Source organism: Dama dama, chromosome 14, assembly GCF_033118175.1.
Source record: "Dama dama isolate Ldn47 chromosome 14, ASM3311817v1, whole genome shotgun sequence".
Lineage (NCBI taxonomy): Eukaryota > Metazoa > Chordata > Mammalia > Artiodactyla > Cervidae > Dama > Dama dama.
Genome location: NC_083694.1, coordinates 76,101,662 through 76,153,884, shown reverse-complemented (window position 1 = coordinate 76,153,884; position 52,223 = coordinate 76,101,662). Strand labels below are relative to the sequence as shown.

Genomic DNA, 52,223 nt, shown 5'->3' with positions numbered 1-52,223 from the left:
GGAGAAAGTGGGATGTGCAGGGGTCAGGGAACTCTGAAGGGCTGCTGGCCTCCAGAAGCCTGAGGAGGAGGGCTCCAACCTCCCTCGCTGGTCTGCCCCTTCTTCTGCTGGAGCATCTCCTGTGCGGGCGTCGGGAGGAGCCCCAGGCCCCCAGCACGTAGAAATCCGGAGCACGACTCGGGTGCGGTGTGTCTTCAGGGAAAGTCAACTCTGGCCATTAGGAGGGATCCTATTGCAACGGTCTGGCAGCTTTCGTTCAAGTGCTTCCACTGCGCGTCCATCTTGCTGTCCTGCACAAGACACAGGGACATTCAATCTCCCATCACAAAGTCCTCTAGAAGCCCCAGCGTCACCCATCGCGTGGCGGCTTCCATCTTCCCTGGCAATGTTCCATCCTAAGCCAGAGAGAGACAGCCACACGTCGGCACTTACTGAGTCCAGGGACCAGCTGGGAGAAAAACTGGCCTTGGCATTGAGCGCCCGCTAGTCTCACTTCAGGATGAGGCTGGTGGGGGAGTGGGCTGGCTGGTGGGACGGGAGTGCACGGTCAAGAGGGGTGGGGGAGCAGGGGCTTGAGGGCCCCGGGGCTGCTTCTTTTCAGAACACATGCTGATGAGGGCTGACCACGTGACAGGACCGGGGTCTAACAGCAAGGGATGTGACTAAAGACAGAAAATCAGCGTGTCCCTGCCTTCCTGGAGCCTCCAGTCTAGCAGCGAAGACAGTTAGCAGACAAATACTTTCAAATAATTTATTAAAAAAACAGAGAGCTCACAGAATGTCTCAGAAGAGAAGTGCAGGGGCGGCAGGAACATAGCAGAGAGGCTGGTTTCACGGTTCACACTCAGGCTCCCGGGGAGGCTGACCTGGTCCCCTAGGTCCTGGGCCTGCTGCTCACCCCACACCGGGTTCTGGCCAGCCACCTCCTCCTCTAAGATCCAGCTCCATCATCTGTCAAATAAGGACAGCCCTGTGCCAGCCTCGGAGGGTGGCTGTGGGCGTCAGATGTGAGGTCCGTGGCTAATGCAGCTGATGGGTGGTGAGCACGCAGTCACCGGCTGCAGGTGTCATGATCACGCACATTTACTCCCCCGGTCTGGGTTCTGTTCTCCGTATCCCACCTCCTCTCTCATCCTTGTCTTTCCGACCTTCAGCGAAAACTACCCTCAACACACATGCATGCACGAATGCGTGCATACATGCACGTGCACGCATGTGTGTACACACTCATCGTTTCACCTGGTTCTCATCATTCACTTATTCATTCATTCAAGGCTGGTATGTTTATATCCCTCTCCCTCCTTCCCACCCCCACCCCCCACCGACCAGGCCCTATAGAGAGATACGAGAATAATTACGGTGCGGTCATTCGCTTTCAAATGTAAAATCCATTGAGGTAAAAAACCCCTACATGTGCTATAAGGGAAAGTACTAATAAAACAGGAGCAGGGAAGCAAGTGCCCAGAGCTCCAGGGAGACGCACTGCTCTTGTGGGGAGTCAGGCAGCCCCCAGTGGGCACACCGAGGCCCTGGGCTGGCTGGGGGGGCTCCGGGGGCCGTGTGGTCAGAAATGTCTCTTGCTCCCACTCCCCAACTATCTGTCTGGGCCTCTCTCCCACCCAGAAGAGGCGCCGTCTTCTGTGACCCCAGCTCTGGTGCCATCCCAGCCAGCTTCTTAACGGGGCAGGTGAAAGCAGCTCTGTCCAGCCCTGAAGCACACTTCCTTCTGAGGCAGGGTCATCTGGGCCCAGGCCACCTGGTTTCAGCAGTCATCTCTTCCTCCAGGTTCTAAACTCAAAATACAAAGCAGAGCTTCCACACTTGCAGGACAGGACTCACGGCCTCCTAACCAAAGAGTGAGGGGGTTATGGGACGGCCTAGCCCCCAGAGAAAACCCAGCACTACTGTGCCAGAGGGAGGAAAGGCCCGGGACCCCAAACTCTGCCCAAGAGGTGTGGTACATGTGGCTGACAGGGAACTAGAAGCAATTAACTAATGCTTAGAGTGGCTCTCAGCTGGACTGAGTGACCCCAGGAAAGTCACATTTTCAGGACTATAGGGTGGCAGTATAGTGTGGCAGATAAGGCCATGGGCTCCAGAGTCGAATGACATAGACTCAAATCTGAGATGTGTGCCCTTGAGTGAGTTATTTACCCTTTATGAGCTTCAGGAAATGGAAAACAAGGATCCTAGAAGTACCTGGAGAAAGAAGAATACTTACTGCAAGCATTATGGAGTTATTACAGATATCAAATACGATGACGCACACAAAGCAAGTGGCAGGGTGGCGGACACTGTGAGCACTTGGTCTGTGCAGACTCAGTTTACGGCCATCCCAGCTTTCTCGTCTTCGGGGAGGCGGGAAGTTCCTCTGCAGAAGCAGACTGTCTCTGAAGCCAGCCACTGGCCTGGCCCACACTCCTGGGAGGAGCGGAACTGGGCAGGGGAGAGCTCCAAGACAGAGCACAGACACACAAAAAAGAGGGTGGGGGAGGGGAGAGAGGGCAGAAAAGAGCCCGCCTCCCCTCCCCCACCCTGGCCCAGCCAAAACCCCCATCAGGCCCCAGCCATAGACTAGAGCCCCAGACCCAGAGCCAGAGGTGGTGCCAGCCTCACTCATCCACAGCCATCAGGCCAGGTGGGGCTGGGGGCGGCGACCTCCTGCTGGGTGGAGCTCTTGGGGCCCCCAAGCCTCTGGCTCAGTGGAGCCCAACCCACTGGGGAGCAGGACCCTCTAAGGGGATGTGGGTTCTGAAAACGTGCATCCCTCCACAGGTGTGAGTGTGGAGAAGGCTTGTCCCTTGCATCCTCCACCCAAGATGATGTCAGCCTGAGAGCTCACTGTCTACAGGAAAGACATTCTGGAGGGAAGTCCCCCAGCTACTTGAATAAAGTAGACACAACTTGAATACATCGCTATTACCCTGGAGGGCAGACAATCTGCTCCAGTGAGGGGAGAGAGAGAGCTGTCCCTTCAGTGTCCTGGAGCGTGAAGACGCCTGCTCCAGAGGCAGTCCTGTCTCCAACCTTGTCAAGAGACCTGCTTATAGCAACGGTTTCCAAGGGGTGACCTTCTCATGCTGCGGTGTGTAGAAACCCCCACGTCGAGAGCCCCCACGGGTTACAGCGGCCCAGATTATCACAAATATTTAAGGGACATCCACTACCTCTCGGCGCTGAGACTGAAAGTACCTTGGCACTGCCTGCCCTCACGGAGCTCCGGGGAGTCGGTGGGGCCTCACCCACCCAGACGATGTAGGCAGCATTAATTCACACTTGACAGCCAGGTGCTAGAACAAAGAAACGCGTCCGGGAGTTCAGGGAACCCTAGCGGAGCGACCCGGGTCGGGTGACTTCAGTGATGGGTACCTCTCCGCACCTGGCGCCCTGCCCCGCCCCCGGCACCCTACGCCCCGCCCCGCTGCCCACACGCCCCGCCCTCTGCGCCGGAGCCCCGCCCACGCCCGGAGCCCCGCCCCCTCAGCCCCTCCCTCGGCGTCGGAGTCCCGCCCCCTCCCCCACCTGGAGCCCCGCCTTCCGCCCCGCCGCTCAGTCCCCGGCTCCGATTGGCTGCAGCAGGAGCTGCAGCGAGCCAATCCTCGCAGAGTCTAACGCCCTCCTCCTGGGATCACTTCCGCCGCCGGGCAGGCCCGGCTCCGTTCGCCCGGTATCGCAGAGCCGCGGAGTCAAGATGGAGGAGTACGCGCGCGAGCCGTGGTGAGCCTGCCTGCCGCCTGCCCCGCTGCCGCCGCCAGCCCCGGATCCCCGGGCCCCCGGGTCGAGGCCGCTCTCAGCCGCGGGCACGGCAGCGCCAGGGGCCGTGGGCACCCGGGCGTTAGCAGCCGGCTGGGGCCACCGGGGCTGCTCCCGTTGACCTTGCGGCGACTCGAGGGCGCCCCGGCTCGGCTGTGCCGCCGCGACCCCTGCCCCGCGGCATGTGGGGAGCATCCCCGCTGCCCGCTGGCGATCCTGGGCTCGTCCTTGCGTCCGCGGGGCTCGCCCTGCGAGGGGAGGCGGCGGTGTCTTGGGAAGGTCCGCGTGGCGCGGCGGCTGCGGTCCGGGCGGTGGGGAGGGGGACCCGGGCGGTGGGGACGGGGCGGCGCACCCGGGAAAACGGGGAGAGTGGAGTGTGCTCTCCAAGTCGCCGACAGCGGTCCATTCGTTCGGCACCTAGCGAGGTCTGTCCCAGGAATGAAAGCGTGGAGGAGTCAGGCACTCACACGGTTTAAGGCTTCTGGGGTCATGAATGACAAATCAAATCTTGTTATTTGAGTTCTTGTGTAAGAGCAAGAACCAGGGTGTTCTCCAGCTGTGTGAAAGGGCCCAGGGCTTCACACTTTGACATTGCCCGCCTGCCATGCTGCTGACTTGTGCTCTTTTCCTCTCTGAAATGAGATACCGAGCGTCTGTTTCAGCGCCTCCCACTCCTTCGGCCTGTCTTACCCGAGGTGAGCACCCCTTCCCGGTGGTGCTCAGGCGTGCGGGGCTCCTCGCCCTGTGCTCTGCCCTCGTCACTCGCTCCTCAGTGTGATGTGACACAGGGTGTTAGGAGGGGGAAATATTTGACTTTGTTGGGTTAAAGATTTTTATGGAATATTAAATTTTCATTCTCTATTCAGTTTGTTCAGTCCCTAAGTTGTGTTTGACCCTTTGCGACCCCATGGACTGCTGCACAGCAGGCTTCCCTGTCCTTCACTATCTCCTGGAGTTTGCTCAAACTCAGGTCCATTGAATCGGCGATGCCATCCAACCAACTCATCCTCTGTTGCCCCCTCCTCCTCCTGCCCTCAGTCTTTTCCAATGAGTCAGCTCTTCGCATCAGGTGGCCAAAGTATTGAAGCTTCAACTTCAGTCCTTCCAATGGATACTCAGGGTTGATTTCTTTTAGGATTTATGGGTTTGATGATCTTGCAGTCCACGGGACTCTCAAGAGTCTTCTCCAGCACCACAGTTTGAAAGCATCAATTCTTTAGCACTCAGCCTTCTCTATGGTCAACTCTCACATCTGTACATGAATACTGGGAAAACCATTGCTTTGACCATACGGACCTTTGTTGGCAAAGTGATGTCTCTGCTTTTTAATACAATGTCTAGGTTTGTCATAGCTTTCCTTCCAGGGAGCAAGTGTCTTTTAATTTCATGTCTCCAGTCATCATCCGCAGTGATGTTGGAGCCCAAGAAAAGAAAGTCTGTTACTGTTTCTACTTTTTCCCCATCTATTTGATGGGACCCGATGCCTTGATCTTGTTAGTTTTTTGAACACTGAGTTTTAAGCCACCATTTCACTTTCTTACCTTCATCAGGAGGCTCTTTAGTTCCATCCTGAGTATGTCACAGGTACTTCATCATCTTACTCTTTGATCACATGTTCTCGGAAGCCCTTGGTCTGTGGTAGAAAGAACTTGGAGGCTTTGGAGTACTAGATTTTTTGTACCTAAATTGGTTCTATCAATACCTGTATGATCTTGTTCAAAGTGCTTAATCGCTGAGCCTCTGTTCATCTGTAAAATGGCGAGGCAACAGGAATATTCTTTTGCAAAGTTAAAAGATTAGGCACTCTGTAAGGGCCTCCCTGGTAACTCAGATGGTAAAGAATCTGCCTGCAGTATAGGAGACCTGGGTTCAGTCCCTGGATTGGGATGATCCCCTGGAGTAGGAAATGGCAACCCACTCCAGTATTCTTGCCTGGAAAATCCCATGGACAGAGAAGCCTGGTGGGTTACAGTCCATGGCATTGTAAAAAGTCGGACACTCCTGAGCAACTAACACTTCATAAGAAAATAGGCTGACTTCCTTGAAAGTCAGGTTATTTGCGTTATAAGCCACCTAAACCATTTATTGTTCAGTCACTCAGTCTTGTCTGACTCCTTGCGTCCCCATCCCCATGGACTTTAGCCCGCCAGACTCCTCTGTCCATGAAATTCTCCAGGCAAGAATACTGGAGTGGGTTGCCAGTAGATCTTCAGAGGATCTTCCCGACTCAGAGCTTGAACCTGTGTCTCCTGCATTGGCAGGAGGATTCTTTACCACTGAGCCACCAGGAAACCCACCATATTGGATATTTTAAAAATGTTAACTTTTGATCTTGTGATTCATTATTGGTTCTCAGTTGCCCTGTGTTTTCCTGGCATTTATATTTAGAGTCTGGGTTCAACTTTGCTTTTGTGTATCTGGCACGTCCCTGAGGGAACACTGATTTCCGCAGATGTGGTTCAGAAGCTGTTTCCATCTTGCATTTGTTTTAGACATCATCTCGTGGAATACTGTGGCTGCTCTCTGATCTGAATCCTGCTGTTTTTTACTGATTTTTTAAATGCTCATTTCCATTCTGATTATAGGATCATTAACCTTTTAAAGTTAGTGGCTCTCCTTTGTCTTTTTTTTTTTTTTCCCTCCTTGGCTGCACCAAGTGGCTTGTGGGAACTTACTTCCCCAACCAGGGATCAAACTCGGCCTCAGCAGTGAGAGCACCAAGTCTCACCACTGGACCACCAGGGAATGCACCTCTATTAATATTTCTACCATTTTGAGGAAAATTTCCTAACCCTTTTTAGTCTCAGAGCACTGCTTCTTAATCTTTTAGAGTGAAGTCAGGTTGCCCATGGGTTGTGCTGACTTTAGACTCTGATTGAGTAGGCTGTGGGTGGAATCTGCCCAGAGTCTGCATTTGTTGATTTTGCTTTCAGGCTCATTGAAGGAAGCCTGGGTAGCCAGACCTGTAGCATCAGGCTGACAGATGGATATCTGTTGCATGAGATGGTCATTCTGTACCAGCCTCTGATTTGTATTAGGCTTGGAAAGGACAGGGTGTTTCAGCTTCAGGATTTTGTGTTTCTATCTGGCAAAGTCAGAAATGACTCATTATTCAGATTCCTCAGCAGCAGTGATGCACTGAACTCACATGTTTACTTGACCAGGTGGATTGCCCACTTGACCCTGGAGGTTAGAAAAGACATTCATGAACTGGATTATTCACAGACTTGTTTTTTTTTTTAAACATTTATTTATTTGGCTGTCTTCAGGTCTCTGTTGTGGCACGTGGGATCTCGTTCCTTGACCAGGGATAGAGCCCAGGCCCCCTGCACTGGGAGCTGGTCATCTCACCCACTGGACCGCTAGGGAAGTCGCTGCTCACAGGCTTGTTTCGTTTTGGCCATGCCTTGCAGAACCTTAGCTCCCCAACCAGGGATGGAGCCCAGGGCCACCACAGTAAAAGCACTGAGTCCTAACCACTGACCGCCAGGGAATTCCCATTCACAGACTAAATTTTTATCTTTTTTTTTTTTTTCCATTTATTTTTATTAGTTGGAGGCTAATTACTTTACAATATTGTAGTGTTTTTTGCCATACATTGACATGAATTAGCCATGGATTTACATGTGTTCCCCATCCCGATCCCCCCTCCCACCTCCCTCCCCATCCTATCCCTCTGGGTCATTCCAGTGCACCAGCCCTGAGCACTTGTCTCATGCATCCAACCTGGGCTGGTGACCTGTTTCACCCTTGATAGTATACTTGTTTCAGTGCTATTCTCTCAGATCATCCCACCCTCGCCTTCTTCCATAGAGTCCAAAAGTCTGTTCTGTACATCTGTGTCTCTTTTTCTGTCTTTCATATAGGGTTATCGTTACCATCTTTCTAAATTCCATGTATATACGTTAGTATACTGTATTGGTGTTTATCTTTCTGGCTTACTTCACTCTGTATAATGGGCTCCAGTTTCATCCATCTCATTAGAACTGATTCAAATGAATTCTTTTTAACGGCTGAGTAATATTCCATTGTGTACATGTACCACAGCTTCCTTATCCATTCGTCTGCTGATGGGCATCTAGGTTGCTTCCATGTCCTGGCTATTATAAACAGTGCTGCGATGAACATTGGGGTGCACGTGTCTCTTTCAGATCTGGTTTCCTTGGTGTGTATGCCCAGGAGTAGAATTGCTGGGTCATATGGCAGTTGTATTTCCAGTTTTTAAAGGAATCTCCACACTCTTCTCCATAGTGGCTGTTCTAGTTTGCATTCCCACCAACAGTGTAAGAGGGTTCCCTTTTCTCCACACCCTCTCCAGCATTTATTGCTTGTAGACTTTTGGATAGCAGCCATTCTGACTGGCATGTAATGGTACCTCATTGAGGTTTTGATTTGCATTTTTCTGATAATGAGTGATGTTGAGCATCTTTTCATGTATTTGTTAGCCATCTGTATGTCTTCTTTAGAGAGATGTCTGTTTAGATCTTTGACCCATTTTTTGACTGGGTCATTTATTTTTCTGGAATTGAGCTGCAGGAGTTGCTTGTATATTTTTGAGATTAATCCTTTGTCTGTTTCTTCATTTGCTATTATTTTCTCCCATTCTGAAGGCTGTCTTTTCACCTTGCTTATAGTTTCCTTTGTTGTGCAAAAGCTTTTAAGTTTAATTAGGTCCCATTTGTTTATTTTTTTTGCTTTCATTTCCAGTATTCTGGAAGGTGGGTCATAGAGGATCTTGCTGTGATTTATGTCGGAGAGTGTTTTGCCTATGTTCTCCTCTAGGAGTTTTATAGTTTCTGGTCTTACATTTAGATCTTTAATCCATGTTGAGTTTATTTTTGTGTATGGTGTTAGAAAGTGTTCTAGTTTCATTCTTTTACAAGTGGTTAACCAGTTTTCCCAGCACCACTTGTTAAAGAGGTTGTCTTTTTTCCATTGTATATTCTTGCCTCCTTTGCACAAACTAAATTTTTAGTAAGGCAGATTCCTGGAATATTAGTTCCATTCCACTGATCGAATTAATCAGATGTCACTGTACTGCATGAGTTAGGTAGCTGCATTTGGAGACCAGGTTTACAAATGTAACCTCTAATGATTAGATGTTAGAGGTTACCAATGTGTTAAGTGCATCTGATACAAACTAAAGTTCCAAGTGCTAACTTGGACTCAGTAAACCCAAAAAGAAGTTTTAAAATTTAAATATTAAATAGTGTGTCTTCCTCTGCACCTGTTGAAGCCTTATTCTTTGGGTCTCAGCTTTAAATTTTGCTCCATCTGGAGAGCTTAGCTTGATCGCGAGGCAGTTGGATCACCATTTGGTTATAGTTTAATTTCCTAGTGCTTGTTAATTTGCTTTGCAGCGTGCCGACTTAGCGTAGATGCACCAGCAGTTGAGTGAGTGAGCGAGCGCTGTGAACAGTAGGGAGCTGAAGCCAGTTCACTCCCTCGGCTTAGAGGACGGGCGGAGCAGCTCCATCTGTTCGGGATCCTTCTCTGTGTTCTGTGGGGCTGGTTCTGGTTGCTGTGGGCCCTGCATTGGCATCTGGTGTGTCCCTTGTCAGCAAGGGGCTCTGTGGCTTATAGATGAGAAGTACGCTCATCTTGTGTCTTCTCTCTTTCCTGTTCTCAGCCCCTGGCGCATTGTGGACGACTGCGGTGGGGCCTTTACGATGGGAACCATAGGTGGTGGGATCTTCCAGGCAATCAAAGGATTCCGCAATTCTCCAGTGGTAAGTGGGTGGCCAGGCTCATGCTACCATCATGTGATCGCTGTTTGCTAGTATCACTTGGGCCTGTCAGTGGGTTGGAAACGTGTTACTCTCCTTTTGTTTCCTTACAGGGAGTAAACCACAGACTAAGGGGGAGTTTGACGGCTGTTAAAACCAGGGCCCCGCAGCTGGGAGGTAAGCAGTGTTGCTGTTTGAGCTCCAAATGATTTTTTCCCTGTTTTTTTTTTTTGTTTTTTAAGATGAAGCTCTGTTTTTTATTTTTTTTTCCCCCTTTTCTTTTTTAGATTTAGACAAGCAGGTCTAAATAACTGCTTGTCCCCTTCTGAGGGTTCTTGGTTTATGGTTAACTTTAACTTACATCGTTGCACCCAGTTGAAAATCTGTCCTTCAGAAGCTGGGTGGTGGTCTGTTTCTGGTTGCCTTTGTTTTATTTCCCCTCTTATCCAGAAGGAAAACAGTGTGTCCACAGCTTAGGTTTGTGAGTCTGGAGTGAGTGTCCAGGGTGACGTGAAGCTGACGCGGGTAGGAGCAGAAGAGTTGGGGTTCATGAGAGCTTGTTGGACGTCCGTGCAGGAGTGGAGGGGATGATGTTCATCATGTTCTTTAGGCTTGGTTACTCGGAAGCTGGGAGAAGAGGGGGCAGGAAAGCTGGACGCTGGTATTCACTTACAGAGACCGTTAGGCTGAAGGGGCCACGTGCCGCACAGAAGCAGAGCCCGCGCCGAGCCTCCCCTTAGCCTGTGCGTCAGAAGAGATGGTCTCTCTCTGTCTTTATAGCATTTTTTCTCTTTAGAAGGTAGTAGCTGGCCTATGTTGTTTATTGAGTGCTTGTCATGTGCTGAGCACTCTAAGTGTTTTATTATTTTATTTAGTCCTCATAGCAACACAGAAGGTAAGTAATATTATCTCTGTTTTCCAATGGAGGAAATGGAGGCTCCAAGGTTGAAGTGATGGTGTATCTGTTTTCTGTTCTTGCCACTGTAATAGTTGGACGCCTTGGAGAGTAAACGGCCTCATTTTCCTCTGACCTAGTGGTTACCGCGTTGTTCAGGAGTGATGAGTAGTAAAGAAGCATACACGCCACCCTGACCTTTGATAAACGCAGAAATCCTGCAGGTGTTAGCAGGCACCTTGAGAGGCTGCTTCTATCACGCGTTTTCAGTGAATAGAAGAACAGGTGACGGTCACAGCCAGGCTCAGCCTGAGGAAGGAGACATGACAGCTGAGCACGAGGTGGGGCCGAGAGCAGACGTAAAAACTGAGGATCTGAGTTTAGTGCAGGCGGCAGTTAACAATGGGCAATGTTTGGGACTCCCTGGTGGTCCAGGGTTAGGGGTCTGCCTTGCAGCGCAGGGGACGTGGGCTCGACCCCTGGTCAGGGGTGCGTGGAGCGGCTGAGCCGTCGCCACGGCTGCCGGAGCCCATGTATGTACCTAGAGCCCAGACTGCAACAGGAGAATCCACACAGGGAGACCCCCGCACACGGCGGCTAGAGAGGAGCCCCCCGCACACGGCGGCTAGAGAGGAGACGCCCCCACAACTAGAGAGAAGACACCTGCACACGGCGGCTAGAGAGGTGACCCCACCACCAAAACTAGAGAGGAGCCCCCCCACAACTACAGAGGAGCCCCCCCACAACTAGAGAGGAGCCCCCCCACAACTAGAGAGGAGACCCCCCACTGGAACCAGAGAGGAGCTCCTGCCGCCACAACCAGAAAGAGCCCTCACCCAGCAAAGAAGACCCTGTGCAACCAAAATGAATTAATTAAAAAACATTATTTAAAATAAATACAAGTACGGGGATGGCACTTACGAGTTTGATTCAGGGAGTGTAGACTGAGCTCTTCCAGTCGAGCTCCTGGGAAGGGCAGCGTGGGAAAGCCATAGTTGTGTCCTGAAAGGTCTTCTATTTCCAGAGTGGAACCGAGATGCTTTGACACGTCCCCGCTCTTCCCGCCCGTCCACGCACCTGGACTCATCCCGAGTGTAGTCAGCCGTTCCTTCCCGTTGAGAACGGTACTTGGGAGCAGAGTCTGGGCCCTAGTATCATTGCTGTGGGCTGTGGTTGCTCCCAGGCCTTCCTAGGAGCGTCCTGTGTATTTACTATATACACGTGGACCCTCTGACCACATACGTATGCACACAGTCTCGATCTGTTTTCTGTGAACCTGTGTGTATTAGGAATCAGGGGTTCACAGGGATAGCCCTGATTCCAGTCCATGCCCACAGATTCCTCCTTCTTTCTCCCGTTGTATACCTTCCTCCCTGCCCGACACCCTTCCACACGGGCACACGGACCCCCGTGCCTGGGACTGTCCCTCCCGTGGACGCTGCTCACCTGCTCTGGCTGAGGCTGCCCTCTCGGGCCCCCGTCTGCGTGGACCAGTCTCCACTCTCGTCAGCACCTGGCTCACCCCGGCAGGCATCCTTGGAGTGGGAGGGTCAGACCTTGTGAAGGAGTGGAGCGGGTGGGCCTTGTCTGAGTGTGCCCAGCTGACTGACACCCCTGGGCATCATCTCTCGCAGGGCAGGGCTCCCCTGAGCCGGAAGAGGTGACTCAGTCCTCTTCTCTGGGGCGTCTGGTGCAGGGCCCGCAGTGAGCAGGCTGTGGTTCAGCTGACCCTGGTCAGCCCACCCTGCATCCGGAGGTTTCAGGGGGTGCAGGATCCCGGCATGGGGGCTCCTCAGGTCGTTTTTCTTACTTTTTAAATTGTAGTAAATACAAGAACCCTTTCTGTGGAGTGCAAGCTGTGTGTTCATTTTAGAAGATTCGGAAAATAAAAGCACAAGGAAGTTGAATCGCCTGTTACCATCTGTCATCTGGAGATGCTGACAGTTGGAATCTTGGTGTCAGCTTTCTAGATTCTGTGTGCACTTATACACTTGGATGTGTAGGTGCTTGTCATTTTTACAAACTAGTCACCATCTAGGAAGAGTTTAAGTGTGAAGTGATCTGACTGAGGGTTGCTTTTAGCTTCGTGCTTGAGGAGTAAAGGGTGGGAGGGAGGGGCAGGTAACCTCCATTCCTCACGGCTCCATAGCTCTCACCGCTCAGATCACCCTTAGCTCTGAGTGTGTCTTGACTCGCGCCCGTGACTCCGCAGAGGACCTGGGCGTCTCCTGTGTTCTCGTCGCTGATTCCACAGAGCCGGTGCTGAGTGGCTCTGACTGGAGGAAAGGAAGAGACGAAAGGGGAAGCTGCGTTAAGGAACGGAACAGGCGCACACGCTCTGCCGGAGCGGCGCTGAGCGTGCAGAGCCCAGTCCGCCGAGGCTCCGGGCCGTGGCTGATCGCTCACTGATGCGTACAGCCCAAGCTTTATTAAAAAGATAAGCATTCTGACTTGTTCAGTGCTCAGAGTGCGCGAGTTCTAAGAATACAGTGAGTGTTGTCATTTAAGCTTGTTTTTGACTATAACGTGTAAAATGTGAGAACAATGAAATGTGTTTTGTTTCTTTAATAAAACAGGTAGCTTCGCAGTTTGGGGAGGCCTGTTTTCCATGATCGACTGCACTATGGCTCAGGTCCGAGGGAGGGAAGACCCCTGGAACTCCATCACAAGCGGTGCCTTAACCGGAGCCGTCCTGGCAGCAAGAAGTAAGGCGCGCGTGTGCGTGTCAGCCGTCTGACCCTCAGCATGCCTGTAGCGGCTGAACCGAGCCTTGTGTCAGTCGGTTTGGTGTGGGTGCGAGTGTGAGCTGGGGAAAGGGGAAGGATCTGTTACTTGGAACGTTGAGCGTGCGAGCGCCTGGGGCTCCGACCAGTAACCGCGTGGTCAGAGCAGCTCACGGTTCTCCACCAACGGCTGTGACCGGCCTCGCCCTCCTCAGCCTGCAGTGAGTCACGGGCCTGCCGCACAGCACTGTTCGGAGTGTAGAGGGCAGAACCTTCTGGGTCCCTGGGGTTAGAGTGGCCCAGGACTCCTCTGGGCCTAGGGGTGAGCTGAGGTCACCAGGTGGTGAGGGTGTGGGCTTCGTGGGTCGTGACGCCTCTGTCACAAGCACTCAACTCTGCCGTCACAGCCGGAGAGCCTCTGCAGACCGTGCGCGAGTGCACATGCATGTTGTTCCAATAAAGCTTTATTTATATAAACAGGCCGTGAGCTGGATTTGACCTGTGGGCCCCAGGTGGTTGACCCCGGTGATGGTCAGAGAGAAAGAGGGTTTGGGAGTGGGGGCAGCAGGTGCCCTTGGACAGGTCTCTCCTTCAGCGAACCTGATGTTAACCTACATCTCTGCTTCTCTCTCTAACCAATGTCCTCAGATGGACCAGTGGCCATGGTCGGGTCGGCTGCCATGGGTGGCGTTCTCCTGGCTCTCATCGAAGGGGCTGGTATCTTATTGACACGCTTTGCCTCTGCCCAGTTTCCCAATGGTGAGTCGTCTGTTAGCACACAACGCAGGCATTTGGAATGAAACATGTTCTGTCTGCTAAAATGTGGTCGTTTGAGCTCCATGCACTATGGATGAATGTACCGAGCTTGGTGAGGATTGTGGTCACAGGGGCAGTTCTGGTCGAAAAGGTCGGTGTGGGTGCAGTGGACTGTGTTCGTTCACAGGAACAGAATGCTCACCGAGATGGCCTGCCCGGATCTTTGCTCACAGTTCTCAGGCCTTGTCAGCACTCACTCGCTTCTTGTAAGAGATTGCTGACCATTTCAGAGCTGTGTGAAGGGAGGCCTTGCAGATGCGGGAGAGTCACGTGCTCAGTCTGTGCCCTGTGCTGTGTGTGCGCATGTACGCTGGCCGCCGGGGGCGGTGGGCACGTGGGTCTGGCACATGCACAGGCGAGTGGGGTGAGACCTGGCAGTGGTGCCTCTTGGGGGACGGTGGCCCCTGTTGGGGGCTCGCTCTAGAGCCGGCAGGGAGAGTTGTTTGAAGTTGGCGGTATGGCATGTTGCTGCCTGCCCCTCCTGTCCAGTGCCAGGGAACGTGCCGGGCAGTCAGCTGGGCCGCCAGCATCCATGACGTGGCCAGGCATTGTCTGCTCCGCAGTCAACATGTGCGGGTTCTTGTAAATTAGAAAACTTGAGTTGTCTAAACAGGAATATTCCTTGACGTCATAAGGCAGCAGAAAGACACAGGATCATTGGGGGGTGGGGGTGGGGGTTGAAAGTTATTTTTGGAGCTCGGAAACTATTTGGCACAGAGCTTGGAGCTGGTCACAGCTTCCAGTTCGGTTCGGTTTCCCTGATGCAGGGTCTTCTGGGGCAGGGCTCCCAGAGGCCTGCTCAGCACGCCAGTGGGTGACCTAGGTGGACCCTGGCCCTCACGCCTCCCTTCTGTTTTCAGCCATCACTTCTTAATACTCTGTTGTGATTTTGCTTTTGCTTTTCAGTTTAATGCTTTAGTGTGAAAGATTTCACATAAAACAAAAGAAAAGTTGCATATTGTCAGGAATTCGGAAATTGACATAACGAGAGGTCAGTCACACCATCTTGTGGGATCTAGCCTTGTTTCCCTGGCTTTAGGCTTCTGTCCTCAGAAGGAAGAGCTGAAGGAGATGCTTTTTATCTTAGATTGAGATGTTTCCAAAAAGCTTTGTGGGGGGTGGAAGTGTTTGAAAAGTTAATTGTGTGTTTCCAATTAACTTACATGAAAAAGTTCTTAAAAAATAAAACTGTATCCAAATGGGAACAAGGGTTGTTTTTGGTTTATCTTTTCACCCAGTGTCTCCTCCAGCTTTCTGGAGGAACAGATATTTTAGAGTGAAGAAAGGCAATCACTGGAGTGAATGGAGCTCTGGAAAGAGCCCTCTTTCCCCGCTTCCTCTTCCTCCCATCCTTCTTTAGTCTGCCTCAGTTTCCCTGAGGGAAGGAGTGATCATTACCATTACACGCTTTCTTTTAAAGAGCCATGTTTTACCTTGGGTCACAGGCCGTCCCATCCCTCGAAAGCACCAGCTCCTGTACTTAGCATCTGTGTAAGCTAGAGGCAGGCCTGTCTTCCCATTGCAGAACCTGCTTCTTACATGCGTCATTGTATAGATTGTATTACTGAGTTCTCTTGAAACATGACTGAAGTACTTAAACTTTGTGAAAATAATTTTAAATAGCTACTGAAAAATATGTCAGGACGTGTGAGAGACTGGTGCGGTCTTGACATGGCAGCTTGCTCAGCAGACACTTTAAAACTGGCGTGCTGCTCCTTGCTGTCATTAGTCCATCTGACTGCAGAGCATTTAGAGCCGTCCATCCAGGGGTAGTGGGCAGGGGGCGCTGCCTATGCCGACCGCCCCGCCCCCCGCCCCCACCCCGCGCAGAGGTGGTCTCATGGGAATCAAGCAGCTCCACAAACAGATTACAGCCTGAATGTGGCAGGATTTCTTTTTGAGTTGATTGATTTGCTCTCTACAGAAACTTGTTCCTTTAAACTACGTAGCATTTAGGTGCGGTTTAAATTCTCTCTGAACTGCAGGTCCTCCGTTTGCTGAAGACCCCTCCCAGTTGCCTTCAGCCCAGTTACCAGCCTCGCCCTTCGGGGAGTATCGACAATACCAGTAGGACTTCTCTCCCGGACTTCTACAGAGTGAGCTCAGTCTAAGGAAAGATGTCAGAAGATCAGGTTCAGTCTGGTTTTAAAACTGCGGGTGGGACAACTGTGGCCAAACAGGCTGTGAAGAGACTTTCAGCACCTTTTTGTATTTAAAGGAACATGGTTGGGGCGGGGGGTGGGGTGGGGTGGGAATCTTAAAAGATAATACTAATACATTTATTTATTCACACTTGGATTGCATTTGTGATCAAAATAAATGTCTAAAATCCTTAGAAGGAAATACAGTGAGTGCTTAGAAGATGGAGGACCACACGGCAAGCAGCCAGGAAGTGTGACTTTCCTCGGGGGCTTTTCAGCCTGGCTTTGTTCTGTTAGTCAAATAATAAAAAATGCCTGGAGATTGCTCTCTCTTTTAGGATGAGTTGTAGAGTTCTGCTTTTCATCCTCAAATTCAGACAACGCAGAGTCCCCTGAAGACCGCGCGGCACGGTGGCCCGGGTCAGTGCACTGCACACGCCGCCCGGCCTCCCCCTGTAGGCACAGCGCGTCCTGGCTCGCGGGTGTCAGCGGCAAGACGCGAACTCCTCACCGTCGAGGCTGCTGGCTCTCGACTCTTAATAATCAGCAAAGCTTCCTTCCAGTAAACCCAGCTCTGTGTCAGAGGCTCACGGAGCAAGTAATAGCACTGGAGAAGTCTGGTGTTTATTGCGTGCTGGAAAGTGTATAAAATCCAGGTTGTTTTTAATGTGTTGCAAGTCCTTGAACCTGATCTTTGTAAGGGGTGTCCTTTGGGGTCTGGTTGGGACTAGAAAACAGATTGGCTTTTCAGAATCCGCCGCTTTACTGGTGGTGGAAACGCCGAGTGTCCTCGAAGGCAGGCTGTGGCTCTCCCCCTTTGCCTGCCTGGTGTGAAGGCCACCTGGGTGTGGTGAGCTCAGTGCTACACATGTAGCAAGTATTTAATTTACTCCTGCTGGTTTGAGCTTTGTTTGTGTGGTAAAATACCCAGGAAGTAATGTTTCTTTTAACCATTTGTAAGTATACAATTTGGTGGAAAATAAATACAGTGTATCAACCACCTTTAGTATCCCAGAACTTCTGCAGCAGCAGGAGCAGAAACTGGTGGATGGTAACCACCTCCCATCCCACCGCGCTCCCCAGCTTCTGGTAACACAGGTCTGCTCTGCATCTCTGAGTTTGCCTCTTTTGGGGACCTCGTGTAAGCGGAACCTGTGGTGTTTGTCTTTCTGTGTTGCTCTTCATTTAGGTTCATTCATAGTTTTTGACGGCTGAGTGATAATACTGCATTGTAGGCTGAGACGGCATTTTATTTCTCCATTCATCCGTTGACGGATGTTTGAATGATGCTGGTGTGGACATGGGCATACAGCTATCTGAGTCCCTGCTCTTGGTTCTTCGGGGTGTATTCCTAGGAGTGGAATTGCTGTGGGTGTGGTAATTCTGTGTTCAACTTCTGAGGAAGCGCCAGACTTTCCCACAGTCGCTGCACCATGACATTTCCACCAGTTGCAGTTTTCTACACTCTTGCCAACATTTTCCTCTATAGCCAGGGTGGTACCTGTGACGTGTGTCTCACTGTGGTTCTGACTTGTGTTCTTCTGGTGGCTGACAATACTGTACTTTTTAGCCACGTGTGAGTATCCAGGGTTTGTCTATCAGTCTGTAGCTGGTTTAACTTCCAGGCGTAAATGTAAGGAGGCTTCATCACAAGAACAGTTCAAAGCTGAGGGCAGGCAGAGAAGATGCTTTATGTTCTTAAGGTTCCCAAAACTCCTCTTAAATGGGGCATCAGTTTGGAAAGCAAGTCCTTTCTTGTGAATTCAGAGTCGCTGAGGTATGTGTGTGTGATGCTGGCATGTTTTCCCGTTTTACTGGTCACTCAGCATCTCTGAAGCGATCCTTGGGTACGGAGGAATTTTCTAGAAAGAGGGGTGGGGTGGAAGAGAAGAGTCTTGAAAAAGATGGAAGACCAGTTCTTTTTTATTCCACCACACGCAGGACAGCAGGTGGGGACCCAGAAACCTTCTAGTGGTTTCCCAGCCTCTTGCTTCCCTCGGACGCCCCGTCTGCCCCAGACTTAGAAGGACTTCTGTTCTTGGAAAGCCTGGCTGCCCCCTGCCCATCCCCCCACCTGCTGGAGCTTGCCCAGGGGTCAGTGGTTTTGTCTCTCGTGTGTCCACTGCGGAGACAGGGGGCAAGGAGGGAAGGAAAAGGGGGAAAGCAAGCTTCGCTCCTCAGCTTTCTACTGGAAGCCTTGTGCCACCATTCCCAGGCATGGGGGCGTGTCCTCAAGTACTGTGTCCCTCTGACCGTCCATCGGTGGACACGTGCGTGACTGCCCCCCCACCCCCCGCCCGTGTATCCTGCTGGCTGCTTCCTGATGATTTGGGTTTTTTCTCTTTCCCCCTCCTCCTTTTCCCCCAACATTTTTTTCAGTGAAAATAGCAAATCTGTAAAGTCGAGGTTCACAGTGAACACATATATACCCACCGCCTAGATTCTATGGTTGACGTCACAACACTTTACCATTGCCGACCTGTTCCCCATCCCCTGCTTTCTAATAAAGTTGAAGTTCATGAAATTCATTCATAAGCATTGTAAGATGTGATTATTTTAAAGTTTAGAGAATAGTAGAAACCAGGTAGGTTATAGATTCTAATATCTTAAAATACTGATTTGAAATGTTTAATAAATATTCTGAAACTAATTTTGGTGTATGAGAGCCCAGAGTAAAAGGTAAAATCACCAAATTTGTTCTAATTACCAAGATAAACGTGGAAACAGGAAGGAATTTTACTCTAGGTGTTTTTCTGGAATAATGGAGTCAGTTCCTCAGTTTCAAGGTTGAAACGCCCATCAGAAAGATCCCACCTGCTTCTCTCATTTTTCCTTAGTATCTTCCACTGTGTGTGACATTGGCATGAAATAGTGAATTTCTGAGTCAGGCTGGAACACGTGGGTGCAGGACTGAAGCCCATCTGTTTCCGCACGTGGGCCGGCTCCTCAGGCTGGCGCGGCCACTGCGCCCCCCTGTGGTGCGTGGTGGTAGCGCATGGTGCCTCTAGCGGCCGGTGGTCTTAGAGCAAAAGGCCCCACCAAGGCCCGTGGGCCAGATTCACCTGCCGCCTCTTTCTGTGTGACCTGTGAGCAAATAATGGATTTAAAGTTTTTATAATCGTTGAAAAAATAAAACACTGCCATGATGCATGGAAATGACGTGAGGATCCCAGGTCCATAGAGGGCCAGCGGGGCACAGCCGCACCACGCCTTCCTGTGGTCAGGGGCTGAGCTCATGCAGACAGTGCAGTCTCTGACGGCATCAGAGACGCACAAGCCAGGAAATGTTTGGTTTTTCTGGCCTCTGGGCATGCAGGATCTCAGAGTCTTAACCCCTGGACAGCCAGGGAAGGCCCCATTTGCCCTTTACAGGAAAAAAGGTGCCACCTCTGTCAGAGCAATTAAAAGTGAGAAGATTGATTCTTTTCGTCTATACTGATTATATTTCTAGCACACCTTTTCTTTGTGTGGACCCAAGTGGACCCAAATTGGAAGTGGTCAGGTGGGAGATGGCAAGAGTGAACATAGACACTTTAGGAATTGGCGAACTAAAATGGACTGGAATGGGTGAATTTAACTCAGATGACCATTATATCTACTACTGTGGGCAAGAATCCCTTAGAGGAAATGGAGTAGCCACCATAGTCAACAAAAGAGTCTGAAATGAAGTACTTGGATGCAATCTGAAAAACGACAGAATGATCTCTCTTCGTTTCCAAGGCAAATCATTCAGTATCACAGTAATCCAAGTCTATGCCCCGACCAGTAATGCTGAAGAAGCTGAAGTTGAATACTTTTATGAAGACCTACAAGACCACCTAGGACTAATACCCAAAAAACAGGTCCTTTTCATTATAGGGGACTGGAATGCAAAAGCAGGAAGTTAAGAAATAGCTGAAGTAACAGACAAATTTGGCCTTGGAGTACAGAATGAAGCAGAGTAAAGGCTAATGGAGTTTTGCCAAGAGAATGCACTGGTCACAGCAAACACCCCCTTTCAACAACACAAGAGAAGACACTACACATGGACATCACCAGATGGTCAATACTGAAATCAGATTGATTATATTCTTTGTAGCCAAAGATGGAGAAGTTCTATACAGTCAGCAAAAACAAGACCGGCAGCTGACTTTGACACAGACCATGAATTCCTTATTGCCAAATTCAGACTTAAGTTGAAGAAAGTAGGGAAAACCATTACCATTCAGGTATGACCTAAATCAAATTCCTTATGATTATACAGTGGAAATGACAAATAGATTCAAGGGATTAGATCTGATAGAATATCTGAAGAACCATGGACAAAGGTTCGTGACATTGTGCAGGAGGCAGGGATCAAGACCATCCCCAAGGAAAAGAAATGCACAAAGGCAAAATGGTTGTCTGAGGAGGCCTTACAAATAGCTATGAATAGAATAGAAGTGAAATGAAGTGAAGTTGCTCAGCCGTGTCCAAGTCTTTGTGACCCCATGGACTGTAGCCTACCACACTCCTCCGTCATGGGATTTTCCAGCCAAGAGTACTGGAGTGGGTTGCCATTTCCCTCTCCAGAGGATCTTCCCAACCCAGGGATCGAACCCGGGTCTCCTGCACTGTAGGCAGACGTTTTACCATCTGAGCCACCAGGGAAGTTCAATAGAAGAGAAGCAAAAGGCAAAGGAAAAAAGGAAAGATATTCCCATTTGAATGCAGAGTTCCAAAGAACAGCAAGGAGAGACGAGAGCCTTCCTCAGTGATCAATGCAAAGAAATCGAGGAAAACAATAGAATGGGAAAGACTAGAGATCTCTTCAAGGACAAGGGAACATTTCATGCAAAGATGGGCACAATAAAGGACAGAAATGGTATGGACCTAACAGAAGCAGAAGATACTTAGAAGAGGTGGCAAGAATACATAGAAGAACTATACAAAAAAGATGTTCATGACCCAGATAACCACAATGATGTGATCACTCACCTAGAGCCAGACATCATGGAATGTGAAGGCAAGTGGGCCTTAGGAAGCATCACTACAAGCAAAGCTAGTGGAGGTGATGGAATTCCAGTTCAGCTATTTCAAATCCTAAAAGATGAGGCTGTGAAAGTGCTGCACTCAATATGCCAGCAAATTTGGAGAACTCAGCAGCGGCCACAGGACGGGAAAAGGTCAGTTTTCATTCCAATCCCAAAGAAAAGCAATCCCAAAGAATGCTCAAACTACCGCACAACTGCATTCATCTCACACACTAGTAAAGTAATGCTCAAAATCCTCCAAGCCAGGCTTCAGCAATATGTGAACCATGAACTTCCAGATGTTCAAGCTGGTTTTAGAAAAGGCAGAGGAACCAGAGATCAAATTGCCAACATCCGCTGGATCATTGAAAAAGCAAGAGTTCCAATAAAACATCTGCTTTATTGACTGTGCCAAAGCCTTTGACTGTGTAGACCACAACAAACTCTGGAAAATTCTTAAAGAGATGGGCATACCAGACCACCTGACCTGCCTCTTGAGAAATCTGTATGCAGGTCAGGAAGCAACAGTTAGAACTGGACATGGAACAACAGACTGGTTCCAAATAGGAAAAGGAGTCCGTCAAGGCTGTATACTGTCACCCTGCTTATTCAATTTACATGCAGAGTACATCATGAGAAACGCTGGGCTGGATGAAGCACAAGCTGGAATCAAGATTGCCGGGAGAAACATCAATAACCTCAGATATGCAGATGACACCACCCTTATGGCAGAAAGTGAAGAAGAACTAAAGAGCCTCTTGATGAAAGTGAAAGAAGTGAGTGAAAAAGTTGGCTTAAAGCTCAACATTCAGAAAAGTAAGATCATGGCATCTGGTCCCATCACTTCATGGCAAATAGATGGGGAAACAGTGACAGACTTTATTCTTTTGGGCTTCAGAATCACTGCAGATAGTGACTGCAGCCATGAAATTAAAAGACACTTGCTCTTTGGAAGAAAAGTTATGACCAACCTAGACAGCATATTAAAAAGCAGAGACATTACTTTGCCAACAAATGTCTGTCTAGTCAAAGCTGTGGTTTTTCCAGTAGTCATGTATGGATGTGAGTTGGACTATACAGCTGAGCGCCAAAGAATTGATGCTTTTGAACTGTGGTGTTGGAGAAGACTATTGAGAATCCCTTGGACTGCAAGGAGAGCCAACCAGTCCATCCTAAAGGAATTCAGTCCCGAATATTCATTGGAAGGACTGATGCTGAAGCTGACATTCCAATACTTTGGCCACCTGATGCGAAGAACCGACTCATTGGAAAAGACCCTGATGCTGGGAAAGATTGAAGGGCGGGAGGAAAAGGGGATGACAGAGGATGAGATGGCTGGATGGCATCACCAACTCAATGGACATGGGTTTGAGTAAACTCTGGAAGTTGGTGTGCTGCAGTCCATGGGGTCGAAAAGAGTCAGACACGACTGAGCGACCAAACTGAACTGAAGCTCCTCTCTGGCCTCTTCTTTCTGTCCTGAGAACTTGCTTGAACGTGTCTTACACCGTAGGATATACAGGTGGACCTGGGTGGCATTAGAGGAGAGGACCCTGAGCTTTTGCAGTGGGCAGTAGCACCCCTTCTCTTGCCCTGAGGGAGGCATTACGCAGACTACACTGCCCGGGCAGCGTGACCCCCTTTGTTCCAAAGCGAGACCCTGTCTCTGTCTTGGCGGGCATCAGCCAGTGGGTGCCAGCCTGGCCCCTGTGGACTCGAGCTGTGTGCCCCGTCCAGCCCCTGCTCTCCATGTTGTGACACCAGCTGTGTCTCTGTGCCGTCAGACGTCTAGTGGGAAAAACCCGCCCTGATTGAGAAGCATTATGACGAGCTGACTCACCCTCTGCTCCAGAGGAGGCGCTGTCTCTACAAGCAGCATCACCAGACGGCCCAGAACAGAGGCTACCTCGTTGTGCAGCTGTGCAGATGCGCGTGTGAGCCGCGGAGAGCTGGGTCCCCGAGTCGGCTTTAACTCGAGCGCACTGTGGTTACAGGAATGTTCCGAGTACCCTTGAGTCTTTTACTTGTTGGGAGCTTTTCATGGGCTGTCTGTGGTGAATTTTGTGTGTTTTCTCTAATGGTTAGGTGCAAAGTTAGGGGTGTGTTGACTAGGTAGAGATGGTGACTTAAGTTTTGACTGAACTCCTGTGCCTTACGTCTTGGTTGTGGCACGTCAGGTCTTCACCGTGGTTGCGGGATCTTCGCTGCAGCACACAGGCTGCCCAGCTGTGGCTCCCGGGCTCAGTTCACGGCGTGCAGGCCTAGTTGTCCTGTGGCCTGTGGGGCCCTAGTTCCCCAGACAGGGATCAAACCTGTGTCCCCTGCTTTGGAAGGTGGATTCTTTAATCACTGGACCACCAGGGAAGTCCCAAGACTGTGACATTTTTGTACAGATCTTTTATGTCTGTGTAACTTTTGTCTGATCTGTTAATTACTGGGCAAGATCCATAAACGTCTTACTGGCAGATTTGCCCATTTTCCCTTGTAATCCTGTTAATTTTTGCTTTCTGTATTTTGAGGCTATACTGTTAGCTACATCTCCCAGTGTGTGAGCTAGAACACTGATAAGTAATGTACACCTGGGTATTTATGAATGCCTCATCCCAAAATCTGCCTCCCCCAGCCTGGGGTGACTACCAGCCTGTTCAGCTTGTTTCTTTTCTTCCCCTTGCTTCACTGGTGGCTCAGACAGTAAAGAATCTGCCTACAATGCAGGGGACCCAGGTTTGATCCCTGGGTCAGAAAGATCCCCTGGAGAAGGAAATGGCTACCCACTCTGGTATTCTTGCCTGGGGAATCCCATGGACAGAGGAGCCTGATGGGCTACAGTCCACGGGGCCGCAGAGGGAACACACCTGTGCAACTAACAACACTTAACTTTCACAAGTTTTCCCATTGGTGGGTTTGTGAGTTACACTAATTCTATATTTTTTAGGTGGTTTTCTTGAAAATATACCTAAGAAAGAAATCCCAGGACTTCTCTGATAGTTCAGTAGTTAAGACACCGAGTTTCCAATGCAGGGGGCACAGGTGTGACCCCCGGTCAGTAAACTTTGTAAGATCCCTATATGCCATGCACTGCAGCCAGAAAAGAAAACAATCTTATTTATCCCTAAATCTACTCTCCTCCTCTTGATCCAAGGAACTTCAATGTCAGTCACCCTCTTCTTTTTTTTTTTTACCCTCTTGCATACATTTAATTAAGGAAAAAAAATATTTTGGCTGCCTCATGCAGCATACAGGATCCTAGCTGATACACTGGCTGGTATATGCAGGTGCTCAACAAAAATGCCTTGTATAATGAAATGAGTAAGTTGAAGGTAGATGTACTGAATGACTATCCTCAGGGCCACAGAAGAGTGGTTTTCTGAAGTTTTTGGATTTCACTAACCAGTAAGTTAAAAAAGAGAAGAAAGAAAAAAAGGAAGAAAACTGACTTTGATTTTATATGGAATTTCAAATATCTACTATAAGCATTTCATAAAATAAGATGTATTTATTTATTTTTTTTTAAATCAATTTATTTATTTTTGGCTGTGCTGTATCTTCATTGCTGTTTGTGCAGGCTTTCTGTAGTTGCAGCTAGCGGGGGCTGCTCTTCCTTGTGGTGTGAGGGCTTCTCATTGGAGTGGCTTCTCTTGTTGAGGAGCACAGTCTCTAGAGCACAGGCTCAGTAGTTGTGGCACACAGGCTTAGTTACTCCGAGACATGTGGGATCTTCCTAGACCAGGGATCGAACCCTTGTCCCCTGTATTGGCAGGCAGATTCTTATCCACTAGGCCACCAGGGAAGTCCCAAAATAAGATGTATTTAACACTGTAAAACTAGGAAGCACATACTAGGATACTATTTCCTTTATGGGAAACTCCCTACATTGTCTCTTAAAATTTCATTTCCTAAGGGGAAGATCCCCTGAGGAGGAAATGACAACCCACCCCAGTACTCTTGCCTGGAAAAGCCCATGAACAGAGGAGCCTGGCGAGCTACAGTCCATGGGGTCACAAGAGTCAGACACGACTTAGCGACTAAACTACCATCACCACCACCACCAGAAGGAACCCCCCCCTGCCAGTGCAGAAGTAAGAGACTTGGGTCCCATCTCCGGGTCGGGAAGATCCCCTGAAGGAGGGCATGAAAACACACTCCAGGATTCTTGCCTGAAGAATCCCACGGACAGAGGAGCCTGACGAGCTGCAGTCCATGGGGTCGCAGAGTGGGACACGACTTACAGTTTCCAGCACAGCTGATGAGCGGCTCCTAGTCAGCCGGGCTCCTGGGAGGGTCACGGGCACAGCCAGCTGTCCCACACAGGAGGGGGGACACGCGGCCCACCAGCCGCCAGCCTCACAGCCGCCGTGCTGGTCCCCACCCTTGGCGGAAGGACGAAGGGCCACACGCTGGAGCCCCGATTGAGTTACCATGGCTCAAGAGAGGCTGTAATTTCTCCTGTGTCACAACTGCACAGAGAGGCAGGAAAGAGTCTCCTTTCTTGGGGAAGGTTTGCTGCAGAGCTTATGAGCTCAGACCGACCCCCGGGCTCAGTGCTGCCCGCCCGCTGGGCTCTGACATGGCAACCTCAGCGCAGGGACTGGGGGCCATCCCAGTGGGATGAATTCGGGCCGAGGTGGATCAAACTGTCGCCAGCGGGCCTGTCCAAAGTCCTTCGGTGAGGGTGCAGAGCGGGGAGTGGGGTAGGGTCAGGGGAAGGGCGTGGTCTGCGCGGGGGCGGGGCCTTCCGGAGCTCGGCCGGCGGCGGGGCGTGGCCATGCTCGGTTCCGGGGCGTGGCCTTATCGGGGGCGGGGCCTTCCCAGGCGCGCGGCAAAGGCTCCCGGGGCCAGCCCGGCTGCGGGGCGGAGCCAGGCCTGCAGGGGCGGGGCCCGCGCGGCGGGGCGGGGCCTGCGGCGGGGCGGGGCCTGCGGCGGACCGGCGGCAGCGGCGGCGCGGGGCCATGGCGGGTGGCGAGCCTGGAGCCGGCGGGCGGGCGCTGCGCGCGGCGCAGGCCGAGGACGTGGCGTCGGCCTCCAGCTTCCGCGCCTTCGAGCTTCTGCACCTGCACCTGGACTTGCGGGCCGAGTTCGGGCCGCCGGGGCCGGGCCCGGGCAGCCGCGGGCTGAGCGGCTCGGCGGTGCTGGACTTGCGCTGCCGGGCGCCCGGCGGCGCCGCGGAGCTGCGGCTGGACTCGCACCCGTGCGTGGACGTGACGGCGGCGGCCCTGCGGCGAGGGCTGCCGGAGCCGGGGCGGCCGGAGCCGGAGCCCGAGCCGGCGCCGGTGTGCACGCAGCCCTTCTCGCACTACGGCCAGGCCCTGTGCGTGCGCTTCCCTCAGCCCTGCGCCGCCGGCGAGCGCCTGCAGGTGCGGATCACCTACCGCGTCGGCGAGGGACCCGGGGTGAGTGCCCGCGGCCTCCGCGCCTCCTCGTACAGGCGCGCCTTCAGCGCCTCCCCGCCCCTCGCCCCTCCTCGGCCAGGTGACTCCCCACCCCGCTTCTGGTCCTGCCGGTCTTCATCCAGATGCCCCCGCCCCTGCCCCGCCGTCTGTAGCCCCCTGCGTCCTCCAGGCTGGACAATAGACGGTTCCCGAGCTGAGTTTAGGGCTGGTGGTGCTCTGCTCGGGGGCAGCCCTGAAGGTGCTGGCTCGTTACCCGCTGCTGACTCAGCCCTTTGTTGCCGGTGCCCGTCTAGTGCCCGGGGCTGGAACAGCTCCGAGACTGGGCACTTACTATTTATTGTTTCCTCCTGGATGTGATGAACAAAAGAATTTGAGTAAAAGTGAGAGCCAGAATTAGGGTGGACCAGACTTTGTAATAATTGTCTTTCTCACTGTTGGCTCTTAAATTCTAAACCGGGGTGGGGGAGGTGGGGCAAGTGTAGCAGTTGGAAGGAGGGTCTTGTGGGTACCTCTGTGAGAATCGCAGGCCTTTCTCAGATGGGGTGGGCGGCCTGCCTGCCCAGGAAACCTGCTGTTCTGGTGGCACTTCCCCCTTTGCTCTTGGAACTGGCTCAAAGGGCGTTTCTGTTTCCATCTTTCACCATTAGGGATGTACATGAACCTTAAGATAGAACTTGTTTGAAAAATTAAAGTCCAAAGCAATGTGGACTGACCTCTAAGGCAAAGGAAAAAACTCTGGACCTCTACTGGTAACTTGGCATAGAGGGACACATGGAACACATGGAAATGTGTTTGGTTGCAGTGGCACCCCACTCCAGTACTCTGGCCTGGAAAATCCCATGGATGGAGGAGCCTGGTGGGCTGCAGTCCCTGGGGTTGCTCAGACACGACTCAGCGACTTCACTTTCACTTTTCACTTTCATGCATTGGAGGAGGAAATGGCAACCCACTCCAGTGTTCTTGCCTGGAGAATCCCAGGGACGGGGGAGCCTGGTGGGCTGCCGATCTATGGGGTCGCAGAGTCGGACACCACTGAAGCGACTTGGCGGCAGCAGCAGCTCTGTTATATTCTGGCTCCCAGTTGGGGGCAGAAATTAAGTACAATAATTGGAAAAATTAGGCCTCCTGGGCTTGCCAACCCAAAGTGGCACCTGAAGTTGAATTTCGGAATTAAACAGCTTTCATTTAAGACTTGATGGCAGACACCCACGCTCCACGGAGAGCTGTCTTCTGCCCTGTGGAGGTCCCCAGTGGGCACAGTTCCTGTTCCGCTGTCCCAAGGTGGGTGCTCACCTTGGTCACCGTGGGCCACAGCGTCTCCTGGGTTTGATTGTGCTGTGTGTCCTGCCAGCCCCCTTCATCCTCTTCTCTTCATGTCATTAAAACAAAAACAAGCAAAACTCAAGCAGAGAGGATTGTGGTTGAAGGGATGTGAGTCATTGTTTACAGAGCTGAGCCTGACAACAGCTATATGAATTGTCTTTATATAAGTCCTAATATGGTGTCTAGTACCTCTGACTGCCAACTCATTACACTTGTTTTCAATAATAGGATTAATTTTCTTTAAAAAAAAGCTATTTAGATTACCAGGAAAACTGAGCATATAGGACAGTTTCCATAAACCCCCAACACACACACACACACACACACACACACACACCCCACCACCATCCCCCACCTTATTAGCGGCTTATGAATGGGATACACTTGTTGCAATTAATGAGCCAGTATTGATACCCTATTACAAACTGGAATCTGTAGTTTTTCCAGATTTCCTTAGTTTTTATTTTAAATAATTTGTTTATTGAGCAGCTTTCATGTACAAGGTATTATTAGAGTGTTGGGTCTTTTACATTTTTATATTACAGTTGATTTACGATGTTAATTTCAGGTGTATAGCAGCCTTAGGTTTTAAAGTGTCCTCTGCTCCAGCGTCCTGTCCAGAAACCCAAGTGTGTCCCTCTGCCACGTCTCTGTGGGCTCCTCTTGGCTGTGACGATTCCTTAGATGCTCCTGTTTTGGTGACTTAGATAGTTTTGAACAGTGGTGTGCCCCTCTATTGGAATTTATCTTTTGTTTTTTTCATGATTAGACTGGGGTTATAAAGTTTGCTTGTTTTTCATAGATTATTTTTTAGAGCAGTTTCAGTTTCCCAGCAAAGTTGAGCAGAAGTTCATAGAGATAAGGTGTCACTTCTCTAACATCATATTGAGGGCAGTAGTATTGGCTTGATTTATGGCCTCTGTGCTGGCCTCCGGTCACCAGGCCGAAGCAGAGCTTGTTGGGGTCTGCACGGGACATCTCTCTTTCTTCCCTGCCCCCTCTTCCGTCTTACTGGACTCTGGATGGAGACTTGTTACCGTTTGCGCGCACACACACACACACACGTGCACACACGCAAAGAAAACCCCAGCTTCCCACTCTGTCTCCCTTATGCTTCTTATAAATCGGTCTCAGCGCCTCTGCTTTAAGCCCTTCACCACACACAGCTGCCCAGCTCCACGGAAGCCACATTCCCCGCCCGCCCATGCTGCTCCCGTCTCCTGGACGTCATCTCCCTTCCTTCCAGCTGTTTAAACCCTGCCGGCTGTTGAGGGTGCAGCCTGGGGGTTTTGCTTACACTGTGAGACCCTCCTGGGGCCCCTCAGCCCTTTTCTGACCTTCCCATGGTGTGTGCTGCTGACGCGGGCCCCTCAGCCCCACGCAGCCTCTGTGTTAGACATGAGCTCTGCTGTGGGCAGCATTGGGGTTTGTAGTAATGGCTCAGATGTACCCTCGATTAAGGGCTTACAGAAGACAATTCAGGAATCACAGCCCGGGACGTCCCTGGGGGTCCAGTGGCCAAGACTCCACATCCCCGGTGCAGGGGGCTAGGGTTCCGTTCCTGTTCAGGGAACTAGATCTTGCATGCTGTAAAAAGATCCCACACGCTGCAACTAAAACCAGGTATAGCCAAGTAAATAAATAAATAAAATAAGTATTGGTGGGGGGGAGAATCATAGCCAGTGCCTGTAATATAAAACACGTTTATTCTCCTGCATTGGCAGGTGGATTCTTTATCGGTGGCACCACCTGGAAAGCCCAAAACACATTTATTCTGAAAGGGTAAATTTCAGGAATGGAAGTGAAAGTGAAGTGAAGTGAAGTCGCTCAGTTGTGTCTGACTCTTTGCGACCCCGTGGACTGTAGCCTACCAAGCTCCTCCATCCATGGAATTCTCCAGGCAAGAATACTGGAGTGGGTTCCCATTTCCTTCTCCAGGGAATGGAGAACACCTGTTAATCACACTCCTTGCTGTTAGCTTCTGCTTTTCTGTGTCTTTTACCTCAAGTTGAAGAACAGCTTCTTCAGCATTTGTTTTTTGGTGAGAAATTACTACAGTGAGGAGGACGCAGGAGGGAGTCAGGACGAGGGGGCTGGAGGCCAGCTCAGGAATTCTTGAGACGGCCCGGGGACACACGAGGAGTGACCCCTTGGTGGTGTCTGCCCTGGGAAGTGTACTTCGGGCCGCGGCCTGGGCTCCGGGGGGATTAAACACGCAGCCAGAGAGAGCTTCCTCGTCTGAGCCAGCCTGGCTGGAAGTCATGCAGCCAGCGCAGCGGTGCCTGCCTAGGGCCCCGTGGGCTGTCGGCTCTGAGCGGTGCGCCCCTCCCCGCAGGTGTGCTGGCTGGCTCCCGAGCAAACGGCGGGGAAGAAGAAGCCCTTCGTCTACACCCAGGGCCAGGCCGTCCTGAACCGAGCCTTCTTCCCGTGCTTTGACACCCCCGCCGTGAAGTGCAGATACTCCGCTCTCCTCGAGGTGAGGGGGCCCTGTGTCCCTGCCCTGGGGACTGGAACAGTCCTCTCTATCAGGTCACCTTTCAGGGGATGCTTACAGACCCTCTGAAGAACTCCTCCACCTGCAGAAGTTTTATCTGTGCTAAAGCCCATCGGTTGAGCCCAAGTTTAGTTTCTAGAAGCCTCTGTACTTCCGGTGGCCTGCAGGCCGCCATCATCACCCGGCAGGCTGCTGATGGAAAGTTGGCTCTGTCCAGGTGAAACCTTGTTGGCTTCCTCTGTCCTCAGGTTCCAGATGGCTTCACCGCTGTGATGAGTGCTGACACCTGGGAGGAGCGCGGCCCCAATAAGTTCTTCTTCCGAATGAGTCAGCCCATCCCCTCCTACCTGATAGCCTTGGCCATCGGAGATCTGGTTTCGGCTGAAGTTGGACCCAGGTAGGAGACCAAGACCCCGGAGGCAAGACTGGACCAACCTCCAAGCAAGGAGCCCTCTGACCAGCGAGCAGACCTGTTGGGGGGGTTCTCGGGGCAGTGTCGGCCTGCCCCGAGTCCAAGCCTTTCTGTGGCACAGGGCGCGGCCTGAGGGCGTCAGAGGACTGTCCTTTCCCCGCTCCTCCCTCCCATCCTGCGCTGAGACCCAGTCCTGCCGTGTCCTGGCCCGTACAGAGAGAGCTCTGAGCTCAGGCAGCAGTCTAGATCCCCTTCTAGCTACTATGTGCGCTTTCTTTTCACTGCCAAATCTCCTTGCCTTCTCTGGCGCTTGATTCCTGGAAACACCCGCCTTGCTCTTACTGTCTCTCTCCCAGGAGGCCGGAGCACGCTCTCTCCTGTCTGCTCTGGATGCAGAGGCCCAGGCCTGGGCTGACGCTGTGAAGGGAGGGGGCTTTAGTGGAGGTGAATAAGGATTTTGTCAGGTGTCCCCCAAAGAGAAATTGACGAGGCGCCCGGGATCTCCTGGTCGTCATCCTGTCCGCCAGCGTACCTTGCCCGCGGCGGGAGTGTCGGCTGGACGTGGCTGCCCTGGTGGCGGTGCTGTCCTTCGTTCTGCCGGCCCCGGAGGTGCTGGCCGGGCGCCAGGCCTCGGACAGGGCTCAGCAGCGGCACAGGCACCGCACGCCTCCGCTCCTGCCGTCAGAGGGAGCGCTGGGCGGGCCTGTCGGCGTCCGCTTCCAGCCACGGGCTCCGGGCAGCCCCGGACCTGCGGGACGAGGGGCCCCTTCCTGGTGCAGGGCAGTGGGTGACTGGAGGCATGCCAGCCCACAGCCGCAGGAAAGCAGAGAAGGAGAGGGACATCTTCCAGGGGTTTACTCCTGCCACGTTCTGTTCGGAAGAGGATGAGCTGCTGGCATGGAGCGAGACCAGTCGTTTCTGAAGCCGCCGGGCGGGTGGGGAGCTGGGGCTCCATGTGGGGGCAGGCCTGCTGCCTGCAGGAGCTCCCGGCGCCCGCTCCGCAGGCGGGGCCAGCCCTCCGGCTCTGTGTGGGCCTCACCTCTGTCCTGGGTTGCCTGCCCACGGGCTCGCCAGCTCCCTGGGAGGCGGAGGTCGACTGGTCCAGGCAGACTCTGACCACCGCGCCGCCCTCTCTGCACCCTTGTCCACAGGAGCCGGGTGTGGGCTGAGCCCTGCCTCATCAACGCTGCCAAGGAGGAGTACAACGGGGTCATAGAGGAGTTTTTGGCAACGGGAGAAAAGCTCTTCGGACCCTACGTGTGGGGAAGGTGAGGTGTCACGGGGGCTTCACGTCTGTGGTTCCCGCCCCCCGGGGTGCAGGGGCGGGGAGGAGAGGAGAGCCAGCCTGACCCGCCGTGTCCATGACTGAGGCGGGCCCGAGGTGGGGGTTTCAGGACAGCGGCGTGCAGGTGGGTGCTGGGTTGGAGGTGGGATTCGCTGTGGGGATGCGGCTGACTTGCCTTTCCCGTCGCTGGGGGCAGCCCCACTCTGTTTGCTGTGTTCAGACTTGAGGTCTCCTGAACAAGAGGCCCCGTCAGGTCTGCGGGGAGCTGGGTGTTGGGAAGGGCCGGGAGAGGGGGGCACTGGGGACCACCCGGTAGTGGGATGGAGCCACACCCCGCGTGACCGCCCGCCCCCGGCAGGTACGACGTGCTCTTCATGCCCCCATCCTTCCCGTTCGGGGGGATGGAGAACCCCTGCCTGACCTTCGTCACGCCCTGCCTTCTGGCCGGAGACCGCTCCCTGGCCGACGTCATCATCCACGAGATCGCCCACAGCTGGTTTGGGAACCTGGTGACCAACGCCAACTGGGGGGAGTTCTGGCTGAACGAAGGCTTCACCATGTACGCCCAGAGGAGGATCTCCTCCGTTCTGTTCGGTGAGTCGCCTTGGGGACCTGCCTCTCCGTCCTGGGCCCGCCAGGCTCCTTCTGGGGTGTCCAGGGGCGGCAGTGCAGGGAGCCCCGGACGGCCGTGGCGGCCAGCTCACGACACACTTAAGCTTGTCACGGTTCCCGCCGCGCTGCAGTCACGCGTCAGCCGGCCCGGGGGCTGAGGGGGTCCTGGGCAGTCTAGTTGGCCGGAGGGACCGGGTGGTGGGCGTGCCTCCCCGAGCCTGCGTGCCCCAGGGGCGTGGCCCTGCAGTGACTCAGGTGTCAGTTCACGCGCCAAGTGCGTGGTCAGGTCACTGTCAGCCCCGCGTTGTGTTGAACACCGGGTGCCGGCCTTGACTGGGTGCTGCGTTCACCGCCTTCACCGCCGTGTGCAGTTCACAAAGCAGAGAGGGTGGGAAGTGTGCTCACCGCCACTCAGCAGCTGAAGGCAGACCTTCACATTGCGCCCAGCCACGCTTTTGAAATAACGTTCCCAGCACCATCTCTATTGAAAACCCACAGTGTACAGGTGCTTTTTGGCTTTTTTTAATTCTTTCTCTGATTAAAATCTATTTTGGTGCCTATGGGAAAGTACACAGCATAATATTTACCTGTCATTTCACCATTCAGAGATAATTGGTGGATATCCTTTCCGATGTATTAATAGTTCTCTTTGTGTGTGTGAATCATCAGACCATACATGGCTTTAGAACTGTCATTTTTGTTAGCCTAGTAAAGTTAAACATTTTCCTGAGTCATTAAATTTTCTTGTACTGCTGCAGAAGAATTTAAATAAATTCATAAGTTATTCCATCAGCCCCCAGTTGTAGGTTGGTCTGTAATTTTCTTTTTTTTTTTTAATTTAAACAAACAAAAATCTTAATTTTTTTTTTTGTTGTTGTTTTTGTTGCTCTTTTGGCCACACCTAGGGGCATGTGGGATCTTAGTTCCCGACCAAGAATTGAACCCACGCCCTTTGCAATAGAAGCACAGTCTTAACCACTGAATTGCCAGGGAAGTCCCTCGTTTTTCCAACAAAATAATATTCTGATAAACATCTTTAGGTAGGTTCACATGTATCTCAGATGATTTCAATAAATCCCTTGAAGTGTGCTTGTCAGGACTTGAACATTTTAAAGGCCTTTTTTTTAAAGCATGTATTGTCTCCTGCCTCCCAGAAAGTTTGTAGAGGTTTATTCTTTCATCAGGGCACGGAGCAGGAGGGTCTTGGCCGCTGGGAATCCTGCAGTGGTCTCTGAGACCGTGCACGCTGGACCCTGAGGCGGGCGGGCTATCGCCCCAGGTCAGAGCATCTGGCGGGCGGCAGTGAGGCTGGTGCTAACCGTCCTGCCAGAAGAAGACCGGGGACCCGAGGAAAGGCTCAGGTGACCATTTCTCCTGTGCGATAGGAGCAGTCAGATGGGCAGGTTCCGTTTTGGGGGATGGTCAGACTCCCGTCTCTACAGACACCATCATGCTGCACGGAAGGCCCCTGCCAGAGGGACCGTGTGCAGGAGACAGGCCGAGGGGTCGGCTGTCCACAGCCTCCCTGCCCGCGGTCCTCGGGGAGGCGCGCGTGGGGTGCCAGCCCCTCTTCTGCCCACAGGGCCCGCCTACACCTGCTTGGAAGCCGCCACCGGGCGTGCACTGCTGCGGCAGCACATGGACATCACGGGCGAGGACCACCCTCTGAACAAGCTGCGTGTGCGGATCGAGCCCGGTCAGCACCCTCCTGCCCCGCGTGCCCCGGTCCCTCAGCGGGGAGGAGCCCCCGAGGCCCTCCCCGCTGCTCCGGCCAGTTCTGAGTGACTGCGTTGCCCTGCTTGCCCGGGTCCCTGTCCTTGGTCAGCTCAGCCCTTTGGGATTTGTAGAACAAGGTCACCTGTCCTTACAGAGGGCGTGACCCAGAAAGCCTGTGATTGCTCCGAGGTCATGGATTTTTGTTTCCTAACGTTGTTATTTCCCCATGTGACTAATTGAAACCTTTCTGTGCAGCTGAAGCCTCTGACTCTGATGGAGAGCTCCCTATAGACGGATAGTTCGTTAACTTGGCTCCAGATCATCTGCAGAAACCCCCATTGTTCTGGTGGGCGGCCACATGGTGGGGGGTGACCGTGGGGCTAGGGAGGCCCCACTAGCACAGCAGCCCCGGGCTCCCCCTGTCGTCCCTGTCGTCCCTCTCGACCCTGGAGACAGGCCGGGCTGCCCTGGGGAGAGGGCGTTGGTCTTGCCACAGCCGCTGTGAAGCTCTGAATCCGGAGCTTTCTCTGCAGGGGTCGACCCGGATGACACCTACAACGAGACCCCCTACGAGAAAGGCTTCTGCTTTATCTCCTACCTGGCCCACCTGGTGGGTGACCAGGACCAGTTTGATGACTTCCTCAAGGTAATCAGCTCGAGGTGAGGGGGGCGTGGGGGCGGGGGGCGTGGGGACCCTGCGCAGCTGACTGTGCCGCCCCTTCGTCCTTGCAGGCCTACGTGGACGAGTTCAAGTTCCAAAGCATCTTAGCTGACGACTTCCTGGACTTCTTCCTGGACTATTTCCCTGAGCTGAAGAAAAAGAGGGTGGATTCCATCCCGGGTGAGCAGAGGAGCCGGCCCACGGCTTCCAGGAGGTCGTGGAGGGTGGGGTCTGCTTTCTGCCCTGAGGGACCAGTGTGTTCCCCTGGGGGTGACGCTTTGGGGTGGCCCCAGGGCCCCACAGAAGGACCTCCACCACCCCCAGCTTCCTTTGCCCCACTTGGCCTTTCTGCTCCTGTCTGCCCTCTGGTTTCCCTGTCTCTGAGACACAGTCAGACCCTGAGCCCTGCCCAGGCCACTGCCGCCCCGAGGGGCTCCGCGGGCAGGACCGGGGCGGCTGCCCTGCCTGGAGAGCTGGTGGGAGGCCTGTGACCCCTGAGGTGTGCCCCTGCTCCCTGCTCTGTGCTGGGAGGGTGGACTCCTCCCAGGTGGTGAGGGTAGGACCCCCCCAGCTGCTGAGGGCAGGACACCAGAGCCCAGGAGCATCGGTACAGCTGCTCTGCTCGTGGGGGTGGGCCGTGTCCCCTGTGTCCCCTGACGGCTCATTTCTGCACAGAACAGGCCCAGTTGGGAAGGGGGTCAGCTGGGGCTGTAGGCGTCATGGGGGCTGGGACCCCGCAGAGCAGGTGGCCATGGGGCAGTGGTGTCAGCGTTGGGGGAGGACTTGGGAGCTGCCCGGGCGGGCTGACCGTGGCACTGGCGGGGAGTTCTGACGGGGTCTTCTCTTCTGCCAAGTAGGATTCGAGTTTGATCGCTGGCTGGACACCCCGGGCTGGCCGCCTTACCTCCCGGACCTCTCTCCCGGGGACTCACTCATGAGGCCGGCCGAGGAGCTGGCCCAGCTGTGGGCGGCCCAGGAGCTGGACCCGAGGGCCATCGATGCCGTGCCCACCTCTGCCTGGAAGACCTACCAGCTGGTGTACTTCCTGGATAAGATCCTGCAGAAGTCCCCGCTCCCTCCTGGTGAGAAAGAGTGGGCCGCTCCCTCGGGGCTGGGGCAGATGCCATGTGCGTCCTGGGTGGCGGGGACGGGAGCCTGGGGCGGGGGCAGGTCTGCGTGGGGTGGAGTGTCCACCCGCGTCCCAGGCAGGAAAATCAGAGGCTCGCTGGGTCCTCGGCCCGTACAGGGCAGTCTCCCCTCACCCTCACCGTGACGCCTTCCCATCCTCATCACTGCCCTGTGAGCCCAGGGCTGCGGAGCCTGGGGCACCAACCACTCACTCAGCCCACAGGCGGGGTGGGGGTGTGGCCCGGCCCGGCCCCCGCCCTTCAGCACGAGTGCCCCGTTGCTGCTCAGCCAGAAATAGTACCAAGGGCTGCGCCCCAGAAAAGCAGTTAGAGCAAGATGCTGGCTAGCAGGTGCTGGTGGGAGGGGTGGCAGGCAGGACGTCTGGGGGCGCACACGCTCTGGTCTGGGGAGGAAGGAGCGTAGGAAGTCGAGATGTTTTGTATACACATTTTATCTTATTATTGTAAAAATTTTCGTTGGCGAGTAGTTGCTTTACAATATTGTGTTGGTTTCTGCTGTACATCAGCGTGAATCCTCCGTGAGCATACACGTGATCCATCCATTTTGAACCTTCCTCGCACCCCGCTGATGTACTTTTTTTAATGCTTATTTTATTTACTTATTTGGCTGCGCTGGATCTTAGTTTTGGCGTTTGAACTCTTTAGTTGCGGCGTGTGGGATCTACTTCCCCAGGCAGGGGTCGAAGCTGGGCCCCTGCTTCAGAAGCACAGAGTCTTAGGCAGAGCCCACCAGGGACGTGCCCCTCTGTATGACGTCAAGGGAAGGTGGTTAGAAGAGCTGTGAAGCTGGGGGCAAGTGCACGTCCAGGGCATGACCGCGTTGGGCCCGAAGGTGCAGGATGAGTGGGTGCCTGGAGCCTTCGGAGACGTGACTCCGGAGCCCCCGGAGGGCCTCGGGCAGACACGCGGCCTCCTCAGTGTGGGGCTCTGCTGGCAGCGTCTTTCATGACCCGTTTCTTTTTTCCAGGGAACGTAAAGAAACTTGGAGAGATGTACCCAAAGATTTCAAACGCCCAGAACGCGGAGCTGCGGCTGCGATGGGGCCAGATTGTCCTAAAGAACGACCACCAGGAGGACTTCTGGAAAGTGAAGGAATTCCTGCACAGCCAGGTGGGCGCCCCCGGCTCCCTGACCCCCTCGGGCACACGGCGGGCAGGGCCCTGCAGGCCGACCTCTCTGGGGCAAAGGGCCTGGCAGGTCCCGAGAGCAGGCTGTGGTGCCGCCCTGGGGGGGGAGGCCGCCTGGCCTGGGAGCGTGCGCAGGTCAGCCGGAGAGGCCCGAGGGGAGGGGCTGGTCAGCATTGGCCGGACGCTGGGAGGGAGGCAAGACGGGTCATGCGTCAGCGGGGCTGGTCTGGGGGAGAGGCCAGAGGCTAGGAGAAGTGAGGGAAGGTAAGCAAAGGGTCCTGGCGCCTGGGGAGGCCTGTGCCTGAGGGTTCAGAGGCCAGCCGGCCTGCTGGGGAGGTCGTTCCATGAGAGTTCAGAGGAGGGCCGGAGACGGGCCGCGGGCCAGACTAGGTCAGGCTCCCTCCCGAGCCCCTGAGCCCCCCGCCTCGGGGATCGGCATCCTGTGTGACCGTCTGGTGCAGCTGTCGGGGTGCGGCTTCCTTCTTGGCTACGGATGGTCCACCGGAGCCCCATGTATGGGTTAGGCACTGCGGTCTTGGCCGTGTGCTGCCGCCTCGGAGCTCTGACCTCTTAGAGCTCTAAGCTGTGGAGCCTCCGTGAGGGTCTATGGCCTCTGAGAAGATTCCAGAACACGAGCCCTCGTGTCTGGGAAGCCCCGCCCCTTCCAGCACGGAAATCCACATCCCTTTGGGCCCTGGGGCAGCAGGAGGCTGGGCCGTCAGATGGGCCCCGGGGCAGGGGCAGGGCTGCGACCCTCAAGCTGGCCGACAGGCCCTGAGCACGAGCCACCTCTCACAGGGGAAGCAGAAGTATACGCTCCCGCTGTACCATGCCATGATGGCGGGCAGTGCGGCCGCCCAGACCCTCGCCAAGGAGACCTTTGCGGCCACGGCTCCCCAGCTGCACAGCAACGTGGTCCACTACGTCCAGCAGATCGTGGAGCCTCTGGGCAGGTAGAGGCTCCTGCCCCGGCCTCTGCAAGCTCGGCGCACAGCAGCTGCTCCAGGTCAAGGCCCCACGAGGGCACCTGATCCCCGACCCTGGGCTTCTGCTCTGACGGGCCGGCCCTGGACCCGGCCTGTGACCGAGAACCTCCCTGCTCCCTGGGCTGGGGGTGGCAGGCCTCCCCTCCCCACTGGGGTCTCGGGAGAGCAGGCATGGTTTTCTTTTTTCTTTCTTTTTTTATTCTTTAATTTTTTTTGCTGATTTTTGAAATACTGTGCCAAGGGCTGATTTCTGGAGATTCTTTTTTCAGGTTTAATCATTATTTTAATAAATATTTTAAAATGAAAAGTGTTTTGGTGACTGAAATTCCTTCTCCCAGGCCCCCCTCTGTTCTGAGCAGGTCAGGGCAGGACGCTCTCCCTGTCCTTTAGGGGCACGGGCTGCAGGTGGGGTGCCCCTGAGCTGTGAGGAGCAGGACCGCGCGGGGTTCTGCGGGAAGCATGTCCCCGGCAGCGGTGGCCACTCTCCCGGAGGGGGCAGGCCATCCTCTGCAGGCCTCCCCCACCCCTCTTTAACGCTGCTGCAGGTGGCTGAGCCCTGGAGCGTTTTCTCTGCCCCCCAGCTCCCGGATTTGCAGCTGTGTGTGGTCAGAAGTAGAGTCTGCCCAGAGCTTCACTCCAAGCTCTGATTTCCACGTGGGGATCTGAACAGTCAGCACCTTGGGTGGGGGTGACTGGGGTGGGGAGGGTCAGAGAGAAGCACTTATATCTCCAAGTGGCTCTTCCTAGACCCAGGCTCTAGCTCCTGTGACTCTGTCCTGGCAGCGAGGTCCGCGAAGGACCCCAACCCCACCCAGCAAACCGTCTTCTTGGCTGGGCCAGGGCTGCCCCTGCTGCTGTTACAGGCGAGGGCTGCTGCGGCCCCCGGACCCCTCAATGTCCAGGCGCTCAGCCCCGGTTCTGTGTGAACCGCGGGATGTGTGGACCCCAGGACACTGAGGGCCCTGAGGCCCTTCCTCAGCTGGGGTCGAGTCCAGCTGCGAGGCACCCTGAGCTGTCACACCCCGCCCCCTGCCCGGGGATGCCCGACCCCTCTCGGAGCTCAAGGTGGGCCCGCGTGTCGTCCCTGCCCCATCCTCGTGGTGAGCTGGGCTCGTCCAGGCAGAGAGGGTCCTGGGGGCCCTGCTCCCCCCCCCGCCTGCCTTCCCTCTCACAGGCTGACCCCGGAGGGAAGGCTCGTCTGCCCGCGCAGGCCTGCCCTCTCCAAGGCCCTCTTGGGTCACAGGCCGGCCGCTGCCCTGGAGGACGGCTCAGGAGCACGTGAGCGTGAGCCGTCCTGAGGCTGGAGCCGGTTCGCCCACATTCCAGGGCCGGGGTAGAGGGCGTGCCTCGGGCTGTGGGGGAGGCCACCTGGAGGGCTGGGGCGCTCTCCCTGCAGCCTGGCCTGGCCTCCCCCCTTCCCCGCCCCAGGCCAAGGGAGGGGCTAGGACCTCGGCACCCGGAGCAGAGACTGGATGGGCTGACTCCAGACTCAGACCTCCCTGTCCTACCGAGGTTAAAGCAAGGGGGGTGTCCTCTCACTTGGGAGACAGAGCAGGTGGCCGCCCCGGCCCTGGCGCTGACCAAGGAGGGTGAGGGGTGCTCAGATGTTGCATCTTTGATGCGTAATAAACAAGATCCGGAGGAGACCCAGGGCTATTAGGGCCCACACAGCCTTCTCTTCAAGGGTGGGAAATGGAGGAGACCCCGGGGTCCAACCCCTGGCTGCCCCCAAGCAGGCCTCCGTGCTCTTGGGACAGCTCTTGTGGTTACTGCTGAGTTCATGGAGGGGACGTGGGTGGGAGGGGTCCCCTGCCCACAGGGAGGGCGAGGGCTTCTGCGGGGCGCAGCAGCTGGGGGATTCGTGGCCTGGGCGAGTCTGTGGGCCACGAGCTGCCACCCTGAGGGCTCTGCTGAGGGTCAGATGGGGCCTGCTCCCTGAAGAGCACTGAGCTGAGCCCAGGGAGCCTGGCGTCCGACGCTAGAGGGCAGCAGGCCTGTGCGGTTAGACCAGGTAGACACAGCCGCAGGCGTCTGGCTCCCCTTGCTCGGTGGCCCCAGAGGCAGCTCTGTCGGGGGCAGGGATGTGGGGGTCCTTCTGACAGCGCCAGGGCCCCCAGACACAGCTGCAGCAGCCCCGAGGCTCAGGCGGCGGCTGGCAGGCGGGGGGAGCCGAGACCTTGCCCCGGCCTCCGCCAGCGGTGGGCCCTGCACCGCCCGTCCCGCACCCCCGAGTGTTGCCCCGCGTCCGGAGTCTCCCCAGACGGCCGCCCCCTGCCTGCCTGCCGGCCCCTAGTCCTCAGACCTGCAGGCGGCCCTCCTGACCCAGCCCTGACCCCGTCCCCTCCCCGCCCCTCTACCCAGCCCGGCCTGGCCCCTGAGGAATTTCCTGAGGAGAGAGGGCACATGCCCACCCAGCGGCCGCCCGCCCAGGCCACTGCCCCTGTGCCCAGCCCCAGAGGGTGCGGGTGACGGACCTGACAATCATTAAACCAGCCAGGCCTGACTTCCCAGCACCGCTGGCCTGGATCCCAGCCAAGTGGCACAAAGTATGCAAATCACCTGGGCCAGGAGCCCCGTCTAAAGGCCAGGAAATCCCCTCGGCCAATGAGCCGCCAGCTCAGGTTACCGCGGGCGCCTATAAAGGCCGGGGTGCGGGCGGAGCTCCAACGCCCCTGCTGAGCGCGCTGGGAGCGCGGCCGGAGCCTCGGCTACCTGGCTACCTGGCGGGCCCCCTCCCCTGGATTTCCTCCACTGGCCGCCCCTGGCCTGCCTGCCACACCCTCAGCTGCCACGGTAGGACCCCCGCCTGGCCCGGGGGATTGGGGAGGGGCCGGTGGAGCTCGGTTCTGAACCTGCGCAAGCGGGAGTGGCGGGCCATGTCCTGACGGCAGAGGAAGGACACAGTGGCCCAGATGGCCGGTCCCATCAGCGGACCCAGGTGGGCAGAGCAGGGAGCCTGGCCTGGTGCCCCTCCCCACACGCTCCCACCCCTCTCTGAGACCCTGGAGCCCCTCTGGAGGAGAGCTTGTCCCAAGAGAGGCTGACCTTCCTGCCCTTGGGGCTGTAACTGCCCCAGGCCTGGTGGGAGCAGACTCGCCCGCGGGCGAGGCAGGGTGCCGGCCTCACCAGCCTCCCCCCTCCCCAGGGAGCCCCATGGCTGCGACCTGTGAGATCAGCAACGTTTTCAGCAACTACTTCAGCACCATGTACAGCTCAGACGACCCCACTCTTGTCTCTGTGCCCCCTGCACCTGCCTTTGGGGCTGATGACCTGGTGCTGGCCCTGGGCAGCCCACAGATGGCCCTGGAGGGCACAGGTGGGTCTCAGGAGGGGCTGGGCATCCATCTGAGAGCCTGGGACGGGGAAGGATTGGGCAGGGGCGGGCTGGGGTGTTGGGGCTTGGAGGTACGGGCCTGGGGGGAATGCTGGCCGGGGTGCCGTGAGCACCACCACCTGCCCCCGTCCTGGTCAGTGGGGGGACCCCATGAATCCCCAGCGGGCGCCAGAGGAGGCTGACCCTTGACTGCGCCGGCCCCTTGCAGAGAAGGCCAGCTGGCTGGGGGAGCAGCCCCAGCTGTGGTCCAAGGCGCAGGTCCTGGACTGGGTCAGCTACCAGGCGGAGAAACACAAGTACGACCCCAGCACCATCGACCTCTCGCGCTGCGAGCTGGACGGGGCGGCGCTGTGCCGCTGTGCACCCGAGGAGCTGCGCCTGCTGTTCGGGCCCCTGGGGGACCAGCTCTACTCGCAGCTGTGGGACCTCAGTGAGTGCCCCCTGCCCCCTGCAGCCGGCAGGGAGGCTGGTCTGGGGCCTGCCCCCCCTGCCCCCGCAGGGCGGGTGTGGCCTGGAGAGAGCCCCAGGGAGGGGAGGGGGATGGAGCCGATTCTCTGGGCTCTGACCCCCTTCTCCTCAGCTTCCAGCTTCCCCGACGAGCTCAGCTGGATCATGGAGCTCCTGGAGAAGGACAGCCTGGCTCTCCAGGAGCCCCTCGGGGAGCAAGGCCCCTTCGGTGAGAGCCCCTCCTCCATCCTTCCCCAGCCTGACGGCCCTCAGCTGGGAGAGCCAGGGCCCCCTCTGACCACTCACCTCTGTCCCTCAGACCAGGGAAGCCCCTTCACCCAGGAGATGCTCGAGGACTGCAGGCAGGCCAGCCCCCCCTACACAGGCGGCTTCGGCGTGGGGGCGCCCTCCCCAGGCAGCTCCGACGCCTCCACCGCAGGTGAGCCCTCCCTCGGGCGTCTGCCCGCTGCCACCCTCCTGGATGCCCTGAGCCCTGGTCTCTGCCCGCCACCAACGCCCAGGCTTTCTGAGAGGATGGGCCCTGGCTGGGCAGTGCTCGGGCTGCTAGGGGCTCACTCTGGCCCGCCCCCCAGGGACTGGCGCGTCTCAGAGCCCCCACGCCTCAGACTCCGGTGGAAGTGACGTGGACTTGGATGCCCCAGACAGCAAACTCTTTCCCAGGGGTGAGCAGAGGGAGCCTCCTGGCCCCCGAGGGTGCCCCCCTCCCCTGCTCTCCTCTAGGGTTTCCTGGAGGGAGGCTGCCCCCCAGCCCCCAGCCCTCCCTCTCCTGACCTTCCCCCTCCCCACCAGATGGCTTTCCTGACTACAAGAAGGGGGATCTTAAGCACGGGAAGCGGAAGAGGGGCCGGCCCCGAAAGCTGAGCAAAGAGTCCCGGGAGTGTCTGGAAGGCAAGAAGAGCAAGCACGGTGAGCGGGCGCCCCAGGGTGGGGGGCACATCCTGGGGGGCCCTGGGCTCGGGGGGCCCTGGACTGGGGCCGAGGTGAGGCGGCTGGCCCTCTCTCCTCCTGACTGGGGCGCTCCACGTGCTCCGGCCACGGGCCCAGCGTGCGAGTGGGTCACAGCCTAGTGGCCAAGCCTGGCTAGGGGGTCCTGTGTCGGGGCAGCAGCGGCTATGGGAGGAAGGCCTCAGGCTGGACTCCAGCCTCCCTGCCCGAGGGACACACTGCTGGCGTCCGGGCAGGCTCAGGCATGGACTGAGGCTTGGCCGCTGGAGGCCCCACCCCGAGGGCTCTGCAGGGGTGGCCTTTCCACACCAAGCTCCTACCTGCTGGCCTCAGGCCATCAATGGGCTCCCGCCCCTGGAGCTACCAGGAGGGTCCCACAACTCGTTCCCTTCCACACACAGGGGGCCTGTTTGCTTCTGGGGTTATTCTTTCAAGAAGCTGTCCCTCGTCCCCCAGGCAGGGGCCAGCTCTGCCCCTCCCTGCTGAGCTCCCACCACCCATTGGTGTATTTGCTTTTTTACCATGACTCCTCCAAACTGTAAGCTCCTTAAGGTGGTGCCACTGTGTCTCAACGGCCCTCGTGTCCCAGCTAGACGCTGATCAGTATTTGAGCAGGTCAAACCTCTGTGCCATGTGACATGCGGTCCTCCTGGAGCTCCCCTGGCTGTCCAGTGGGGTAGGCAAGGAGGGAGGCAGCCACCAGTAGATCTTGTGCTGGGCCAGGCGGAGGGGCAGCCATCAGTAGACAGTGTTGGGGCAGCTGGGGAGGCAGCCATCAGTAGACAGTGTTGGAGCAGCTGGGGAGGCAGCCATCAGTAGACAGTGTTGGGCCAGGTTGGGGGTAGCCATCAGTAGACCATGTGCTGGGCCAGGCGGCGGTTGGGGGAGCCACAGGTGCCTGGGCCACTGACTGATGGAGATTGGCCTTGTAGCCCCTAGAGGCACCCACCTGTGGGAATTCATCCGTGACATCCTCATCCACCCGGAGCTCAACGAGGGCCTCATGAAGTGGGAGAACCGGCAAGAGGGCGTATTTAAGTTCCTGCGCTCAGAGGCTGTGGCCCAGCTGTGGGGCCAGAAGAAGAAGAACAGCAGCATGACCTACGAGAAGCTGAGCAGGGCCATGAGGTGGGCAGCCGCAGGTGCCATCAGGGTCCCACCCCTCAGGCTGGTGTGAGTCCACTGTGGCGAGGATCTGCAGGGCCCACCCCTCATGTGGACAAGTGATGGCCTGGGACGTGGCTGACTGGCCTGCAGCACATACTGAACTTGATCTGATGAGCATTTCTTTGTATCATCTGCAAGGCTTGTCCCATGAAAGGCACTTGGTGCTAAAAAGGGCGTTAGCCATGACCCACACCATTGAAGTAATTAAGCTGCTTGGCTCTGGACCTCAGTTTCCTTCCAGACCATCACTAAGGTTTCCTCCAGCCCTGAGACCACACTGCTCCATGCAGAGTCCCCGGGAGGGCCAGATGCCCCTGACAGGGCCGGGTGAGGGAGCGAGGGCTCCCCCCATGCAGGACACGGTTCGGGCCCATTTCCCCTGGGCCAGAGCCCAGCGGGCAGGTCACCTGAGGACACTGGGCAGGTCAGCCCCTGCCCAGCACCTCTGACCACCCGTCCCCCTCAGGTACTACTACAAGCGGGAGATTCTTGAGCGGGTGGACGGCCGGAGGCTTGTCTACAAGTTCGGCAGGAACTCCAGCGGCTGGAAGGAGGAGGAGGTGGTGGGACACAGGAACTGAGGGGCAGACCAACCCTACGACCATGCTCGATGTGAAGTGCAGCCCTTGGGAGGACCACCTGGCCGTCCAGGCGCGCACCCCATGCCGTGGAGAGCAGCTGAGGCCCTGGGTCCCGTCTGCATCGTCCTGGCCTCTGGGGCCAGTGGTCCCTGCAGTCCGCCCTCCTGTGGGAATTACAAGCCTGGAGTCGGAGGTGACTGTACACTGGCCGTCGCTGCGCGTGCAGCTCCTTCTGTCTGATTGGACCTGATTGGACCCCAGCTGGGGATGCCTGCCTCCTGCAGAGGCTGGACGGGCCGAGGAGGCCATGGGCCCCGGGGCTTGAGAAGGGGGCCCCCTCTCTCTGGACTGGCTTCCTCCTCCCCACTCAGTGCTTGGACTCCGCGGGCAGGGGTCAGAGCACGCCATAATTTATGTGCTATAAATACGGACATGTACATAGAGATCTATTTTTTCTAAGACGTTCCCTTCCCACTCCTCCCACACCAGGCACTGGTGCCACACCGGCTATTTGAGGCCCTCAGCTGGGCCGGTGAGGGATGGGGCTCCTGCTCCCTCCCCATGTGAAGGGGAGCACTCCAATAAAGTGCCTTCTGGACTTTTTCTAACCTTTGTCTTAGCGACCTGTGCACTAAACTCTGCAGCTCTGGCCTGGATGCAGGCAGCGGGTTTGGGAAAGGCGACCAGGGCAGGGCTCTGCTGGCTGGAGGTGAAGGCGGGGCAGACCCTAGGGTGGGCTCCACGTCCCAGAGCTGAGGCTCGGGGGCAGAGGCCTGTCAGCTGGGGCTAGGGGTGGGTGAGGCCATCCTGCAGACAAGGCGCCGGCCGGGTGACCTGGGCTGAACCAGGCTTCTGCTGCCCACTTCCCACATCGGGCCAGTGTGCACCGCGTCCGCTGAGGAGTCGGGGGTGTGTGTCCGGCCTCATGGAGTAGATGTTGTGCATTCCAGTCGAGTCGACGGCATGCTGAGTAACCATCTGATAAATGCGAGTTTTCGTTGTCAGACATGGAATCAGTTATGAGATCGTGGAGGGAAAAACAAAGCAAGAAGAGCTTGCTTTGAGACAGACTTGAGACAGACTCGGGGGAGGCACTGCCCATGTGACCCCATCCTCAGGAGGGAGACTGCTCGACGGCCCCGGGGACTTGTGGGCTGAGAGGCTGGCTCCCAGTGGCTTCTCCAGGGTCAGGGCTTGGCGGCGGATTCCAGACCAGCTCTGTGGCACGGGACGATGCATCTGGGTTCTGAGGGGCCGTCCTGGGTCCTCCTGAAGCTTACCCATGGGGCCAGCAATTTCCCGTCAGCACTTTAGAAAGCCACTTTGTGGGTCTGAAATGCTCTTTAGTTGTCTTAGAAATATCAGATTATTCATTAAGTGAATGTGGATAAGGAAGGGATCAGAGGAAAACAGACGTGTGTGCATGCATCTATACGTGTGCTTATACGTACATGTGTGTGCATGTGTGTACATGCGTGTGCACACATGTTGGGGAGGGCTCACTCACCCTGGAGGACAGGACCTGGAGAGGAGGGTGGGGAAGTCGTCGGGAGCAGATGGAAACATGGGAGAAGCTAGAATACTCTGGAGTCCTTTGGGTAGAGGTGTCCCTTCTGAAGGGGGTCCCTGGCAGGGGAGGGTGGGGGTTTAGCCTCCAGGCACCCCAGCTTCTGTGCATCTGCTCTGTCTGCTGGGGTCCCAGCCCAGTAATCACCTCATTTCCTGAAAATGGCTGTGCCAGGCACTGTGCTCGCCTCTCCAGCCAAGTTATCGGGATCCTCACACCCCTGGAGGGGCTCCCTAGCTGTCTGCGTCCTTTCTGAGAGTGGGCCTGAGCACCCAGGACCCCCGCCCCCGGGGAGGCGCAGGTGAGGGTCTGCGGCGCGCGGGAGCTCCAGGCCCGCCCTTCGTCCTGTGCCAAAGGGCTGAGGCAGCTGCGCCCACAGCGCGGCGACCTTTGTCCTGCCGTTTGCAGTTTATGGGGCACTTTCCTCCTCCTTTATCTGCTCCCAGCCGCCCCACAGCCTTCAGAGGGGACTGGGCGGCCCGGCCCTGCGGAGCTGGACGCTGACCCAAGGTCAGAGGCGGAGAAGGAGGGTGACCCCGCAGCAAGCAGGGCTCTTGCGGGTCCTGGGGGGTGACTGGGGCGGGCCTTGCCCCCTCCACAGGGGTGTGTCTGCCTCAGGACACCACCCTCACCCCACCGGACCGGCAGAGCCCATCGCAGCCTCAGGCAGCCTGGCCCCAGGGCGTGACCACTCCTTCCCCGCCCCCGAGGGGTGGGGGGCTGCTGGTGGTGAGGGAGCCCCTGGGGTGTGTCTGCGGGGGAGGGCCAGCCTCACCCCCATCTCCCCTCCCCACCTGGCCTGGGGGCTGCTCATCTGCCTTGATTCCTTTCACTGTTTACACCCTCTTACCCTCAGGAGCTGTGGGGCCTCCAGGCAAGGCCAGGCTTACTCATCTCAGGCCTCCCCAGGCCTGGCAGAGCAGGGCTCAATAAATATTTGTCAGGTTGGCCCGTGCCTCTCCCTGCCCGCCACCATCTCCCCTGTGCGCGCGCGCGCGCACACACACACACACACACACAGACCCCCAGCTGAGAGCCGCACCGCTCACACACAGGTCACAGCCCCAGCCTGCCCCAGCCCCCAGCCCAGCCCCTTACTCACCAGCTCCCATCCTCCCACATTTTCTCCTCCCCTGTGTTTGAAGGCCTCTCTCTCCCTTCCTCCCCCTAGGTGGGCTCAGGTCTCCCTGCACCCAGGTCGGGCCCAGTGCAAAATGAACACCCTAGTTAAGAATAATTCAAAACAAAACAATGATTAGCGACTCCCACATGGCGACAGCAGAGCAGGGCTCTCACCGGCTCGGGGACCCTCCTGCTTGGCCCCCGGGGACCCTGCAGGCGGCCAGGCCCCTCCCCGCCCCCACCCTGTGCCTCCCTATAGCTGCCTCTGCACAGCAGGAGGAACACGTTGCTGAGTCCTTAAAATCAGAGCCATTTCCAGAGTAATGGGGTGGAGGCTTCTCCTGAGAACCAGAAGATCTGGCCATGCTGCGCCAGCTGCCCGTGGGACCACCGTCTGGGGAGGCAGAGCCTGGCCCGCAGCCTCCGTCAGCTCCGCCATGCTGGCACCCGGCCCTGGCGGGACACAGCTGGGCCCACCCCCACCTACTGCTCCCCGACAAGTAGCTCCTCCGGCACCCCTCTACCTGCAAGACGATGGCTCTTCGAGGCTGTCAATCAGTCAAACAGTGACCAGGTTCTTGCCAGGGGTGGGCTACAGACAGCCACCTCCACCATGAGGCCTGGGACCCGTCACCCGGCTCTTAGGAGGAGCACCCGAACTTCTCACCTCAAGATCGTTTCTAGCCCAGTTGGTGCACGACGTACCCAGGGACTCATGCACCCTGGGGTATGGGTGGTCTCTGAGCTGGTGCCCAAGGGCCCCCTGCCCAGCAGCCTTGTCCCGGTCCAGCCCCTCTCCCTCCGATTCATCCATCCAAGCTCTTCACGGACTCCTCCCAAAGTGTTCATCGCTCAGTTGTGTCCAACTCTTTCCAACCTCATGGACTGTAGCCCACTGGGCTCCTCTGTCAATGGGATTCTCCAGGCCAGAGTACTGCAGTGGGTGGCCATTTCCTTCTCCAGGGGATCTTCCCAACCCACTGATCGAACCTGGGTCTCCTGCATTGCAGGTGGATTCTTTACCGTCTGAGGCACCAGAGGAGCGCGACTCTTCCCCAAACTGACGACCCTTCAAGAAGAACAGTGCCCCAGGGGAGTCCTGCCTCATAACCCACCACCCGTGGCTGTGGGACAGGGCCCAGGGTCCAGGTGAACACGCCCCATTTTGTAGATGGGGACACTGAGGCTCAGAGGAGGATGGCGACTTGCTCGCAGACATAGGGCGTGTGGGCGCACTGGCGCAGCTAAGCCCTAAGCACCACCAGCATCTGTCACGTGCTCCTCCTCTCGCCGAACGTCTGCGACGCCCTGGGCTGTGCGCTGGGACCCAGGAGGGGAGGGCCACCCAGCACCGCAGACCCCGGGGATCCCAGAGCACAGACCCCATCCGCTTCCCCGCAGGCCTCCCAGGTGGGGAGCCCACCACCCTGGCTCCCTGCCCCTTTCCCCAGCCCCGCTGCCAGGCAGAGAGCCTGGGGCGGGGCTCCGGCAGGGTGAGTGTCAGTCTTTGAGACCCCTGTGGGAGCCTCCTCATTCCTGTCCTGACGCCCCTCCCCGATCTCCCCCATCTCCCCCTCCCTCCCCTCCCCCTTCTCCTTCCCTCCCCCTCCCCCATCTCCCCATCTCCTCCCCTCTCCCTACCCCTCCCTCCTTTCCCCTCCCTCCTTTCCCCTCCCTCCCCCTTTTCCTCCTCCCTTCTCTCTCCTCCCCTTCTCTCCTCTCCCTTCCCCCTCCCTCCTCTCCCCTCCCCATCCCCGTCCTCCTCCGTCCTCTCCCCCCCTGCTCATCCCTCCTCTCCCCCTCCCCCTCCTCTCCCCCTCCCCCTCCTCCCCCCTCCCCTCCCCCTCCCCCCCTCCCCTCCCCCTGCTCCTGCTACGTGCAGGGTAGGGCTGGGGCAGCACCAGCAGCAATTAGCCCAGCTCAGCCACCCGTTACTGGAACCTTCGTGTCAACTCTGGAGCTGATCCAGGAAACCACACCCAGAGTCCCGGATGACTCAGCCTCACCTGCCCACTCCACACCTGCCAGCCCCAGTGACCTGCGCCCGGCCGGAGCGAGAGCCCCAGCATCCCCTGACCTATCCTCCTCGGCCCGACCAGAGGAGGGTTTGCCTGGCATGCTGGGTTTGAGAGTCCTTGCATGGCAGGCTTGGCGCCCTGGCTGACTTCTAGCCAAGAAGGGAGGTCCATGCAAATGCTGAGGTTTGGGGGCTGCAGACAGAACAGGTACTGTCCTCCGCCTCACTGTCTGACAGGCAAGCAGCTTAAGGCTAGGAGATCACTGCCTCTCACTATCAGAGAGGGGAGAGAACACCCTGAGGTCTGGTCTGGTGAGGATGTGAAGGAACTCAAACCTGCCAGAAACCGTGGGTCTAGGTGTGAGTTAGGAGACACTTTCTGAAGAAAGATTTGACAAGCTGTCTAAAGGCCTGGAAAAGCAGTCTCACATCTGAGAACTTCTCTAAAGAAAACAATTGGGTAGATGCACAAAGGCACGCGCACTAGGACTCTCACTGCTGCTGCCGTGTGACCGCACTCAGCTGGCAGCAAGCTGGCTGCCACCCAAGGGGTCTGAGGGTGAAGCTCTCTGCAGCAGCGACACTGGTCCACACCACAGGCAACCCATAGAGCAGCGCCGTGCGGCTCCGTTGACTGACACGTGCAGCCGCCCACGAAGTACTATTAGTGAGAAGAAAGTGGGTTTGCATCCTCTGTGTGTAGAATGATACACTTCTATAAAATGCTAGTGGTTATCTCTGGGCGGCATCATGGAAAATAACTTTCTTTTCTGAAAGAAAATTAAATTGTGTATATGACTCAGCACAACCAAAAATATACAAATATATAAAAATTATTTAAAGAAAGAACTGAACTATTTCCCATTTTGAAAAAAAAAAAACTTTAGGTGTCAACAGGAGAGATGTTTCCAAAGGCTGTTATTTACACCTGCTGCCTACACAGTCTTTCTTTTTTTAAAATTTTTTTGACTGCATGGCACGTGGGGTCTTAATTCCCCAGCCAGGGATGGAACCTTTGTCCCTTCCATTGGAAGTGTGGGTCTTGACCACTGGACCACCAGGGAAGTCCCCACAGCCTTTCTTTATGTCAATCACCCAGAGGCAAGAATCAGTCCTTTTAAATTAGCGAGGAGTCTTTGGCTCTGAGAGGCTGGGACTTTGCCTAGAGATTCACAGAAAGCGCTGGAGTTCTTTCATCTCTTCTTCCTTCCTCTCAGGTACTAAGTCTTCTCAGGATCCCGTGTAGCCACTCGCCTCTCCAGCATCCCTCTGAGGCGTCCACAGCGTTCATCGTGTCTGCTCACATTCTTCATCTCCTCCTGCGTGTCCACTTTTCCACTAGAACCTTTAACATCTGACAATCTTTGTATCCAAGAACGGATATCCAACCAGTATCCAAGAACCTGGTTCTATTGGTAACTTTGCTTTTTGACAGTGAGATGTTTGTCCTTTTTTGCATGTCTCATGATTTTTTATTAAATGCTCTACATCTGTGTTGTTCAGTTGCTAAGTCATGTCTTACTCTTTGCGACCCCAAGGACTGAAGCATGCCAGGCTACCCCGTTCTTCACTCTCTTCCAGAGTTTGCTCAAATTCATGTCCATTGATGCCATCTGACTGTCTCAACCTCTGTCACCCGCTTCTCCTTTTGCCTTCAGTCTTTCCCAGGATCAGAGCCTTTTCTACTGAATCCACTCTTCACATCAGGTGGCCAAAGTATTGGAGCTTCAGTTTCAGCATCAGTCCTTCCAGTGAATATTCAGGGTTGATTTCCTTTAGGATGGACTGGTTTGATCACTTAGGTGTCCAAGGGACACCCGTGTAGAACAGTAGAGACTGAGATAAACAGTACATATGGCTGGTTATGGGTGTACCTCTTCTACTAGGCTCTGTGTGTGTGTGTGTGTGCAGGGGTGTGTGTGTGCAGGGGTGTGTGTGTGTGTGTGTGTGTGCGCGCGCATGTGTGTGTGTGTGTGTGTGCGCGCATGTGTGTGTGTGTGTGCACGGGCGCCCAGGGTGCTGAGTCTGTCTGGGCAGGGGTTCAGGTCGGTCTGAGTTCTGTGCTGCGATGGGGTTGGTCAGTTGTCCTGGCCCCTCGCTCCTCCGGCATTGGCCTTTCTCCCTGTCCCTCTGCGCCGCAGCCTCGGAAGGCCTCTGTCTCTCTGCGCCATGTAGACGGCTTCATCTTGGGGCCTACTGTCTGGTGACCGGGGGTCTGGGTTCAGTACGTTCCCACGTCCTGGTCCAGCTCCTCCTGGGCAGACCCTGCCGTAGACCTGGGCCTCCAGGGTAGGAATTTTTCAGTGATCATGGCCCCCAGCCCATGGCTGCCGAGCTGTGTCTGTGATGCTCCTCTGGCCCTGGCAAGCCTGTGACGCGCAGGCCTCTGTGCTGGACACCGCTGGCATTCGGGATGGCCGGCTGCTCAGGGTGGGCCCTCGGGGCTCTGCATAGCTTCGGCAGCATCCCCGGCCCAGCCTGCCCGGGGCCCTCAGCGCACGGCCCCCCAACCCCAGCTGTGAGGACCAGCGCTGTCTCCAGACTCTGCTTGGCACGAGGGGCCCGTCTCCCCTACAGGCCCGCTGCTGTCAGGGGCCACTGGCCTCCCCCCTGCTCCCTGCATCCCCCCAACACCTGCAGGCTCTCTGCCCCTCCCCTCCCCTCCGACCCCTCCGCCCCCTGCTCCTAGGGGCAGGTCTGGGGGGGTTCCTGCCCTCCCCCACCCGTGGGAGCCCCCTCCACCTCTCACCCAATCGTCTTTCTCCTGATCCGTGCGGAGGCCTGAGGATCTAGTCCATGAGACATGACTCCAGGGAGTGCTGT

At 55.7% G+C, this 52,223-nt stretch overlaps 3 protein-coding genes across 4 annotated transcripts; all 3 read left to right on the top strand.

Annotated features, from left to right (window-relative positions):
* The first annotated feature begins 3,617 nt into the window (after positions 1 to 3,617).
* On the top strand, positions 3,618 to 16,256 carry TIMM17A (translocase of inner mitochondrial membrane 17A). The gene is made up of 6 exons (XM_061161143.1): positions 3,618 to 3,717; positions 9,383 to 9,482; positions 9,593 to 9,656; positions 12,951 to 13,079; positions 13,746 to 13,856; positions 15,899 to 16,256. Exons 1-6 carry the CDS (start codon positions 3,692 to 3,694, stop codon positions 15,982 to 15,984), a joined length of 516 nt encoding a protein of 171 aa, XP_061017126.1. The 5' UTR covers positions 3,618 to 3,691; the 3' UTR covers positions 15,985 to 16,256.
* Positions 16,257 to 25,994: 9,738 nt separating this feature from the next.
* On the top strand, positions 25,995 to 38,506 carry RNPEP (arginyl aminopeptidase). The gene is made up of 11 exons (XM_061161142.1): positions 25,995 to 26,435; positions 30,094 to 30,234; positions 30,501 to 30,649; positions 31,816 to 31,932; positions 32,308 to 32,543; positions 34,144 to 34,257; positions 34,811 to 34,923; positions 35,010 to 35,118; positions 35,796 to 36,020; positions 37,054 to 37,196; positions 38,012 to 38,506. The coding sequence occupies exons 1-11, from the start codon at positions 25,995 to 25,997 to the stop codon at positions 38,168 to 38,170; spliced, it is 1,947 nt and encodes a 648-aa protein (XP_061017125.1). The 3' UTR covers positions 38,171 to 38,506.
* A 2,328-nt stretch (positions 38,507 to 40,834) lies between these two features.
* Positions 40,835 to 45,302, top strand: ELF3 (E74 like ETS transcription factor 3). 2 transcript variants are annotated; one of them, XM_061161139.1, is made up of 9 exons: positions 40,835 to 40,992; positions 41,345 to 41,515; positions 41,742 to 41,963; positions 42,114 to 42,209; positions 42,300 to 42,419; positions 42,574 to 42,663; positions 42,791 to 42,907; positions 43,879 to 44,074; positions 44,580 to 45,302. In XM_061161139.1, the coding sequence occupies exons 2-9, from the start codon at positions 41,353 to 41,355 to the stop codon at positions 44,692 to 44,694; spliced, it is 1,119 nt and encodes a 372-aa protein (XP_061017122.1). In that variant the 5' UTR covers positions 40,835 to 40,992; positions 41,345 to 41,352; the 3' UTR covers positions 44,695 to 45,302. The 2 variants fall into 2 exon arrangements, with proteins under 2 accessions (XP_061017122.1, XP_061017123.1); XM_061161140.1 differs by lacking the exons at positions 42,300 to 42,419; positions 42,574 to 42,663.
* The last annotated feature ends 6,921 nt before the right edge of the window (positions 45,303 to 52,223 follow it).

Bases quoted from the DNA above. Each gene is read 5' to 3' on its own strand.
- TIMM17A (XM_061161143.1), top strand. From the start codon at position 3,692: ATGGAGGAGTACGCGCGCGAGCCGTG. The intron at 3,718-9,382 runs GTGAGCCTGCCT...TCCTGTTCTCAG, and splicing joins GAGTACGCGCGCGAGCCGTG to CCCCTGGCGCATTGTGGACG. The intron at 13,080-13,745 runs GTAAGGCGCGCG...CAATGTCCTCAG, and splicing joins AGCCGTCCTGGCAGCAAGAA to ATGGACCAGTGGCCATGGTC.
- RNPEP (XM_061161142.1), top strand. From the start codon at position 25,995: ATGGCGGGTGGCGAGCCTGGAGCCGGCGGGCGGGCGCTGCGCGCGGCG. The intron at 26,436-30,093 runs GTGAGTGCCCGC...CCCTCCCCGCAG, and splicing joins GCGTCGGCGAGGGACCCGGG to GTGTGCTGGCTGGCTCCCGA. The intron at 37,197-38,011 runs GTGGGCGCCCCC...CACCTCTCACAG, and splicing joins AGGAATTCCTGCACAGCCAG to GGGAAGCAGAAGTATACGCT.
- ELF3 (XM_061161139.1), top strand. From the start codon at position 41,353: ATGGCTGCGACCTGTGAGATCAGCAACGTTTTCAGCAACTACTTCAGC. The intron at 41,516-41,741 runs GTGGGTCTCAGG...GGCCCCTTGCAG, and splicing joins GATGGCCCTGGAGGGCACAG to AGAAGGCCAGCTGGCTGGGG. The intron at 42,420-42,573 runs GTGAGCCCTCCC...CCCGCCCCCCAG, and splicing joins CTCCGACGCCTCCACCGCAG to GGACTGGCGCGTCTCAGAGC.